A 67488-nucleotide genomic window follows, 5' to 3' on the forward strand; every position below is an offset into this window, starting at 1 on the left:
TCTATTTGTGTTTCTTTTGAAATAATAAAACAATACTAATGTTACGTTACTAATAATGTAACAAGTATATTTTAAAATAGTGTTGGATAGTTGCAAATTAATTGTCTTGCAGTTTGATTATGGAACATTGCTACAGTGTCCGTCTAGTTCGGTCCATGTTCACTGTTATGATAACAGTGTTATCCTATCACAGCCTTTCAATAGTTTTATGAGTAAGACTATATTTTGGTAACACTTGGGATGTACTCAACAAGCAGGCCTTTGTGAGTAAGGGATAATCAACAAAAAATAATGAACAACATGGAAGGTTAGTTCCAAGATGTACTAGCAAGGTGGAACTAACTTTCCACAGAGTTGCATTATTTTCCAGAGAACACAGAGCCCTGAGTTGATTATCCCTTTTATACCATGGCTCAAATTGTTTAAAAAAATAATTTGTACATTTTTATTCAACTAGGCAATACAGTTAAGAACAAATTCTTATTTAGAATGACAGCCTACCAGGGAACAGTGGGTTAACTGCCTTGTTCAGGGGCAGAATGACAGATTTTTACCTTGTCAGCTCAGGCTTCAATCCAGCAACCTTACGGTTACAGGCCCAACGCTCTAATCACTAGGCTACCTGCCGCCCTGGCATTTGCCACTAGAAATGTGTTAATTTGCAGGTGGAAATGTGTTCAACATTCACTGAAGTAGCTAGCAAGTTTACTAGAGAGCTGCAGGAGTTGCCTTGGTAACCAAACAGACTTGCTGGTTTAGCTAACCATCTGCTTGCGTTTATGAAAATCGATTTCAACAATGCCAATAGTGTTTTCAATTCGACTTTCTTTCAAAAGCAGCTCAAACATAGAACATGAAAGAATTAACTATAGCCATTGAATTCTAGAATGCTGATATACTGTGCGTTATAGGAAACTTTACAACGGAAGGGTCTGATCCTGGATGCTAATTGGTTAAAACCGCGTTCCAGCAGGTGTCTATTCCACAAATAACCACGGCTAAAGCTATGATATTGAAATGCCTATTTACTCTGTTCCATCTCACTGCGCAATCCACTGTCTCATCAGCCCAACCAGACAATTTATAAACGTCATCCCCACTGTAAAAAGCATCTAGACATTATCTCCCATTTATTTTAGACTAGCAATTGGTTTTCAATAACAGAGATTTGTATAAAACTTGAAGTCTGACTTTCTGACATTTGCAACATTGTTTCATATTGAAATTCGATCTCCAGCTGTCCCATAGTAATGAACATGTAGGGGTCGGGAGTCGGGACAAGAAAGACAGGCAACTTTTCTCAGCCAGTCGAAATCATGAATCAGCTTCATTTTTATGGACATATACAAAGACATTTCAATCGAGAACAGATACAACTAAATGCAGCTAGTTTGCAGTCTTTCCAGCTTCATTTTGAAGTGATTGTGTTAACTGTGTTGTTGACTAGCTCCTCTGAAAAACAGTGTCCTGAGGAGAGAGCACATTTTCTATGCCAGGTGAAATCGCGCATCATTAGCTCATTCTTATGCATGTATCCAAATAAATGTCACTAGAAAACAGCTTAAACAAATGCAAATGCAGCTACTTTGTTGTTATTCTGGCTGCATTGTTTGACGTGACTGTAAATTAGCTGTAGTTGGCTAGCTAGCAAGCAAGGGATAATAAAGTATAGCAATAGAACATTTAGAAGAATGACTGGGTCGTGTCCAACTGTCCATAGATACAGAACAAAAAGACTGAACGACTGGGTGGCGTCTCTGGCAACCAAACCAATAGAACGAACGACCCGCCGGCTTGGGTAGCAACCCTAGATTTGTGTCAGGACTATATCTCGTGGAAGGATGAAATAGTATGAATAAATTAATCAAAATAAAGTTAATTAAAATATGTCAATCTTTATTTGAATATGTTGTTTACTCATTGTATAAAAGTGATAATGCCCTCAAAGCCAGTGTTTAGAGGATATATTGGCACGGTTTACTAACACCCGTGCCAATATGTCCTCCACACACTGACTTCGAGGGCATTATCACTTAAATAATGCACGCTATAGAATTCCTTTCAAGCCAATCAGAAACAAGTATTCAACAATGTAATGGTATAAGAGACTTTAGAAACAGAGTGGTTCGAGCACTGAATGCTTATTGGCTGACAGCTGTGGTATATCAGACCATATACCACGGGTATGACAAAACATTTATTTTTACTGTTCTAATTATGTTGGTAACCAGTTTATAATATCAATAAGGCACATCTGGGGTTTGTCATAAAATCGAGCACACAGCCATGCAATCTCCATAGACAAACATTGCCAGTAGAATGGCCTTACTGAAGAGCTCAGTGACTTTCAACGTGGCGCCAGCATAAGATGCCACCTTTCCAACAAGTCAGTTCGTCAAATGTCTGCCCTGCTAGAGTTTCCCCGGTCAACTGTAAGTGCTGTTAATGTGAAGTGGAAACGTCTAGGAGTAGCAACGGCTCAGCTGTGAATTGGTAGGCCAAACAAGCTCACAGAATGGGACGGCCGAGTGCTGAAGCGGGTAGCGCGTAAAAATCGTCCGTCCTCGGTTGCAACACTCACTACCGAGTTCCAAACTGCTTCTGGAAGCAACTTCAGCACAATAACTGTTCGTCGGGAGCTTCTGGAAATGGGTTTCCATGGCCGAGCAGCCGCACACAAGCCTAAGATCACCATGCGCTATGCCAAGCATCGGCTTGAGTTTTGTAAAGCATTCCACCATTTTACACTGGAGCAGTGGAAACACGTTCTCATCTTCACCATCTGGCAGTCCGACAGATGAATCTGAATCTAGACGATTCTGTCTTGCAACTTTTGGGGAAGGCCCTGCACAGGGTACTGACCGCTACCCCATTGAACACTTTTGGGATCAATTGGAACGCCGACTGTGAGCCAGGCCTAATTGGCCAACATCCGTGCACGACGTTACTAATACTTGTGGCTAAATGGATGCAAGTCCCCGCAGCAATGTTCCAACATCTAGTGGAAATCCTTCCAAGAAAAGAGGAGGCTGCTATAGCAGCAAAGGTGGGACAAACTCCATATTAATGCCAATGATTTTGGAATTAGATATTTGAAGAGCAGGTGTTCACATACTTTTGGCTATGTAGTATATCTTAACAAACATGGAGATCAAATCACTTTCTGATCCACTTGCCTGTTTTATACATTTACCTGTTTCATGATCATGGCAGATTATAACAACAACCAGTGGTTACAATAAATGGTCAACCCACTTGCAAATGTGAACCATCTCAAGTGTGGTTATAACAGTTCTAATGTGTGCAAAGTCATTATGCAGATATTATATTAACACACATTATCATAGCATTATGTTGGCAGTATACCTGCAGCCTTGGATAATATGACTGGACTCCTTGGTTTCTAATAGCATAGCTCTACTTTGGCAATTCACATCATTCTGAGTCGTGACTTTCAACTGAAATGACAAAGCACAAACATTACAGCAGAGTTTGGTCAAATGGTGGCACTGTTGCATCAGAAAGATGTTCATAGCAGTTCCCTATAGAGTCCACTATGGCGACTCCAGCCCTAGTAGACAATACCAATTAAGCATCACTCTGTAAATCCTTATGCATATGATCTTATTTTCATTTAAAAGACTGTTCATATGTAGGATCTTAATTTGAGCCAGTCTCCTACAGCAGGAAAATAATCCTGCAGAAATTGGAAATGTTAATTATTACGTGGATTGTAATTAACAGAGATTTTTTTGTGGTTGATACATTTTTTGTATGGTAAAATTACATTTACACAACTTACAGGAGCAATTAGGGTTAAGTGCCTTGCTCAGGGGTACATCTACAGATTTTTCACGTAGTTGGCTCGTGGATTCGAACCAGCAAATTTTTGATCACTCTTAGCCGCAAGGCTACCTTCCACTTTCAAAGAGGAAATTACAAACTTTAGAAGCCTTTTTAAACTCACATACACTACAAGTTTTAAATGTCCTGCAAAATTATTCTGGGATCAAATGAGGATCCTACATCTATATGTGTTTTGTAGCAAGCAAGTTAAGCAACTGTGTATACCAGAGGAGGCTGGTGGGAGGAGTGAAAGGACAGGCTCATTGTAAATATTTTAAGTCCATCAATGGAACGGGATCTAACACAAACATATGAAAACCACGTTTGACTCCGTACCATTTATTCCCTTCCAGCAGGGAGCCCAGGCAACAGCGAGTTGCAGTGGTCCAGAGGGGAAAGAACAAGTGGCTGGAGGACCTGCGTCGCTTCCTGTGTGAGGTAGGGTCGTACTCTATGAATGTTGTAGAGCAAGAACCTGCCGGAGTGAGTCAGTGCTTTGCTGTTTACAGAGAACGACAGGGTGTTGTCCAGGGTCACGCCAAGGTTCTTTGCACTCTAGGAGGGCGACACTGTGGAGTTGTCAGCCATGATGAAGAGGTATTTGTGCAGACAGGCCTTCCCAGGGAGCAAGAGCAGCTCCATCTTATCGAGGTCGAGCTTGAGGTGGTGAGACAACATCCAAGCTGAGATATTTGCCAGGCACGGGGAGAGATGAGTGTCGCCACCTGGGTGTCAGAGGAGGAGTGGAGTGACTCTAGTCATTTTGCAGCCAGTAGTCAGGGATGAGTTGATGAGATAATTAAGTGGCTTCAGCAGCGGATACAGAGGAAGTGAAGGTAGAGAAAAGGGAGTGAAAGGATGATAGGTCGTCCGGAAGTTTAGTTTTACTCCATTTATCGCTCAGCTTCCCGCAGCATACAGCACTGTTCTGTTAGCTTGAAATGAATAACTCAGCCACGGAGCAGGAGGGGAGGGCCGAGCCTAGAGGGGGGAAAGGGGACAGTACGAGTCATAGGATGCGGAAAGGGAGAAGAGTAGGGTTGAAGAGGCAGAATCAGGAGACAGAAGGGAGAAGGATTTAGCAGAAGGGAGATATGATAGGATAGAAGAGGAGAGAGTAGTGGGAGAGAGAGTGCAAAGATTGTGAATGCGCATGACCATCTGGGTAGGGGCTGAATGGTTAGGATTGGAGGAAAGGGAGACAGAGACCTGGAGGGGGGTTACAGTGAGATTAGTGGGTGAGCAGCCTCTAGTAAAGATGAGGTCAAACATATTGCCTGCCTTGTGAGTTGGAGAGGATTGAGAAAGGGTAAGGTGAAAAGAGATGAGGGGAAAGAGAGAGTTGAAAAGAAATTAATCGAAGGCAGATGTCGGGAGGTTGAAGTTGCCAAGTACAAAGAGCAGTGAGCCATCGTAAGAAAATGAGCTTATCCAGATGTCAAGCTCATTGAGGAACTCTCCAAGGGCACCTGGTGGGCGATAGATGACAATAATGTTACACTTGCGTGGACAAGTGACAGTGACAGCATGGAATATAAAATAAGGAGATGGACAGGTGAGAGAGGGAGAAAAGAGAAAATCTACAAATGAGTAGACCAGTACCACCACCACGATGACAAGAAGCTTTTGGACTATGAGAGAAAACATAGTCAGATGATGAAAGAGCAGCTGGAGTAGCAGTGTTCTCTGGGGTGATCCATGTCTCCGTCAGGGACATAAAGTCTACTGACTGAAGAGCAGCTGGAGTAGAAGTGTTCTCTGGGGTGATCCATGTCTCCGTCAGGGACATAAAGTCTACTGACTGAAGAGCAGCTGGAGTAGCAGTGTTCTCTGGGGTGATCCATGTCTCTGTCAGGGACATAAAGTCTACTGACTGAAGAGCAGCTGGAGTAGAAGTGTTCTCTGGGGGGATCCATGTCTCCGTCAGGGACATGAAGTCTACTGACTGAAGAGCAGCTGGAGTAGCAGTGTTCTCTGGGGTGATCCATGTCTCCGTCAGGGNATGAGGGGAAAGAGAGAGTTGAAAAGAAATTAATCGAAGGCAGATGTCGGGAGGTTGAAGTTGCCAAGTACAAAGAGCAGTGAGCCATCGTAAGAAAATGAGCTTATCCAGATGTCAAGCTCATTGAGGAACTCTCCAAGGGCACCTGGTGGGCGATAGATGACAATAATGTTACACTTGCGTGGACAAGTGACAGTGACAGCATGGAATATAAAATAAGGAGATGGACAGGTGAGAGAGGGAGAAAAGAGAAAATCTACAAATGAGTAGACCAGTACCACCACCACGATGACAAGAAGCTTTTGGACTATGAGAGAAAACATAGTCAGATGATGAAAGAGCAGCTGGAGTAGCAGTGTTCTCTGGGGTGATCCATGTCTCCGTCAGGGACATAAAGTCTACTGACTGAAGAGCAGCTGGAGTAGAAGTGTTCTCTGGGGTGATCCATGTCTCCGTCAGGGACATAAAGTCTACTGACTGAAGAGCAGCTGGAGTAGCAGTGTTCTCTGGGGTGATCCATGTCTCTGTCAGGGACATAAAGTCTACTGACTGAAGAGCAGCTGGAGTAGAAGTGTTCTCTGGGGGGATCCATGTCTCCGTCAGGGACATGAAGTCTACTGACTGAAGAGCAGCTGGAGTAGCAGTGTTCTCTGGGGTGATCCATGTCTCCGTCAGGGACATAAAGTCTACTGACTGAAGAGCAGCTGGAGTAGAAGTGTTCTCTGGGGGGATCCATGTCTCCGTTAAAGCCAAAAAGTCAAGGGACTGAAGAGCAGCATAGGCTGAGATTAACTCTGCGTTCTTGACCGCAGATCGGCAGTTCCAAACGCTGCCAGAGACCAGGAATTCCACATGGGTTGAGCATGCAGGGTACACTAAATTAGAAGGGTTGCTGCCAAGAGGTGGGGAGCATCTATAAAGCCTTCAGTGAGAAGAGCGAACAGGTATAGACAACACACATAGAGTTGCCAAAGCTACAAAAAGAGCAAAAATGAGATAATCTGAAAATAACTAGGTAAGAAACTCAAGTGAGAGAGTGGTGTGGAGCCTTATTCTCTTTCCTTCCTCGAACAACTCCTCGAACAACTCCTCAAACAACTCCTAAAACAACTCCTCAAACAACTCGGCAGAACTGTTTTAGTTTTGCGACAAAACTCCCACTGACACGACCGCCGCTTACACAGCTGCCGCTGAGTAACCAGGGGAGACTGAAGTACTAACAATAACTGCTGATTGCCTAGGAGAGGTGAAACCAATCTCCCTCCAATACAGCCACTTACTGCCAAAAACAAGTAACAAATTGCCCTGTCCCTTAATCCTGGTTGATGTGTCAACAAGTATCTGCAAATTATAAGCAGTCAGCAAGGGGGGGGGGGGGGGGGGGGGGGGCAGTGCACCTGTGACAACAATTTTGGACCGCCTTGTGGCCCCCCTAAATGTGGAGTATAAAATCATTTTTACATAGCAAAAATGAGTTATCTTCTTCTATTACATCCGTTGTTAGACAGTGTCAACGATGATCATTATGAACATGGTATTTTGCCTGCTAATGCCTGCAATGCAGTAAAGAAAACGATGACAACAATAACGTCTAATGTAACTGGCTCCTCTAACAGTACACCCCCCCCCCCCCCCCCCCCCCCCCCCCCAGTTGAAATGGTCTGGAACCGCCACTGGTCAGCAGTTCACACCAAGTAGGCCACTAATTGTGTCGTAGGAGGTTATTTTGTAAATCTGACCACTAGGTGGCACACCATCATTGTATTGCAGTAAAACTATACTGAATGGGACATAAAGTTCATGTAATAAACATATCAAACCAACACCATGTGTTATAAATCCTTTATTGAGAGACATCGTGTACAAAAATAATATAATATATAGCCCTATTATGAGGTGGGTCAAACTGTTGTTATGTGATGCTTGTCATTTAATCTGAACCTGTGAGCGACCCATGAAAAGAGATTTCAGCAATTAACTTAGTGTCATCAAACATTAAGTAAAAAAAACAGATCATTCACTTCATTAAGGACTCCTCAAGAATAAAAACATTTTTTGGGGCACCGTAACCTTGCTCGTCATGGTATCCATGCACGAGGCTGAATTTCCCTGATTGGTGGACTGGGGTGTGAGGTTAGCATGGTTGTTTGTTAATATTGGTCAGCAGTTTGTGATGCGGGGCCTTATATGGGGCAGTGAAAGCCCCAGGGGCCATTGTTCCACGCCCATCCTCATCAACCTGGCCCATCAAGATATAAGGCATTCCTGAGAAAGAGATTGATCAAAAATGCATTTATTAGGCAATCTGGCAATACTGTCTATGATGACACAACAGTCTATGCTGATAAGTCAGCAGTGTGTGTGCATCTGTGCATGCATGTGTGTGTACATGTATGTGTTGAGTAATGCTGTACATGCCAGTCAGATTGTCTGGGAAGAAAAATAGGTTACCTTTGCGGATGACAGGGCACTTCTTGCAGGCTGACACCAGTTTGACAGACATGTTCTCTCCAGCCTGGGTGATGGTCAGCTGGCCAGCTTTGTAGGCCTTGATGAGAGACACACTGATATAGACACTGCCCTGAGGACCAGGGGTCAGCGCTGTCACCTTACCCGTGATCACTGAAAGAGAGAGAGAGAGAAAGAGAGAGAGAGAGAGAGAGAGAGAGAGAGAGAGAGAGAGAGAGAGAGAGAGAGAGAGAGAGAGAGAGAGAGAGAGAGAGAGAGAGAGAGAGAGAGAGAGAGAGAGAGAGAGAGAGAGAGAGAGAGAGAGAGTGTGTTTAGTTGCCTGAGCAATGCTGTGAACTTGTTATGACCTTAAATCGCTTGATTAATTTGGCTATCCACTGTCTAGTGGAACTCACCAAATTCACTGGCACAGAAACTGCTCTTGATATTTCCATCCCTCTTACATGCCTTTGCACACAGTGGGTTCAAGTGAACTAGAAAATACAAACATTGTTTACACATACAGCCACACAAACACATAGACATATGTATACATAAACTCAGGTCTTGCTACACCAGTTCTTCAGCTTCTCTTACCTGGCTTCTTGTTGTCTGGTCTAGTAACGCTGGTCCTGTCTGGGCCTGGCTTGTTTGGTGGGCGGGTCCTGACTGGTTTGATTGGTTTGGGCTTGGCAGTGGGCTCCTGGGGCTGTGGGGTTGGGGGGGGCTGGTGTCTGGCTGTAGTGGGTGGTTGGGTGGTAGTGGTGGTGATGACTGTTCTCTCAGGCAGGATGGGTTTAACAACAGGCTTCCTGGGGACTGAGTCTTTACGGGGTCCTGATCCTGTGTTGTCTACTGTGGGGGTTCTGGATCCGCGGGGGACGCTGGTGTAACTGGCCATGAAGCCATCAGAGGTCACGCTGAGGTCAGACACAAATTGTACTAGGAGCACGTTCCCATTGGTCACAATGGTTCTGTGGGCAGAGAATAATACAGAGGGAGGATTGGAAGAGAGTAGAGTGACAAGAACAAACAGATATACAATATATGATCATAGATGTAGACCACTAACAAGCATAATCACAAACACAGGCAAACACACATACAGTCATGTACCACTCACTGGGGGCTGACGTCTCCACAGTATTTTCCAATGCGTCGAGAGTCATCTTTTTCTCCACCGTTGAAGAAGGCCACATAATCAAAGCGGCAGTAACTGTCTGACTCCACATCAAACTTATCAAACTTCACCTCAATCACCTAGCCCACACACAGAAATAAACAGAATGACAAATACAACAACGTTACACACTAGGAAAGTAATTTGAATCTCCAATATATTTATGCATATTGGTGCTCATTTGGTTCTGTGGTTGGTGCAACATAATGACAGCATCATTTGCAGAAGTCCATTAAGAATAAAGAGCATGGAGAGCTGAACATGATGACTAATAACCTGATCCCGCTCTACTGTGATGAGCCAGGAGCAACTGATGCCTGCTGGGTAATTCTTCTCTGGCCAGTTAGGTGTTTTAACTTCACCCTGGGCTTTTGTCATCTTTCCTCCACAGAATTGGTGCTCTGAAATGATTTATACACAGATCAATAAATAATCAGGTGACTAAAAGATTTGACAGTGGGTATACGCCTACGTTACAGTATGTGAGCTAATGGACATAGGAAATCGCAAAGATGTTGTTCCTTAGAAAAAACAGAGAGTGAGAGCCCAAGTTATACTGTAAAGCTCACCATCCACATGTGGTTTTCCTCCATTGAAGTAAGCCAAGAAGCCCCTCCCTCCAGTCGCAGAGTCGCTCACCATCTCCAGCATTATGTTGTTGGTGGTGGAGATGAGAGTACCAGGCCTGAACGTTCCACAGAACCTCCCCAGCTTCTGCACCATGTTGGAGTGGCCATTGTACACATCCAGGTAGTCATAGCGACACATGGGGTCAGCCTCCAGGTCAAAGATGCGGAAAGAGAGCATGACCACATTGCCCTCTGGGACCTGAAGTTTAGAGAGAGGGCAGAACAGGCTTTAGGTCAATATGTAGGTTAAATTTCGAGTAATGGTGAAGTGGTATGTAGTGCAGGGCCAGTGACTCACTGTAATGCGCCAGGTACATTTGCTGTTGGGTTTGTAGTAGTTTGGAAATGCTTCACTGCCCACAAAGCCTGAGTCTGCAACCATGTCTCCCCCACAGTGGAACACAGGCCTGAGAGAGAGTAGGGTGGGAAAACAGTGATGTATTATCATGTACTGTACTTTATAAACGTTGGCTTAGGCTTACCACATCACATGTGCACAAGCACACGCACGCACGCACGCACACACACACACACACACACACTTCATCAACAGATCATCTCTAAATCCCTCAGGCACCCAACGATAATGCCTCCTCTTGGCACACTGGTGTCAGTTTCAGGAGAATGGGAAGAGAGCGGGGATGTAGACAGAATGGAGACTGGGCCAAGTTAGCGGAGGTTAAGGTGTTCTTGACTAGAGCTTCATCAATGAGATCTCCCCCTAAAAAATAAAAATTCTCCCCTGTGCTTGTCCAAGTTTCTAACCCAACCACCCAGTCTCCCCCTCACCCAATGCACACGTCTGCTCAAATAATTAATCCAAGCTCCTTTTCCAACGGAAAAATACCAAACCTGGACTAATACCAGAATACTTTCATTGATAAATATATAATTGTGTGCCAGTGGCCTCACAGACAGTCATGGGGACAGACACATTGGAGACTGTCTCTACAGGGGACAGAGGTGCACAAAAATAACTCACACCTAGTGTGGAGCATCAAAACAGCTAGTAGAGACATAGTCAAGAAGAAACCAAATAAAACCCACAAACTTAGTCATTACCATTATCACAACCGGAGGACAAAATAACTTTTCTAGGACTCCAGCCAACACTCAAGGCTTGACCTCAAACACATTGAGGAAGCGCCCAGTCTGTCACATTATAGGAGCTCAAACTTACAGAATCCCAGCAGACAGAGGCAAGCTGATGAAAGCTAAGATGTCCAGCCAGAGTCAAGCCGTCCTGATCCAACCCCACACAGACACATACAGACCTCAAAGCAATGGCATCCGGGGCAGCTCAACCACATCAACACCATGGACCATTCACAACAACAACACTGCCATACCCCTAAGCTAACATACAAATGCAGGAAGCTCCGATAGGAAGTTCAGAGCACACTGCGTGAAATCTGTAAAGCCACACTGTAAAGCCTCTTGCAAACATACATTGCACACACACCAACAAGCCCAATACACTCATATTCCCTACCTGGTGTAGTTAGTCTCTGGTTGGCTCTGGCTCTGGCCCTGTGCCCATCCTAAACATAGAGCCAGGAGCACAGAGAGACCCCAGGTACAATGCTCACACTTCATGATGCCGAGAGCAGACACGGTAAGAGGGTAAAACAGAAGAGAGAGATGGGAGCAAGAGAGGGGAGAGCTGGAGGACAGGGGGAGGGAGCCACTGGAGAGGCATAAAGAGGGAGTGAGAGAGAGAGAGAGAGAGAAGGAGAGAGATGCTGAGAGGTTAGGAGCTAGAAGGAGACATGACGGGGGAGACGTCGTGAGGGGGAGGGGAGTGTTTCATTAGAACCAGATGCTGTCTCAATGTTAACATTGGCCTCCATGCAACAGCGGGGGTAAAAGGAAAAGAGAGAACAAGAGACTAACTTCCCACAATGGCTGCACACAAGTTTGTGCAATAGACTAATTCAAGGCCATAAATAACTGAAACAGCTTATTACCGTTGCACACAGAGCATGCTAAATTATAGCATTTATCTTGGTTGTTGCCAGGTTAATTACGGCATCGGTCTCAGTAGATCACAGTCTGCTGGATCATTATGATGCCTGGTTCCTGGCTGCACAGGTGGAGGTAGAGCCTGGGGTACCAGGTGGCCAGGACCATTACAAAGAAGGTCACTTCTCTTTAAATTCCAGTGCAACCTTTTGACCACTAGCTTGACTGATGTATTTAGAATAATGGTTCTTTATCAAATTTATGACACTTTTGATGTTCATGAATATCTTAGGCTATTAGAACGACTTTAGCTGAGCAACTTTCCAAAGTTAGATGAACATAAAGGTACACCCAGTATCTGAAGCCCCGTATTTATTTTTGACCATATTCCCCCAGCCCCCTAGAGCTCCTTTAGCTCCACAGACCGACAGACAGACACACAGCCTCCCAGTCAGAGTGTCTTCATCAACCCCCACAATGCAACGAGATAGGGAACAACACCCCAGAGAGGCCTGGGGGAGTGTTCACATGATGTGGATCTGTAAAGCCGACCCTTTTGCCCGCATCGCTGGGCTGGGGCCTTTAGAGGGGGTGCCGTTTCATGCAGACCATAAAAACAGCCTCTTTCAGGCGGACAGAGCAGTAAAACCATGACCAAAGAACATAGGAGGTGGAATATGTTTATACATTCACATCCCCTAGTCATAATTACAGATGGTCTCTCACTTTAACATGGATTCATGAATTACTGACTGATTGATATAAGCAAGAGCCTATGGGACCCCTTGAACTGCTTGAAATGTTGTTATGGTTGTGTTATGATCATGTTATGATACACCCCGCCATCAAGAATGCTATGGCACGGCTGCTCATTAGCTTGCCTTGAACTCCCCAGTCAGTGTCTGCTGCCTGCTGTGTGTTAAGCTACATCTCTGATAAGAGGCTGAGACAGCAGGAATGTGCTGATGTGCAGAGTGAGTCTGCTGGGGGGCGGATGGCGTCTGTGTGTGAGGACTGCTGCTGCTAGAGCGGGGGAGCATGAGTGACCGTAACACCTGGCTGGAGTCCAAGGGGTGTAGGCCTCTGATTCTGCCACGACTCCAGAACAGTCCATCACGAGACACACATTCCTCCTGCAGGAGAGACAGCAAGGCAAAATGGGTAGTATGGGTCTGTGGTAGAGGAGGGAGGGAGGGGTGGATAGTTGGAAGATTCCAGGAGAAATTAACTAAGCCGATGGAGAAAATGGGGAGGGAAAATTAGATAGTTTACATGCCACTGAAAACCGAAGATACTCAGCAGTGCAAGTATTTATGATGGAGATTGAGTCATATTTATTTCTTCCTGCTTGAGACGGATATCCCCCCTGCACACTCACATACACTACCGGTCAGAAGTTTTAGACATCTACTCATTCAAGGGTTTTTCTTTATTTTTAGATTTTCTAAATTGTACAATAATAGTTTTGACATGAAAACTATGAAATAACACACATGGAATCATGTAGTAAACAAAAAAGTGTTAAACTAATCAAAAAATATTTTATATTTGAGGTTCTTCAAATAGCCACCCTTTGCCTTGATGACAGCTTTGCACACTCTTGGCCTTATCTAAACCAGCTTCACCTGGAATGCTTTTCCAACAGTCTGGAAGGAGTTCCCACATATGCTGAGCACTTGTTGGCTGCTTTTCCTTCACTGCGGTCCAACTCATTCCAAACCATCTCAATTGGGTTGAGGTCTGGTGATTGTGGAGGCCAGGTCATCTGATGCAGCACTCCATCACTCTACTTCCAGGCTCTTACATAGCCTGGAGGTGTATTGGGTCATTGTCCTGTTGAAAAACAAATGATAGTTCCACTAATCCCAAACCAGATGGGATGGCGTATCGCTGCAGAGTGCTGTGGTAGCCATAATGGTTAAGTGTGCCTTGAATTCTAAATAAATCATAGACAGTGTCACTAGCAAAGCACACCCACACCATAACACCTCCTCCTCCATGCTTCACGGTGGGAAATATACATGCGGAGATCATCCATTCACCCACACCGCATCTCACGAAGACACGGCGGTTGGAACCAAAAAATCTACATTTTGGACTCATCAGACCAAAGGACAAATTTCCACCCGTCTAATGTCCATTGCTCGTGTTTCTTGGCCCAAGCAAGTCTCTTCTTATTATTGGTCCTTTAGTAGTGGTTTCTTTGCCGCAATTCGACCATGAAGGCTTGATTCACATAGTCTCCTCTGAATAGTTGACATTTATTTGGGCTGCAATTTTTGAGGCTGGTAACTCTAATGAACTTATCCTCTGCAGCAGAGGTAGCTCTGGGTCTTCCATTCCTGTGGCGGTCCTCATGAGAGCCAGTTTCATCATAGCGCTTGATGGTTTTTGCGACTGCACTTGAAGAAATGTTCAAAGATCTTGACATTTTCCATGTTGATTAAAGTAATGATGGACTGTCGTTTCTCTTTGCTTACTTGACCTGTTCTTGCCATAATATGGGTTTGGTCTTTTACCCAATATGGCTATCTTCTGTACACCCCCCTACCTTGTCACAACACAACTGATTGGCTCAAATGTATTAAGAAGGAAAGAAATTCCACAAATTTACTTTTAAGAAGGCACACCTGTTAATTGAAATTCATTCCAGGTGACTACCTCATGAAGCTGGTTGAGAGAATCCCAAGGCAAAGGGTGGCTACTTTATAAATATAAAATATATTCTGATCTGTTTAACACTTTTTTGGTTACTACATGATTCCATATGTTTGGTTAATACATGATTCCATATGTGTTATTTCATATATAGTACAAATAGTACAAATAAAGAAAAACCCTTGAAAGAGTAGGTGTTCTAAAACATTTGACCGGTAGTGGACATGCATGCACACTGTCTGGAGTTGCAAAATATCTCTGCAACTAATTGGAGAAGAAATTGTATTCAATAAGAGATGTCTCAAACCGAACAACAGTGAGGGAGGTGTGAAATGGAGTGACAATAGCCTTCCATGAAGAATAATAGTGTGAACACATGTGAGGAGGGTGACAAACGGCAACTGCTGTTCCCGGACGAATCATAAAACATCTCTTCTCTCATTGTGGTTTCACTCCAAAGCTCCTGCTTAAAAAAGATCAGTGTCCACCACATGCACACGCACAGACCGAATATAAACTGCCTCACAAATGTGTGCTCTTGCAATAAAGACTTAAAAAAAATAAAAAAAAACATGAAAGGAACCTACTGAGTAATGGGTGAGTCAGGTTATTCAGACAAATGTCCAAGGCACAGAGAAACAGTAAAAAGACACTGAAGTAGAGACAGTGTGGCCATAATTATGAGAATGAGGATGAACAGTATGAATATAAACAGTCAAGTAAACCCTGTGACCTGCCAACAGGCCACGTCTTTTGGGAAGTATTGTGTTCGGATTTGGATCATATATCTTCTACCTTGGCAACAATGAGGGAGGTATGAACTTGAGACTCTCAGAAGTTTTTTCCCCAAAATGGTTATATAATAAAGTATATCCGGCGTTTGTTTCCATCCAACTCAGGTCTCATGGGGAAATCCATACTCTATATCAGATAATAGCAAACCAAGCAACTATGAAAATAAAAGGCTTAATGTGGTTTTAAAGAGAGAGGTTAGCATGAGTGCATTCTAGAATGCAGGTCGTGCTTTCTAAGAGAACTCTGCTCCCAGGCTAACAACAAAATAGTAATTTGAGTCTCTGTTCAGCAGCCCATCTGTTGAAAGTACAGTTGACTTGCACAATGCCCTAGCCATTTGGCCATGACTCTGTCCGTGGGTGGAAATGAGAGTGAGAGTGAGAGTCCCTCTGCCTCCTCTCCCATCTCACATGGTCAGTGTCCAGCAGTGCTCAGTCACTTCCTGCACACGGAAAAGACAGTGGAATGTTCAGACACACTTTGAACAGCGTTTTGTAAATCCAGAAAGGGAGAATGCAGACTTAGATTTAAGAGTCAAGGTTTTGTGGCTGTTTGTTACTACCAGCTGAGACCCACACTGGGTTTATCTGACCTAAGACCCAAGCAGATATTTAATCTGCTCTAAGTCACGCTGCCTGTTGCGCTTAACCTGTGGATTTTGAGAGGGGAAGATTCTAGGAATTGTTTTGACCCATGCCAATACTACTGAGGACTTAGATTGTGGCCTGCTGAGAGGGTCCCCTCTTACTAGATGTGGAGGACCAGGGAGGTCCTCTATCATAAATAAGATATGTAATGTTATTTTTCAAGGCCATAGTTCAGCCTTAAGGCATTCTTCATCACAAGTTAGACTAGGTCAGATTGTTAACTAATTCCCTACTTTGAATATTACTTAGACGTGGAGCACTTCGGGATAGAGATATATACTATATATACAAAAGTATGTTGACACCCCTTCAAATTAGTGGATTCGGCTTTTTCAGCCACACCCGTTGCTGACAGGTGTATAAAATTCGAGCACACCGCCATGCAATCTCCATAGACAAACATTGACAGTAGAATGGCCTTACTGAAGAGCTCAGTGACTTTCAACGTGGCACCGTCATAGGATGCCACCTTTCCAACAAGTCGTTAAATTTCTTCCCTGCACGAGTTGCCCCGGTCAACTGTAAGTGCTGTTATTGAGAAGTGAAACGTCTAGGAGCAGCAACGGCTCAGCCGCGAATTAGTAAGCCACACAAGCTCACAGAACGGGACCACCAAGTGCTGGAGCGCATAGCGCGTAAAACTCATCTGTCCTCGGTTGCAACACTCACTACCGAGTTCCAAACTGCTTCTGGAAGCAACGTCAGCACAAGAACTGTTCGTCGGGAGCTTCATGAAATGGGTTTCCATGGCCGAGCAGCCGCAGACAAGCCTAAGATCACCATGCGCAATGCCAAGCGTCGGCTGGACGTGTTATCTGAAGTGATGAATTACGCTTCACCATCTGCCAGTCTGACGAATTAATCTTTGTTTGGCGGATGGCAGGAAACAGTAATGAAAGTTGAAAATATTTTTTTTCCTGGGGTTGAAAATATGTATTTTCCAGACATTGAAATCAGGTTTACTTTTGGTTCTGAATGAAAGTTGAAAATTATGTTATTTACAGACGTCTATGTTTGGCTGGTCCAGACTGTACCAAAAACCAATGTCCGTGGGTGTGGAAATCAAGGCCGGTCCAGACTGCACCAAAAAAAGAATTCCAAAAGGCGTTGGCGTCGGTCCCTGCTTACTGAGGTGTAGCCTACAGTGTTCCCTGAAATTGAATGCCCATCTATGTAAAACACAAAAACACACAAAAAAAAGACATCTGGACAGGACAAAAAAAGACATCTGGACAGGGCAAAAAAGACATCTGGACAGGACAAAAAAAGACATCTGGACAGGACAAAAAAAGACATCTGGACAGGACAAAAAAAGACATCTGGACAGGACAAACAAAGACATCTGGACAGGACAAAAAAAGACATCCTAAAGACGCCGGTTTGTGCTTACTGGGGAGTATACCACCTCAGCCAGCAATAAAATCTCCCTTATGAAAAATATTGTCCTTTTCAAACTACACTAAAAGTGCAGTAACTGCAGTCGACTGTGGTATTTTGGATGCAGTATTTGCAGCATATTGTAGTTTTTTAATAAGGGTATGAATGCCCATCCATATGGTAGGCTCACCATTTGTAAAACAGGCCGTTGCATTGGCTTTATTAGTCCTGATTCCTGTGACTAAACAATTTCTCTTTTTAAGCTCCGAATATCAGCTACCCAACTTTTTAGGAGTTATCTTGTGCCTATTTGCTATGTGCTCCCACAGCTGGAAATGCAGAAGTATTTTCTTTTTCGCTATGATCTTACGGATACAAACTTGAAACCACTGATCATGACAATGGGGTGAAACTCCTGGACAAGAGTTGTGATGGTTCGTTCCGTATTGTCCATTTCACTTTGACCGTTCCTGTTTTTAGGATATGCTGTTTGTTAACGTTTTATTTGATAAGTCAACATTTAGGTGTAAAAAGTGTCCGTCTCAATACATTGGCATTCATTTTATCTCCAGCCTGTAGGCTACAGAAAATGCCACATACTCTTTCTACCATATGTAGAAAGTACATATGTATCTCTTTCTACCATATGTAGAAAGTACATCCAGGGTGAAAGACATGCTGGGAATGGACAAACAAAATATTTATTTTCCTTTGACAAAGTGGGCAATGCATATCAGCGCTCACTTAAAAAGCCCATATGCCACTGGTTTAGAGAATTTGTCATTGTTTTTGGGCAGAATTATGTGCGGTTTTATTTGATGTTGTTGGTGCCGTCTTGGCCAGTTTAGCTCAGAAAATGCCGCCCTCACCAATCTTCCACCATAGGCGGCCACCTGATCTGGCCTAATGAGCGGGCTGGCAGTGCTGGCAATTTAAAATTACTTCAATATGTTCGAATACCTAGCTAATCTACCGTAGCAAATTTCAGAAATGTAATGTTGTATGATCAGTCAGGATGGAACATAGCCTTCAACCAACTGTCCCCACTACCTCTGGTGGCAGAGAAGGTAAAGGAATAATACTTGACTAGAGCTACACTGATGTCCTTTGCATACCTGAAAGAATATAAACACACCACAAATTCTTGAAGACGGACAAAAGAAACCAGAACCAAATTACAATTCACTTTTTAATATTAATTACATATCAAAATCCTCCCAAAGAGTTGTAATAAGTGACTAATCCTTTTATTTACAGTAATGAAAAAGGGAATAAGGGGCAGACTAACTGTTGATAGAACATATTGGCCTTGACCAACTGCATGATCAAGGCCTGCTCCTCTCTCTCATCAACAAGACTGGCTCCATCTGTTGTTAACATGGGAATGCCAATCTCTGCTCCTGATAAATCTGAGATACCTTATGTCCAGAAATACCCATAACGACTCAAACAGGGTATTTCTTTTAACATGGTCTTGATGTATTTTGTGTATTTCTCTGGAGATTAAAAAAAATAGTTAGGATGTTTTCCCAATGGCTAAAACTTTACATATTTATACAACGATTGTGGTGTACAATTACATTATAAAAGAAATGAACCATTCAGAACATTACAGCCCACAGAAAACTGTAGTGTCAGCTCTTGGTTGATGGTACAATATCAGAAATGACTTAGAAAATAGTTGAATGAAGTATTCTACCAAATATATTTTTCTAAATGAATTTGCGATTTAATGGTTTTCACAATAGATTTGACATCATTTTCCAATATGGACATTGGACAAAAATTATATTGCGTTGATACACACAATAACTTGTAAAACTATCAAAGTGTCACTATAGGGGAGAAAAATCCCAAAGCAGTGAATTACAAATGGAACATGTCTTCAGTCCTCCTTAGACAGGGAACCAGGCACCAAACATTCCAATAAATATTTACTAAGGGGTTCTCTTTCAATTTTACACTTAAATATTTACACCTTAGATTCCATATATATTGAGCTACATTCTCTATGTATTTAAACAGGATCAGGTATTCTTTGACTCCTTATCCATGTTCACTTCTTTGTTCAAACACAACACATTAACAGTGACCTTGGCTCCCGGTTGTCCCAATGCATTGTGTTTTAGAGTCATTGGCCATATAGAACTCCTCGGTTGCCGTTTACAGCCAGAGTCCCCTTTCTCTGTTCCGGATGATGACGACACCTCCAACTCTTTCACTCTGGTGTCCTTACCGTCTCCTTCCTGCTCACCCTCGCCCCCCTTAGTCTCTGTCTGGGGTGCTTGTGGTGGTGGGATGGAGGTGTCATGTGTGTCTGTTGCCATGGTAACCGGGGTCTCTTCCTGTAGCTGGAGGACCCCTGTTAGATCCATGTCCTGCAGCTCCACATTAAGGGGCCGGGGGGCGGAGGTAGTGGGAGGAGAACCGCACCCTGTACAAGTCTAAACACATGCAGAGGGACAAGAGTTGAATAAACCCATTCTTCACAAGTATTTTTTTAAATTAATCTCCACTGTCATCTATACTGATTCCTGTGAATCGTTCCAGTCTGAGAGAGGCGGAGTTGTAGCTACGGTCTCCAGTATGTGTCTGTGTGCTGACTTACAGGGCTGTTGATGGCCTGTGGCAGGCGTCCGGTGCCCATCCAGGGGTGGACCTGGATCAGCTCTCTCTTCTGCTCCTCAGTGAAGCGCGGCTGCTGTTTCTGCATCGCCCTCAGTATCATACCATCCTCCCTTAGAACAGTCTCCTTGTCCCTTTAAAATCACACACACACCGACACTCTTTCACATGTCCATAGATATGCCATAGTCTGTAAAAGGTGGTATTAGTAGCAGAACGGTGAGCAGGCAGTTCTTTTTTTCATAGTCTGTATGAATAAATAATATATAAATATACTACATCATCATACATAAATACAACTACAATAAATAGCATTTCATTTTAATCATGACTACAATTGCCATGACAACAGTGTAGTGCAGTGACCATATGAATTCTTACCTGGTGGGCATTTGGTAGGTCATCATAACCTTGTCATCTGTGTTGGCCATAAGGAGCCAGATAGGGTCCTGAAGGACATATTTCATGAGCTGGGCCTCTTCAGCCCCCCCTGGTGCCTGCTTATGGGAATGGTCGTTCTCCGACGAGTCAACGCTGCCAAAGTATTTGCTGGTGTTGCTGCTTCCTGTGGTTGAAAAAGGAACATGTTCAGTTCGTATCATGACATATCAGTCACTATATACAAACATCCTTTACCAATCACAGCGCTAACAAGAATAATCTGGGAGGTGTTAAACTCACTTGTGCCACTCCCTGAGGTGCTGCATCCATTAGAGCCAGAGCCTGAGGACCCGGAGGCAGAGGCGGCCGAGCCGGTGCCTGAGCAGGCGTCCTCCTGCAACAGTAGGTCTAGCAGGTCACTGGAGGTGGACATTGCGTCCTGGTCATCAGCATCATCCTGGAGGAAGAGAACACAGAAGAGACAGGGGTTAATGACTAGAACTCCTCAAATTAACCTTTTGGTAATTATATTTTCTAAATGGATTGCAGTTTAAAACTCACGTTATCGTCCTCTCTGGCGTCACTCTTCATGCTTCGCTTAACAGAACCTTGACCTCCGAACTGAGATACCGAGCCAGGTGGGGGCAATGTCTGCTGCGCCCCTGTCGACATGCCCTCCTGGCGGTTGCCTGGCAACTCCTCCAGCTGTAGCAGGTTGAGGGGGGAGGAGCATCGGGACTGGAAGAGGGGCGAGTCTGTCCCCTCCAGGGGGGCTTGGCACGTGGACTGAGGGGTGCTGGAACGGGAGTTGTCGCGTTGGACAAAGGTGGGATCCATCTCGGGTAAGGCAAAGCCGGGAAGCCCGGGAATCGGAATTGGATTTGGGAAAGGTAATGCTGGGCTGGGATCGTAACAGTGTTGGGGGATCATCGACAAAGTAGGTTTGACCTGTGACGGGTTGAGTTGAGCTAGGACGGGACTAACACAAGGCATGCCATTCATCTGCGTCATAGCGGGGTTGAACTGAGCCAATCCAGGATTGAGTTGTGGTAGTAGGATAGTCTGTTTGAACTGCGGTAGTGCTTGGTTAAGTTGTGCCATACCAGGGATACAGGGGCAAAGGTGCGGTATGGATGTGTTATACTGAGGCATGGCGGTATTGAGCTGTGGTAAACCTCCGTTGAGTTGAGGGAACATGTAGTTGGGCAGAACAACCATCATTGGGGGAGCCATCGGCATGGGCATCTGGTTGGCATGCATGGGGTACTGGAAGCCTGGCTGGGGGCTGGGGTAGCCCATCTGCATGGCATTGGGGTTCACTCCGGTGTGGGCCAGGACTTGTTGTTGCACGCTGGGGTAGAGTGGGAAGAAGGGCAGGACTCCGGGAGGGTACTGGGCCACGGCAGGAGGGAGACTGGCCTCAGAGGCCACAGAGGTGGGCCAGGAAGAGGACGAGGTCAGGGGTCCCTGCATCATCAGGGGTTGACCCATGGGGAATGTGAGGCCTTGGGGCCCCTGCCCTTCCCTCCTGAAACTACCGTTCATCACACGCTGGGAGCCCTCCTGCTGGTGCTTCAGCCTCTTTCCCCCGCGGCCCCTCCTCCGTCCATGACCACCTGCTGGGTAGTCCTTCGAGCTGCGCACTCCTGAGACAGAAAGACAGAGACAGAGACAGAGACAGAGACAGAGACAGAGACAGAGAGAGAGAGAGAGAGAGAACACAGGGGTGAGCTGCATGGAAAAACTATGGACTCTCATTCATATTATCTTTCACAGTCATAATAGAAACCACATCTCCACTTGAAGTGTCCGTCTTACCTTTGGGTGTGGTGGTGTGTCCTCTCAGAGAAGGAGGGCCGGGGTCCAGCACACGTAGCTGTCCCAGGTCTCTGAAGCGGCTCAGGAATACCTGTTCCTCCTGCTGGGTGTGGGCAGACAGCACCTCCTTGGTCAGACCCAGGCGGCCTGAGCATCCAGCTGACCTGCGGCCGTCCCTCTCGGGCAGGGCAGGGCTGGGTGGTGCCGGGCTGGGCAAGGGCAGCGGCCAGGGGGTCACTGCCATTGTGATGGCGTTGTTAGTGGCTGGAGAGGTGACGGTGAGAGTGGGGGTGGCTGGTGTCTCCTCCATCATTACTATATCTGCAGGAAATAAGGTTGACAATACATCAGAGATGAGCGAGAAGAGACGGAGGCAAAGAAGAGAGGTAAACAAACAGTCGGACAATAAAGGGATGTGACCTACCTGACTCTGGGGGCTTCTTGTCGCCTACGTGGACAATGGTGCTGCTGAAGCTGCATTGGGACGTGACAGAGACCACACTCTCAGCCTTGCAGTGCAGCGCCAGAGGGCTCATCTGTGGCCCCCCTTTAGACCCTTCATTACCCTGGGGGCCTCCGAGATCTGTAAGGAAACACAAAGTTAAGACGTCAAAAATACATGCAGAGCATAAAAAAGGGTATCGAGAAAAAAAACATAATTTAAGGTGTTTCAATATGATCTGTATTGTGTACCTTTAGCTGTTCCAGGCAACTCCCTCTGCTTGTCATCGTCTGACGTTGATGACGTGGTGCAGGAGGAGGAGCCACACTTCCTCTTCACTGTGTTGGGGACGTTGCAGCTCTCCAGGTAGCGTACGATGCTGTCCAGACAGTTGATCTGCTGGTAGGAGTAGTTGGCTGACGGGTCTTTCCTTGACTGCACTGAGGCCAGGGTTTTAGTTGGCCCCAGAGCTCCAATAGGTCCCAAGTCCTTGTTTAAATTCTCTGGCACCACCAGGGCTCCTGAGAGGAAGAAGAACCTTATTATCTATGCTATACATTTCTAATTGGGACATTTTATAGAACAAAATCATGAAACAAACTCATTATTTTTTTTATAATTCCAGGTGTTTACCAGTGCTGGCGTGTTTGCGGAGTGCTGGGCGGTTGCGGGACTTGGTGAAGACCTGTTGACCATTGGTCTTCACCATGTGGACGTCCTTACACATCTGCTGGAATGTCATCTGCTGCTGTGGAACAGAGATAGGGGAGAATTAGGCCTAGTTACAAACATTACAAACTAAAATGACCCTGTTCAAATCTCGTTACCTGATCAAATAGACAACAAAAACATGCGTGAGATTATGATTGTGTTAGTACTCACTGGTCTCTGGATGGTCTTCAGGATGAGCTCCTTGGTGGAGGGGCTGTTGCTGCCTGACGAGGAGCCCGGGCTGGGCCTCTGTGGGTGGGATCCGTGGGAGCTGCAGTAACCCTGGGAGCCACCACTGTGGACAGGCTGCACCAGCACGCGGTGGATCTGCTCACTGAGCCTGGGGATCTCTGGAGACATGGCCCGCACCTCCACCTCCACAGTAGGCGTGAACACATCCTCGTTCAGGGGACTCCTATAGATGAGGGGAGAAGGACAGGGGAATAGGGTTTAGAACAAGACACGGCTTGATAGCTACACAAATAGGTTACAGAGCAGTTCAAATGTGGCTATTGCAAGGTTGTGAAGGTCATTGACGTAGCAGAGAGGTCAACTACTCACGTTCTGACTTTGTGTCGACCAACGATGAAGGCCACTTTGCGGCTCCAGGGGTTAACGAAGGAGGACCAGCTGGTATCTATGGTGAGATACTCCCCGTTCCGGGCACACATACGAAGGGGCGAGTGTTCAAAGGGCTGGCCCGCTGACTGGAGAACTGAGCGGAGATCCAAATATGATAAAATTTTGATTGAGTATAAAAGCATAATCATTCAGTCATTTGCTGGTTTATGAATCCTTACAGAATGTATAAGGCATGACTGTTGGACAGGAGTACTCACTCTTCTTGTGTATGGCCACCATGACAGGCCTGTCATCAGGGTGGAGGTACATGAGAACAGGGGTCCCAACCAGGTCCTGGGGCAGGTAGCCTAGCAACGGCACAGCCAGCCTAGCAACGGCACAGCCCTTTCATCGACTTCCTGAAAGAGACAGCTGGGGGTGTGGCTGGTGGTGAAAATCCTCTTGTCCGCTGGGATACGGGGAGCTTCGTATCCTGAGTGTACCTTCTCAGCGATGAGCAGGCAGCAGGGCTGTGGCTGGGACATATCAGAGTCCCGCAGTGTCAGCTGGTAGGGGGTCATACGGAAGGGGTAGTACCGCACCTCCCCCTCGCTGTCCCTCCCACCACTGATACGGCAGAACATGGATTTCTCCTGGGTGCAGTCCACAGGGGAGGTCACTGAGGGAGATAGAGAGGAGACATTAGCACCACAACAATATTTACATCACATACACAAATGTGATGATTTATTTTAATTTTTTTATTTCACCTTTATTTAACCAGGTAGGCAAATTGAGAACACGTTCTCATTTACAATTGCGACCTGGCCAAGATAAAGCAAAGCAGTTCGGCACATACAACAACACATAGTTACACATGGAGTAAAACAAACATACAGTCAATAATACAGTGAAAAATAAGTCTATTTACGATATGAGCAAGTGAGGTGAGATAAGGGAGGTGAAGGCAAACAAAATATATATATAAATAAATAAAAATATAAAAAGGCCATGGTGGTGAAGTAAATACAATATAGCAAGTAAAAAAACACTGGAATGGTTGGTTTGCAGTGGAAGAAGGTGCAAAGTAGAGATAGAAATAATGGGGTGCAAAGGAGCAAAATAAATAAATACAGTAGGTAAAGAGGTAGTTGTTTGGGCTAAATTATAGATGGGCTATGTACAGGTGCAGTAATCTATGAGCTGCTCTGACAGCTGGTGCTTAAAGCTAGTGAGGGAGATAAGTGTTTCCAGTTTCAGAGATTTTTGTAGTTCGTTCCATGATCCATTTCCATGTGAATTCAGAGCTGAATTAGTGGAAACTTACTGGAGCCAGTACAGGAGGCCCAGGGGGGCAGGCGGCAGGGAGCCGTGCTGCTGTAGAAAGTGCTGACGTCCTGGGGGGCCAGCAGCTCAGAGAAGAGCGCCCCCTGTAGGCGCTCAGGTTTAGTGCGCAGCATTGGAGAGGCCTGGGGGGAGATGTACACCACCTTCCCAGAGAGGAAGGACACTCCAACAGAGAATGTGTCCTGTACAGGAGAAGAAACAGAGGTCAGAACAATGTCCGGTTGGGTTTAAGACCTGGAAGTCTGGTTCTAGTAGACAAACATTGTTCTCTAGTTCCTACCGTGTTCTGGAGGGTGTATTCAGAGGTGATGTTGTCCAGTTCCTCTGTGGTGAAGGCTGAGAGGTCCAGACTGCAACCGTGGCTCTCCTCCACACTCCACTGGTGGTAATACTCCTGATTCGCTAAAAAAAACACACACAGACATTAGTATAAATAGCTATTATAGATAGAGTATTCATGCTATTTCATGCTAAAGCCTTGCAGTATACACGTAGCAAAAGGCATGGCTCAAAAAGTAGTATCTTACCTCTAACTTGTTTGACACAGTTGAGAGCATACTGCAGGGAGGCCAGAGTGCTGGAGCGGCCTTTTGTCCGGTGGTCTGCAGGCATGCGGATCTTCAGCTCCTTCAGGGCCTTGAGTAGCTCTCTCTGGGTCTGCAGCCGGGCCGGCTGGCCACTGCTGCAGCCGCTGGTGGACGGGTGGTCCTGCTCTGAGCTGCCACTCAGCAGGCTGTAGACCATAGAGCTGTTGGGAGGGGAAGTGCTGTGGGAGTTGGAGCTGACCGAGCCAAAATAACATGATGTTACTATCACTGCTGAGCATTCATTACAATAGTATAAGCGGTGTCTACCGGCTACCATCTGTACATGGTTGTGGTGTTTGGCGTATGTATTCTGTTAAACTTTTTACCTTTTGCTCTCGGTTGTCTCCATGGCAGAGTCCTTCCCATTATGGGAGCTGCTGCAGGTTGATGCCTCATGCCCCATGTGACCTTCCACTTCTCTCTCGGCTGAGTCGTTCCCGCTCAAGTGGGCATCGGTGTCATCAGAGTTTGAGGACTTGGGGGAGGACTTGCCCCCAGACCGAGTCCTCTTTCCATTTCCATTGGAGCTGCCAGTCTGACTCAGTCCAGACTCAGGGGACTGGGAGCCTGCCTCTTGTCCTTCCACCACATCTTCTGCTAAACTTACTCCACTAGTGTCATTTCCAGAAGTGGTGTATGCATTCTCATCACTCATAATAAGCAGTATGAGTGATTGACTATTGCTGTATGACAAAAAGTATCTGTCAAAACAGAGCTGTGATACCCTGCCACTAGGTGAGGCTACTAAACTTAGATTGCGTCATGGCTTGGAAAAGCAAAAATGAGAGAGAAGATATGTACAAAGTATGGACTGTATCTCATTGATCTTGAGGTTTTTTGTCAAGTCAAAGCTTATGAACCTGACAGGCCAATTGAAGAGAAGGGGGCTAAGCCTTTCTTTGACCGTCTGCTCTTCCTCGTGTCTGCTCTTCCTCGTGCGTCCACACTCAGTGCACTAGATGGTTTGGCAGGATACCTGCTAGAAGAAATCATTCACAATCATGAGTGGTGAGTCACATGAGATCATGAGTCATACATCTGTGTAAATACTGAGTAGTACATAGACAACATTACTAAAAACCCCATCACTGTAAAGGCAATAGTTAACTCAAATCACATATGTACATAACTAAATGGCTTGATTTCAAGTTGCCTAAAGTCATGTGTATCCAACTATGGACAGGCTCAAAGAACTTGATCTCCATATATATGACATGAACCAAAAAAATACAATCTCTGTCAAGAACCGTTAACTGACAATAACAGGTAACAAAATACTAGAGAAAGTGACTTTGTAGTCCATTTCCCTATCTGGCATGTCTTGAGGGTTACTGTAACTAACAGGATGACACCGCTGTGGGATATTATTGTTGACGACAGTGAAGGCAACGTGCCTCTACTAGACTAGGTCTCGAATGAGCTCATGGATTTATTCTGCCTGACACAAGCCTGGTAAAAGATGGGTCTTGTACGAAACACGAACTGACCAATTAATATTAAACTGTATCTAGCTAACTAGATTCACACACACACAAAAAAAGCATGGCTTTACGCTCTTGCCATGCCACAACAATGCTTCACTTGCTAATGTCAGTGCTGATAACTTGATCATTAAAAAACATAAACATGTGACGTTAGCTAGATAACTGCTAGCTAGATTCTGGGGCTCCCGAGTGACGCAGCAGTCTAAGGCACTGCATCTCACTACAGACCCTGGTTCCAGACCCAGGCGTCACTACAGACCCTGGTTCGATTCCAGTCTGTATCACAACCGGCCGTGACTGGGAGCCCCAATTGGCCCAGCGTCTTTAGGGTTTGGCCGGGGTATGGCGTCATTGTATATAATAATATATTCTTAACTAACTTGCCTAGTAAAATAAATAGATAACTGTTAGCTACTACAACCGAATAGCTAGCTAACGTTAACGAAACCATAGTTAGTTCTTGATCAGAGTTGACATTCTCACCTTATTCCATGAAGAGAAAATACTTTCCGAGGCAAACACTATTGAAACGTCTTCCACGGTGTATTCAGTAGGTTTACAATTATTTTAAAAAAATAGCAGAAACCCGAAATGACATCTTTAGCGACCTGGTCCAGTGTCGACCGGCTGCAAGACAAGAAATACACACACTGAACAAAACCGCACATTGTATTTGCAGGACTGGGAGGGAACACGCAAAAGCACACGTGATAACGCCCCTTGTCTGCTCCCATGTGTTGCATTGATTGGTCCTCAACTGACTCCGACCCTGCTCTAGCAAAATATACCACGCCCAGCGAATGCATTCATTGGTTGAGTAGGGCGGTGTCCTGACTGCACGGGGCTCTCCTATGCTTCTCTATCACGTTGCCCCAGCGGTGCTCTCGGTTCAGAAAGCCAGTAACAACATTTATTGGCAACGTGCCACTGCCAATGTTCTGAATTCATGTCATTTCTTTATTGTTTCCTTGTGTGCTTTCCTTAACCACGAAACAGGCATGTTTACGACTTTCTTTGTATCATTTTGAGGCATGGATAATATATCTATATTTTTAAATGTAACCTTTATTTAACTAGGAAATTGGGACTAATAGGACACACTTTAACTCAATTCCAGACATATCCAGATAGGCCTACGTACTATAACCCTAAATTACACTAAATAAGTGCACAAATGCTACTGCGGCAGTATGACTAGCCTGTACACAAACATCAACCCCTTCCTCTCCATAATTCTACCCTACAGACATAATTCTACCCTAAAACCATAATTAAATCAAAAGGCCTACATTGTCAGTCAGTTCCATTCCCTAGAATTGTTTTTCGATTGTAATTGTTCCTAGATCCTTATGATACCTTCATTCTTTATATTGTTTAAATTTCCCTTTGGGACATTAAAGTGTCCTCTCATCTAACCTCTCTTGAGCGGTAACACCATCAACATGTGTTGTGTAGTTCGACTATGGGGGCTGACCATATGGAGTAACACATGGGGTGACATGCATTCAGAAATTCATGAAGTAAACTCTCTAGACATTGTGAGGGGATATATACCTCAACACTCATGGCAAACCAATGAAATGTTGATTAAACCCTATGTTTCCTATGGCAAAAGTGTATACATCTGTGTTATAATACTTCTATGAATGTGTTGCCCAGTCCAATTACATCCAACTTTGTCTGAGTGTACTGACCACACTGCTTTCTTTTGCCTTGGTCTTTTGGTTCATGCCCTGATTCTTTTTGGACTGGATTCACATTTCTGGTGATCTGAACACTCAATAAATGTCATGTTGACTAACGTGGATGGGCACTCTTCCCTAGTAACCCTATCTAGCCTAAATATAATTGTATGTTCCACATCTTCTCTCCAGGATGATGAGGCCCTAAATAGGTGAGCGATTGTGTGTGATTCATACATTCCACGAAGGCTATGAGATACCTGGGTATCTGCAAAATAGAAGTTGGTGAGGACAACTTACATTGTAGATATTTCACATTTTTGGTGTGTGCTTCATCTATTTCCAGCTTAAGTTCAAGTGAGATATACCATCCTGTCTTGGTGACATGTGTAGTCAAACAAAATATTTTGGTTTGCAACACAGTTCAATTATATTTGGACCCATTTTAGCATAGATTTTATTTAATGTCATCATTGTTTTTAAACACGCACACACACACTGGGAACAATAAACACAGGTCATCAGAATGATTGTTTTTCCAATATATATATATTTCCATGATGTTCATCAATATAACAAGACATTGATCGATTTACACTACAATTGTTTTTTTATGTACTTCTGGTTTTCAATTGGTATCCTGTGGTACATTTTAATCCACCTTGTTTTTAATATCCAATCCCATTCAAAACAAAAACAAAATAAATAAATCAATAAATAAAATAAAACAGACTGAACCGAACACATTACCCATGATCCCCCAGTCTATTCCCTCCTGAAAGGCCAGGCAAACAGAGGTAATGTGGACTGTAACCTCCCCAACACCAGTCTCAAAAGAACAAAATAATATTCCCTCCCCAAAATGAAGTTCAAACAAAATATAAACATTGTAACAACAGAGGACTCTGTCTTGAATTGTACACCATTCTAAGCCTTCTGGACATTTGATAAGACTGGATTAAAAATACCATTTGTTTTTCCAGTAACATCCCTTTTTCTTGACTTGGTTGATACAATTAACATAGAGAACATGTCTTTATTTAATCTTTCCTCCTCTTCCAATGTACACACAACCTAAGCCAATGACATCATACCAAAGTTATTACTAACTTTATGCAAAATACAAAGGAAACATTTGGTCCAAAAATAAAAATAAATGTCATGTGTATTGGTGAGAGCATTGTGATTTTATAGCCGACCTGTGAAGGATCAGTACCTCAAAAGGTTCCCTCCTATGTTGAAGTCACTGAACACCTCTTAGTGTTAGCAATAACACAATATTCTCCACTACATCATATCCTAGCCCCCCAAAATACACCCAGAATACAACATAAAAAAGTGGCAGGACATTAAAAGTTGCGCACACCCATCCTTGCGAACAAAAAAAGCAACAGAAAATGAGCACTCACATAACATCAATTTGTCTATTTTTTTAATCTAAATTTGCTGAGCACTTTAAGGACAACCCTTGGATTTGTGAACAGCACAGGAGTCCTACCCTGACCAATGGTGTCATGAGATGATAATAACTCGAAGGTGGCACTCTTTTTTTTGTCACCTTCAAAATAAATTCTAATTATTTGCTATTCCAATTTTTATACAACTTTGATGTAGCTTCTTGACCTCACCCAGATAGATTTTGATGAACTGTTCTAATCTCTGACCTGAAGAAATAGGACCCCCCCTTCCCCCAAATACACCCCCACACTACAACACCAGACAATACAGACTTTTTTTATGCATGTTTTGTTTGTTTTGTTTAACAGCTATAGATAAAGTTAATATTTTATTTCATCTTTAAATTGTTGTCAGCACGACAGCGACACACACAAAGAGAGGAGTTGTGCTATTATTAGGTATAGGAGCATGTGTCTAAAGACTCGATACAGATTAAAGTAGTCTTATGGAAGGGGGCTGAAGCACGTCTTTTTGTAGGTTTTGTTTCTCTTGCATATCTTCAAATAGCACATTATGTCACCATCTATTTGCCAACATGAGCTATTGAATAAGATCTGAAAGAGTTAAACGGTCATGTGACTTTAGGTATTTTGGGTTAAGGGTAAGCTTTCAAAAACAGGGGAGTAGGATTGCTGTTAAAGAGACTCGGGTAAAATATGTTGTGTCCCTCTACTTGTTTTTGATAACAGTGGGCAGCATAAGCAAGAACATCTGGTCTTTGGTAATTTTCCTCTGAATTAGTTTTGCTCTAGTTAGGTAGAATAAAGAGGAAGGGTAGGGCTGGGAGATATGCTTTGCTGGGAGATAATGTGCTAAGGCCATTTCATTTTACATGTGTCTAATAGAGATAGTGAAAGAGAGGGAGATAACAATTGAAAGAGAAAGAGAAAGGAAATATATGTGTGTGTTATTTGTAACATATTATGAGTGGTTGGGGGGGGCTCTGCCAGTGTACATCTAGCATAGGAATATTCCTTGAGCACAAATATGGAAAATCTTACCAGTCTGAAAGACAGTCAGTGGGCTGATCTGTTTACCTCCTCACTCTGCTCATCTAATTTAGTTGTCATGGAAACAGCTTGCCCTCACCGCTGATGCCTAAGCGGCCAAATCTGTCAGGATAAACTAGGGATATTCCCAGAACGGGCAGAGCTTCAACAACACACACCCAGTGTAGGATCCTGAATCAATGAGGAGAAATAGGTGGGAATGGTGGGACAGAGGTCAAGAGGTCATGTTAAGGTGGCCTAACCTATGGGAACAACTGTATTATCCACAGGTCCAGTAGTCTTTCTGCTATTACTCATAAAGTAGACTAACAGAGCTGGCAGATAGATAGCACTAGAAACCAGCGGAAGCTGCTGAGGGGAGGACGGCTCATAATAATAATGTCTGGAACGGTGCGAATGGTATGGCATCAAACCATGTGTTTGATGTACTTGATACCGTTCCAATCATTCCACTCCAGGCATTACCACGAGCCCGTCCTCCCTAATTAAGGTGCCACCAACCTCCTATGCTAGAAACAGATAGCACTAGAAACAGGAAGGCCTATACAGGGGCATGGGACAAGAGGTGACCATGCAAGAGCAATCCACTAAGAACAAATCAGTAAGGGCACCAATGAGAAAATGGCAGAAAATAAAAGCTTCTCCCTAGTTGCTTGGCAGTGTTTAACTTATAGAGCTGAACCTCAAAAAGACACGTATAGACACAACACACAGAGGTAGAGAGGAGCTCACTGCTCATAGCAGTTAGTGAAGCCCTGATTAAGTTCAGTCTCCTCTTTACCTATCTGCTTCAAACAAAACACACAAATATACTATATAAAATATACACTATTACTATGTTTAAAAAAGAAAAAGGCAGTAACTAGGGAGAAAATGTAAGAAAGATAGAGAGAGAACCAGTGCACTAGCAAACGCTCACTCTAGCTTGTGTGTATACTATGACTGCTTTTCATGACGTTTCTTGGAAAGTTCACTTAAGGTTTACAGCAACTCTTAATCCGTCAACGAAGCTGGCCCCCACGGGCCAAGTTAGTCCCTTTCTCTAGATCATAATTTTCTACTACTGTATGTCCATGCCAGTTGCTTCATACATCTTTATACTGGTACCTTCACTTTCAAATAAGGCTGAGTTGTCTGTGTATGTGCTCATCAATAGGTGAGGTTTTGCTGCATGAGGTTCTCTCTCGGCCGGTCATGCTGTTGACCAGCCAGACAGCGCCATCAAAAACAAGGTTCTTTGTGCATTTCACACGGCCTCCCCCTTTTCAGTCAGCCTCTCCCCCTACACAAAATAAAGAGTGTATGGGAATATTTTGACCGTAAAAATCATCAATGTGATAAGTTTTGATCAGAGACTAAGGCTTTACTGTGTCCGCATTTTTGATCCCTTAGTGTAAGTATCCTTTTTAGGTATTTGTTAGTAATGACATCTCTGTAGGATTGGTGTATTGTCACAGCAACTTTATGCAATGTTATGTTGCTGAAATGAAAAAATGAAACAGGTTAAAATCCTGATCCACCAAACAAAAAATAGCAAGCCCTCATTTTTTTATATCAATATTGTTATTTTTCCAACTCTGGCTTGTTAGATTGATATCGGCGATAATAATTATGGTCACTTCATATATTTTTTTTTAAAGATACTTACACATACATGTGCTACACTGACAGCATTTTTACTAGACAGCAATGGAGGAATGTTCTCGAAATAAGACACTAAATAAGTAAAATAAAAAACATCTACAGACATTGGTCCAATTCCATTGGCAGTTAATAGAGAGAAAGTACATGATTGGGAAAAGAGAAACAGGCAGAGAGACAGAAAGAAAGAGAAGGATGAAAGGATTCTCAAGAGACAGTATGGCTAAAGGGTGTAGGAGAGAGAAAGAGAAAAAGAGAGAGAGAAGCAAAAGATGGAGAACAGGATGGGAATATTGATTAAGTACCTCGGTTAAAGGAGACTAACTCCACTGTGCAAAGATGCACCTATACTCTGTGGGAGACAGAGCAAGACAGAGAAAGCCAGAGACAGGCAGAGACAGTGAGAGAGAACGTGCAAGATATACACACTCTGATTAATAGGCAGTAGTTCAAATCTGAAGCATAAGTAAAATTAATACAAAAATTAAAAAATACAAAACGCACACCCACACACAACCTACAAAAACATTATATCAGAATAAAATTCTACAAAGAACTATATATATATTTCATATCTGGTATATAACAATTATCGCCAGGGTCATCATTTTCTTTTCTGTCGTTGTCATCGGTAACAATCACAACAAGTATTGGGTTCTGAGTATGAATGACGGATTAGAAAAGCAGGAAGTATTTACAAAGAAGGCAGTGCCACAGACTCACAGGACGAATATTGACAGGGGTCCAGAGGTGAGGCGGTGGAAGCGGGGGCTGAGAGGGTTCAGGGGGTTCTGGGCAGGGTCATATTGAGACTATTTGGGGAGCAATTTAATTAATTCATCATCAGTGGATAATTTTTGTTGTTGATTTGAAGGGTTTTCTGTTGCAAGGAAGCGGGCAGTCTCGAGTGCAGACTGGGGTAGGAGCCACTCATCTTAGGTGCTGAAGTAGACTAGAGAGAGAGAAAAACAGAGAGAGAGAAAGAGAGAGAGAGAGAAAGGGATGGTGAGAAAAAAGACTAATACCGAAGCACAGAGTATATCTTAATTCAAACTGCCGCGGCAGGGAGAGTGTGGGTGTGACCCTTACCGATGATGACGATGAGGACAATCGCACATATCAGCCCCAGGATAATCATCATCTAGAGGAAGCAGAGTTTTGTATTTTTTTATGTATTATGGAACCCCATTGGCTGCTGCCAAGTGTCCAGCATTGCTACTCCTCCTGGTGTCCAGCAAAATTAAGTTGGACATGGAGAGGTAGTAAAACAGGGGGGATGGGACATGCAGTAAATCATGAGCTATAATTTATGTGCTAACATTCGTCTTGAAAGCCTCAAAGGAAATTACTATTATCATGAATAAATGTGGACCAAAGTACATCTTTATCTATCTCAATGTAGCCCTTACCTTGGCGTTCTTCCACCAGTACTTGTTCTTGAGTTTTGCAGCACTGGTCTCGAACTGTGAGGCTCCAGCCTGCAAGGCATCGGCCCGATCATCCAGCTCTGACAGTTTCTGATCACGCTCCAGAACCTTATCCACGTTTACACGCATGATATCCACCACCTGGGGAGGGCAGACACACAGGCCGAAAACAGGGACAGGGTAAATCCCTCAATCAACTCAGACTGAGTGGCTGTGTGTTATCTCCACAGTATATTTACACAATGTATTGATTGTTGACCTAAGTGTGTTGGACATGCATTCATCCAGTCCATGTTGGCTTGTGACTATTCACAACGTGTGAAGAAGGTTCTGATATTTCTGTGGGTCAGTATGTGTGTAATGCAAGGTGAATGTGTCTGCATGTTCCTCACCTCATCCACCTGAGCCTGTGTCTGTTGCAGGCGGCGGTTGCTGGTGAGGTTTGGAGGGGGCGCCGCTCCATCTGCGGGGGCGCCGGCGGCAGCTGGGGCAGACCTGTCAATCAAACACAACTCGTCAGTTTATTCACCTTCAATGACGTATGAATGACCATGTAGTAATGCACGCATCTACTAAATAGGCCAACCTGTCCCTTTGGTACATAAAAGTAAAGACAAGTTACGATCAAATCATGGCTGATTGGAATTATCCACCGTCACAGTACTCACGGAGGTAGAATCTCAACGTTATAGGTTTGGATCAAGTCAACAGCTTCATGATAACTGAATGATTGGAAAAGGAGGCAGAATATCTCTCTTTAATGAGCCTCAACAACAGACTGAATGGTTTACAAATACTGAATTAAAAGGGCCAGAATAAAAGGATACACCAAGCATGAAATACAATTATGCGTATCCGCTTTGCTTCCGGCCCTTTCCAACTGTATCCATAACACACACTACTAAAGCACATTCAAAGCTGTTCTGAATGAATTCAAACCATCACATTCTATGACCCAATAAGGCATCACATCTGAAAGCTGAATAAAAAGCTGAATAAATTGATAAATGATGCTCTAAATAATGCCAAAAATAAAATGTTTTACAAGACAAGAAAAATACAAAAAAAGCTATCTGTCCTAACTGCATCCTCCTCAAGAAAACGTCAAGATGACCACAACCCATATATTCTGCATATACTATCTGACAGACAACATCCTATCCTACAACCCTCAGCTGGGCATTGTTAGGGCTGTGCTAAGGGGAAACTAATGGACGACAATCAAAAGTCCTGAAGCAATTACTACATGTCTGGTCCTATCAATCTATTCTGACCATCTATTTTGACCATCTACAACTGAGTACAGTAACTCATTCTTTCTCATCAAACTATCTGAATGTGGTATCTTTATTTTCATTACGATCTCAATGCATTTGTTCTTTTTTCTAAACCTTGACTATAGGCTAGATTAATCTACCATTAGGACTAGTTGTTGAAAATACACTGCTCAAAAAAATAAAGGGAACACTAAAATAACACATCCTACATCTGAATGAATGAACTATTCTTATTAAATACTTTTTTCTTTACATAGTTGAATGTGCTGACAACAAAATCACACAAAAATTATCAAAGGAAATCAAATTTATCAACCCATGGAGGTCTGGATTTGGAGTCACACTCAAAATTAAAGTGGAAAACCACACTACAGGCTGATCCAACTTTGATGTAATGTCCTTAAAACAAGTCAGAATGAGGCTCAGTAGTGTGTGTGGCCTCCACGTGCCTGTATGACCTCCCTACAACGCCTGGGCATGCTCCTGAGGAGGTGGCGGATGGTCTCCTGAGGGATCTCCTCCCAGACCTGGACTAAAGCATCCGCCAACTCCTGGACAGTCTGTGGTGCAACGTGGCGTTGGTGGATGGAGCGAGACATGATGTCCCAGATGTGCTCAATTGGATTCAGGTCTGGGGAACGGGCGGCCCAGTCCATAGCATCAATGCCTTCCTCTTGCAGGAACTGCTGACACACTCCAGCCACATGAGGTCTAGCATTGTCTTGCATTAGGAGGAACCCAGGGCCAACCGCACCAGCATATGGTCTCGCAAGGGGTCTGAGGATCTCATCTCGGTAACTAATGGCAGTCAGGCTACCTCTGGCGAGCCCATGGAGGGCTGTGCGGCCCCCCCAAAGAAATGCCACCCCACACCATGCCTGACCCACCGCCAAACCGGTCATGCTGGAGGATGTTGCAGGCAGCAGAACGTTCTCCACGGCGTCTCCAGACTGTCACGTCTGTCACATGTGCTCAGTGTGAACCTGCTTTCATCTGTGAAGAGCACAGTGGCGAATTTGCCACTCTTGGTGTTCTCTGGCAAATGCCAAACGTCCTGCACGGTGTTGGGCTGTAAGCACAACCCCCACCTGTGGACGTCGGGCCCTCATACCACCCTCATGGAGTCTGTTTCTGACCGTTTGAGCAGACACATGCACATTTGTGGCCTGCTGGAGGTCATTTTGCAGGGCTCTGGCAGTGCTTCTTCTGCTCCTTCTTGCACAAAGGTGGAGGTAGTGGTCCTGCTGCTGGGTTGTTGCCCTCCTACGGCCTCCTCCACGTCTCCTGATGTACTGGCCTGTCTCCTGGTAGCGCCTCCATGCTCTGGACACTACGCTGACAGACACAGCAAACCTTCTTGCCACAGCTCGCATTGATGTGCCATCCTGGATGAGTTGCACTACCTGAGCCACTTGTGTGGGTTGTAGACTCCGTCTCATGCTACCACTAGAGTGAAAGCACCGCAAGCATTCAAAAGTGACCAAAACATCAGCCAGGAAGCATAGGAACTGAGAAGTGGTCTGTGGTCACCACCTGCAGAACCACTCCTTTATTGGGGGTGTCTTGCTAATTGCCTATAATTTCCACCTGTTGTCTATTCCATTTACACAACAGCATGTGAAATTTATTGTCAATCAGTGTTGCTTCCTAAGTGGACAGTTTGATTTCACAGAAGTGTGATTGACTTGGAGTTACATTGTGTTGTTTAAGTGTTCCCTTTATTTTTTTGAGCAGTGTATGTAAAGGCACTGGAAAGCCTACCGGGTAGTCCTTTTTCTACTGGAAAGACTACCGGGTAGTCCTTTTTCTACTGGAAAGCCGACTGGGTAGTCCTTTTTCTACTGGAAAGCCTACCGGGCAGTCCTTTTTCCACTGGAAAGCCTACCGGGCAGTCCTTTTTCCACTGGAAAGCCTACCGGGTAGTCCTTTTTCCACTGGAAAGCCGACTGGGTAGTCCTTTTTCTACTGGAAAGCCTACCGGGTAGTCCTTTTTCTACTGGAAAGCCTACCGGGTAGTCCTTTTTCTACTGGAAAGCCTACCGGATAGTCCTTTTTCTACTGGAAAGTATGCCGGGTAGTCCTTCCTTTGCATGCCCTCATTGCTCTGATAGTCCTGCTGAATTTGTGTTAGTAACTCACTGTGTGGACCATGGAGCTGAGCTGTGTTAGTAACTCACTGTGTGGACCATGGAGCTGAGCTGTGTTAGTAACTCACTGTGTGGACCATGGAGCTGAGCTGTGTTAGCAACTCACTGTGTGGACCATGGAGCTGAGCTGTGTTAGTAACTCACTGTGTGGACCACGGAGCTGAGCTGTGTTAGCAACTCACTGTGTGGACCATGGAGCTGAGCTATGTTAGCAACTCACTGTGTGGACCACGGAGCTGAGCTGTGTTAGCAACTCACTATGTGGACCATGGAGCTGAGCTGTGTTAGCAACTCACTGTGTGGACCATGGAGCTGAGCTATGTTAGCAACTCACTGTGTGGACCATGGAGTTGAGCTGTGTTAGCAACTCACTGTGTGGACCATGGAGCTGAGCTATGTTAGCAACTCACTGTGTGGACCATGGAGCTGAGCTATGTTAGCAACTCACTGTGTGGACCATGGAGCTGAGCTGTGTTAGCAACTCACTGTGTGGACCATGGAGCTGAGCTGTGTTAGCAACTCACTGCGTGGACCATGGAGCTGAGCTATGTTAGCAACTCACTGTGTGGACCATGGAGCTGAGCTGTGTTAGCAACTCACTGTGTGGACCATGGAGCTGAGCTGTGTTAGCAACTCACTGCGTGGACCATGGAGTAACAGACGTATATCAATGAGGAGAAATCCTTTTGTGTCTTCGTGTGGTAATGGAGTGTATTGTGTCCCTCCAGTATTTCTAGCACCCATGTAGAGCAATAGTCATGTAACTGTAACTGCACCCCCATTTATAGTTCACGTACTATAAATGGATTCAGGCTTTAGTGATGTACTAGTGTTCATCATATCTTTAGCCTACATACTGTATGTGAGAGTGAGTTTCAAGCTTAACTTGGTATTTCATTTTAAGTGTCTGTAGCCTTTTCATTATAGTACTATCATAGGTTCACAACTTAAGGATAAGTGGGTTGTAAATAATGCACAGCATCGACCATGAACCGCTTTCAATCTCGTTTCTCAACTACATCTTGAGGTTGCCTTCTGCCTGTAGTGACCCACTTCCTCCAGCAGAGTGAGACAAAACTCTGTATAAAGGTCACAGGCCGTGACAAACAGAGCTAATCCCCATGTGGCTACAAATCCTTCTGTACACTCACGTTTTCATTTGCATTTGTCAGTCCAAAGCAAGCGCTGTCTGGAAACACAAATTTGATGGGTTGAGTCATCTTGCCACATGAATCATTATGCTACCCAAATCGTGTGTGTTCTACTGGGAGCCTCCATTATGTTGATGTTTAGGACGGTAGTGTTCTTTCTCATGTCGATTACAACAATTACATTTTTAGAGGCCAAATCCTACCCAGACTCTTTCACCTTCCCTGCGGAATAGGCCATCGTCATTGTGCAGCGAGCAAACGCGAGATGAACGATGGACGAGGACGTTATTGGCAACTCCCCTATTGTGTGTTGTACATCATTCCCCAGATTGTTTTCTCGGGGCCTCAGATAAAAGAAGAGGGCGGATTGTGTGTGTGTGCACAGTGACGGGGAACATATTCAAAGGGCACGACGAAATGGATTGTGTAGGCTTTCAAATAAGAGTAATGGAGTGTCGACAGCAGTCTGGGGGGAACCCAGGGCAAGGCCTACTTCACATTCGCAACGTCCTCCACCAACAGGGTGGAAAAAAAATGTCCCTTGTCAAGACATTGGTCAGTAAAATGGTCTTATTCCCTTTGAAAGCAGCTCGCATGCTCTTCTTACTTATTATACAGACACCACGATCGGCCTTTTGTTATTAATAGGCGACAACATTAATCACGTCTTTCTTCCCTGCTTTATTGGGCTGTATATGGCCGATTGCCATAAACATTCTGATGAAGCATTTACAAATCGTCTCTCACGCACGAGACAGCGCGCATACACACCATAGCCACAAAACAGTGGACTCTAGTCTGCAAGTCTGTTTCAGCACTGTTGGGGAAGACAGCGACAGGCAGCGCTGTCCAGTGCTGGCACCGGCTTTGCGTGGTTCCCAAAATTTCCCTAATGCAGTTAGCTTTTTATTTTATTAAAGAAGGTTTCATATTTGTTGTGAGAGTGGTCCTCAATTTCGTCTGAAATCAATGACACCGCCAGTTTATCGCGGGCATTACAGTGAGAAATAGGATACAAATGTATATGGCTACATCCGTTTATCAACAGCATGTTGACGATGTAACGCTAACATTTGTTGCCTGGCCTCAATGAGATGCTGTCTGTTTCAGCAGCTTGTTTGTATGCACGAATCGACAGAGAAAAGAATGCCACGGCCATCTTCCCTGGCAGTGAAACACCTGCCTCCTGTAGCCTAGCAGTCGCTAAACAAAAACAACCTCAGACGACGGAACATGGTATAGCTTTTCAAGAAAAGGAGCGGAAACAGCCACATCCCCGGTGTACCCTTGAATCATCAAATTAAATAGGCTACATTTAATTGCCCGTCCTTGCTTGACCATCGACAGATATGAGCGTCAGTTACCCCCACCCCCACAGTCGGTTAGCAATATCACGTAGCCCACAATATGGCTAATAATAGTCTACCCTACTACATCCATTACATCCAAGATAATATGGATTTGTTGCTTCTCTAATAAGATGTTCAACATGTTGAAGGGAAGAAAATGTGTTATTAGGTCCAAGTTGCTTAGCCTATGATACGTGTATATTTAGCCGTAGGCCTATTCACTCATCTGTGGCAGAAACCAATGCATACTTTCAAATAAGCAAATTAAATATTTGTAGGTTTCTACTTTCAATTCCAATTTCAATTTTCAAATGGATATTCAGGCGAATACACGGACGTCAACCCATTCAAATCAAACCAGTCAAATCCGGAGAAAAGGCGTGCGTGTCCAATTTCAATGATAAGAACATATATATTTTAAATTTGAATAAATATAACCAACTCATCATAACTAGCCAACATGACTGAATATTTCGTTAAGAAATGTGGCTGACAACAGGGGCCAACCACCAAAGAGTCGCCTAACCGTTATTCGACGCCTATGGAATAGACTATAGGCGAATGTTGGATGCTATTTAGCCTATGTGTATTGTCAGTAAATGTTCATAAATAAACATCCAACAGTATATCAACACAATTATCCTGTAATTATAGGGTTCTTTAACCCTGACGCACGATTAAAATGCAATAGGCCTATATGCCTTGGAGACAATGGTTCATTTAATTTCCTTTCGAAAATCATTTCTGAACAACAAATAGGCTTGCATTCTGCTACCCACCGACCACGGATAAATAAATACACATATGCCTAGACATAACAACAGGCACACAAAGAAAATAAACGTCACACAGAGGCAACAGTGTGATACTCACATTTCTTATGGTGGTTTATTAATGCAGGCTACGCAAGTCCGACTGGAATGTATTTGCCTAATAAGTGGCTGTTGAGTGGGTTGCCTTCAGCGCTCTTTTTCCCTCTCGCTCCCTCAGTCGATTCACTCTTCTGGCGTTTTCAATAGGAGGGAGTGATAAAAATTTACCACCAAGTTGATTTTATGCCCCCGTTGTAAATGTTCACTTTTTCTCAGTTCGTGCGCTTATTTTATGCCGCACCTCGCCAATGTATTTGTATAATAACTCAGCTACCGCTGGTCTCCTCTGTGTCACTACTGTAATGAACAAGTAATAAACAGACGCTTGGGTAAGGAGAACAAAGATGGCTTGATGACGTCATTCGCCATCCAGGGAGCCGCAGGTTGAAAGGGTTTTGTCTTTTCGGTTTAGGATAATTTACGCAGCAGGCTAGGCGAATTAACGTAACCGGTTAGGAAAATTAGGTTACATTTAGGAAAAGGGTTAGGGTTAGCTAAAATAAAATAAAAAATCTACGTTTGACTTAAATTTGACAAAAACTGTGTCCCATCTAGATATGACCTATTGAAAATGGTGGGAAACCCTAACCTTACACTACCTACAACCCTAACACTACGTACAACCCTTACCTAACCTTAACCCTTAGGTTAACCATTTTACATTTCAACTTTAATGGCGGGGTAAGGACGTCCCAATGATCCCGCATCGCACGTCTGTGACATGGCAGTGTGTCCATGTACTGTCAAGTGTTAGCAGGGGTTGATCAGTTTTGAAATCCATATAAATTATAACGGGATTAAACTATGTAATTGAAAACCTATGCGATTAGTTGAAAGGGCGCAGTAGCCTACTATCATTTTGTTGGTGGAAGACTCGTTTGAGGTGGATGAAACGTCAACAAAATGGCGTTCCTTGAAAGGGGGTGGGGTGAAACTCCAGCCTCACGTTGAAACTCGCAGGTTATTCCCGATCATTTCGATTTTCCATCTACCCATAGAATATGAACATTCCAAATGGCAACATTTGAAGCCTACCAACACAACATGGTAACACTACTGATTGGTTGTGCAAGAAAAAATCATGGTAAAGAAAACGCAGAGTGAATTCGGAAAGAGTGGGACATCATATAAACTGGCACATCTTAATCCTGATGCGTTTATTTCTTGTTCTGACAAGAGAATCAAAAATATTGTTCTAATGCCGCGTTCACGTAGTAGTCGGAAATAGACAACTCCGGATATTCAGCTAGAAATGGTTGTAGTTATACACGTGCCATGTTCAACCAGTTGACAAATTGGACATCTCCGAGTTTCCTAGTTCCAACTGAACTCGGCGTAAACCCAACAGGGAGCACATTGTAAAATCATGGGGGGGACAGGGCGTTTGAATGGTAGGCCTAATGTCGCAATCACATTCTAGTCGGAACTAGAAACTTTGACATTTCCGACATGCTAACTGGTTGTAGTTATACACGTACCGTGCTGCATTCAACCAGTCGGACATTTTAGAGTTTCCTAGTTCCGACTAACAAATGAACGCGGCTAATACAACCAACTTTAGACCATTCCAGCCATTACAATGAGCACGCCCTCCTATAGCTCATCCCGCCAGCTTCCTCTGGTGTGTACGTTGTACAATCAATTAGTGAGGGAGAGACTTAAATATTAGGTTCATTCCACTGAATGAATCGCTGCAAAATTGGTTCCTGTTTCAGTCATCTCTTTGGTCACGTTGGCGTGGGTCAAACAAAAGCACCCCAATGATTGGTTGACAATAGAGACTCCCACAATGCAGGCGATAGCTGTTGGTGAAGAGTAACTGCAGTCAAAACCTCATGACCTTTGACCACATGATTTTTGTAAAGTTCATGCAGTAGACATGTAGGCGCAAATCGGACAATTTTTATCTCCATACTTGACAAAAGTGATCTGCTCGAACGCACCCACACTCTTTTCACATAATTTCCATACAAAGTGATTTTAGTAGCAGGTTAGGAGAGTATTTTCCGTAACCGTAACTCTTTTGCTAACCTTAACCTCAGTCTCCTAACCTGCTAAGTTAATTCTTCTAACATGCTGCTTAGATTCTCCTAACCTGCTACAAAAAGTCCCTTCGGTATTGAAGTGCATATAAAAGGGGATTTCTTAAAATCAGTGACATGGCTTTTTTCTGTTTTGATGTTAAGGCTGGAAATCTGTCAAAAATAATTAAGATTGCCAAATTCTGATGTGAATGTGTATACTATACTGGTGCATCAAAACACATTAAAAAAAGTTGGCAATATTATGTTTCAATTCAGTAAAAAAAAAAAATTGTCCCGCTTTACCAACCATAGCTAGCTAAATTAGGACAGCATTGAGTAGCTAAAGTGGGACAATCTTATAGGCTTTCCAAATGGAGGAATGAGATCCAGTTTACATTAGAGACCCCATGCAGTTAGGCAAATCAAATCCAATTTTATTGGTCACATGCACGTGTTTAGCAGATGTTATTGCGTGCGTAGCGAAATGCTTGTGTTTCTAGCTCCAACAGTGCAGTAATATCTAACAAGTAATATCTAACAATTTCACAACTATACACACAATACATACAAATCTAAGTAAAGGAATGTAATTAAGAATATATTAATATATGGATGAGCAGTGTCAGAGCGGCGTAGACTAAGATACAGTAGAATAGAATACAGTATATACAGTTGAAGTCTGAAGTTTACATACACTTAGGTTGGAGTCATTAAAACTTGTTTTCAACCACTCCACAAATCTCTTGTTAACAAACTATAGTTTTGGCAAGTCGGTTAAGACATCTACTTTGTGCATGACACAAGTAATTTTTCCAACAATTGTTTACAGACAGATTATTTCACTTATAACTCACTGTATCACAATTCCAATGGGTCAAAAGTTTACATACACTAAGTTGACTGTGCCTTTAAACAGCTTGGAAAATTCCAGAAAATGATGTCATGGCTTTAGAAGCTTCTGATAGGCTAATTGACACAATTTGAGTCAATTGGAGGTGTACCTGTGGATGTATTTCAAGGCCAACCTTCAAACTCAGTGCCTCTTTGCTTGACATCATGGAAAAATCAAAAGAAATCAGCCAAGACCTCAGTTCATCCTTGGGAGCAATTTCCAAACGCCTGAAGGTACCATGTTCATGTGTACAAATAATAGTACGCAAGTATAAACACCATGGGACCATGCAGGAAGGAAACCTGTTCTGTCTCCTAGAGATGAACGTACATTGGTGCGAAAAGTGCAAATCAATCCCAGAACAACAGCAAAGACCTTGTGAAGATGCTGAAGGAAACCGGTACAAAAGTATCTATATCCACAGTAAAACGAGTCCTATATCGACATAACCTGAAAGGCCGCTTAGCAAGGAAGAAGCCACTGCTCCAAATCCGCCATAAAAAAGCCAGACCACGATTTGCAACTGCACATGGGGACAAAGATTGTACTTTTTGGAGAAATGTCCTCTGGTCTGATGAAACAAAAATAGAACTGTTTGGCCATCATGACCATCGTTGTGTTTGGTGGAAAAAGGGGGATGCTTGCAAGCCGAAGAACACCATCCCAACCTTGAAGCACGGGGGTGGCGGCATCATGTTGTGGGGGTGCTTTGATGCAGGAGGGACTGGTGCACTTCACAAAATAGATGGCATCATGAGGCAGGAAAATTATGTGGATATATTGAAGCATCATCTCAAGACATCAGTCTGACATGATGCTCTCAATTGTGCATCTGCAAAAGTTTGTTAGGGTTTTAGGTGCCAAGTCAAATTTCATCAGCCTCCTGAGGTTGAAGAGGTGCTGTTGCGCCTTCTTCACCACACTGTCTGTATGGGTGGACCATTTCAGATTGTCAGTGATGTGTATGCCGAGGAACTTGAAGCGTTCTACCTTCTCCACTGCTGTCCCGTCGATGTGGATAGGGGGGTGCTCCCTCTGCTGTGTCCTGAAGTCTTTGTGGGTCTTTGAGGATTAGCGAAGTTGAGGTGTTGTTTCCTACCTTTACCACCTGGGTGCAGCCCGTCAGGAAGTCCAGGACCCACTTGCACAGGGCGGGGTTCAGACCCAGGGCCTCAAGCTTAATGATGAGCTTGGAGGGTACTATGGTGTTGAATGCTGAGCTACAGTCAACAAACAGCATTTTTACATAGGTAATCCTCTTGTCCAGATGGGATAGGGCAGTGCGTTTTTTGTCTGTGATTAGGAACCCTCTTGAGGATTCCAGAAATGTATCATGCGTTGGGCTAATATGTTGGATAGATGTCGAAAGAAGTTACAGAAGACGGAAATGCAAAAAGTGTCCCACTTATTTTGAATTCACACATGCAAACGTGTACATCCAGACAATGGAAACCAACAGACTGATTCTGTCACAGATCAAGAAAAATATTTGGCAGTGGTGGGATTCAAACCCATTCCCCCGAAGAGACTGTAGCCTAAATCCAGCGCCTTAGATCGCAAGGCCACGCTACCTCTTAGAACAGGTGTTTAGCTTCAAAGGAAAATTGCAAATATATAACACACATCTACACAGGCGTAATCTCTATCCATATTTGTTTAATTGTGTTGTCGTACCTCTAGATGACTCGCCCACTCCAGTTTGCTCCAATTCCACATCGTTTACACATTACATTGGGCACTTTCGAGCGGATCACTTTTGTCAAGTCGGTGACCATCATTCAACGCCTTTCAAAGTGTATTGCATTAAAGGGGATAACACTTTTCTGACTTTCGCCTACCTATTGGAAGTTTCTGCAGTTGCTCTTCACCAACTTCGTCTTGAAGCCATCATCCACATAGTACTGCACAGTAAACACGACATAATACCCATAAACCTAGCGGTAAAACCCAGTAATGGTTTCAATCATTTTGCCACTTCATTTTTGCGTCTGGGATATTACAACTACTTAATTTAAGGTCTGTGTTTGGTGTAGGCTTACCCTGGCCTGACGTTTTGATAACCATGTGATTCTCTCTCGGACAAGGTGAGATTTATCAATATATTCTCCTCAATTTACTCTCAAAAATTCAAAATGCTAATTAGCAAGAGAGAAGACTTCACTCAGCAAGACAAAAAATTATATTCTAATTCTATATCTATGGCTGACACTGTCAGCTACTGTACCCTTCACCAGTGCGATCAGTGATCTTCTGTGTCCAATCCATGAACTTCTTATGTCCCTCTACACTTTAAGTAGCTAGTTAGCAGAGCAGTAGATCCCAAAAATATTTTGTTTTACTTAAACTAGATAATTGTTTGTACATTGTCTGTATCCAATCCATGAACTTCTTATGTCCCTCTTCTTTGTCTTAGCTAACCACTGACTACAATTTAGCTAGCTAGAGCAGAAGATCAAAAATAATTAGCCTAGATATAATTGTTTGCACAGTATGATGACTTTGGTGTCCATTTCAGACCTTATGGCATTTTTCAAGGGTGAGCATAAGAGCATTTAAAGTGGAGAAGACCACTAACGTTATACGTCTGGCCAAGTGGAGAAGTGAGGAGCAACTTACCAGTTTGGTCAGGGCCAGCATAAGATAAAGATTATGCTGTGTCGTTGAGTTTAGCTATTGAGTTAAGGTTTGAGCATTTTAGTAATACAATGTGTTCTATACATCTGTCAACATTCTACAAGGAAAGAGACACTTAATCAAATATATCATTATTAATCAGATTACCCCGAATACCAGACTTCGATGAGTGATAACTCAGTTCTGGAATGTTGTCATTGATGAGAATGAATCAAAAAATCTATTTACATTCAGAATGGACTTTGTTTAGACATCAAGCCTGTATTGTAGTTTCATGACCAGAGACAAATCTTCAAAGACACCGTATTTATTTATTCGAAGTAGTACATGCATCACGGTCTTGATTTATGAGATCCATTCCCCTATATGATTGAAATGTCAAATGATAAAATCCCAGGTTATCAATTAAAATTGCACTTGTCCTCATGTGAAAATGACAGTTTATTAAATATTCTACAGATGTAATGTCATCAATAAAATCAAACTTTATTCATATAGCACATTTCTTTCTACTAATGCATTTCAAGGTGTTCAAAGTCATTAATTGAAAAGCATATGACACATAACATCTTCCTCTTGGCAGGTCTCTACCTGCAGTCATAATGGCGGCGGAGGGGATGGCTGCCGTTTTATGGGCTCCTAACCAACTGTGCTATTTTTCCCCCCCGCATTGTTTGTAACTTATTTTGTAACTTATGTTGTTGCTACTGTCTCTTATGAACGAAAAGAGCTTCTGGATATCAGAACAGCGAATACTCACCTTTAAATGAACAAAGATAATTGTTTAATGAGTCCGACTCAAAGGATATACTGTTTCTCCGAGACCAGGCCCAAATCCCCGTCATTCGCGTGAAGGAAAGACGGAGGTACAGGGGGCGGAGATCGGGGTACCTTGTGAGAATTTGTCGGTGAGTGGGTAACCCGTCTCTAGCATCTGTTCTATTGGCCAATGTGCAATCACTGGAGAATAAACTGGATGAGCTTCATTCGAGACTATCCTACCAACAGGACATTCAAAACTGTAATATTTTATGTTTCACCGAGTCGTGGCTAAACGACGACGCTGATAATATACAGTTGGCTGGGTTTTCTGTGCATCGGCAGGACAGAACTGCAACATCCAGTAAGACGAGGTGTGGTGCTGTGTGTATATATGTAAATAACAGCTGGTGCGCGATGTCTAATATTAAGGAAGTCTTAAGGTACTGTTCGCCTGAGGTAGAGTACCTCGTAATAAGCTGTAGACCACACTATATACCAAGAGAGTTCATCTATATTTTTCTATATTTTTCGTAGCCGTCTATTTACCACCAGAAACTGATGCTGGCACTAAGACAGCACTCAACGAGCTGTATAAGGCCATAAGCAAACAAGAATATGCTCATCCAGAAGCGGGCTCCTAGTGGCCGGGGACTTTAATGCAGGCAAACCTAAATCCGTTTTACCTCATTTCTACCAGCATGTCACATGTGCAACCAGAAGAAAAAAAACTCTAGACCACCTTTACTCTACACACAGAGACACATACAAAGCTCTCCCTCGCCATCCATTTGGAAAATCTGACCATAATTCTATCCTCCTGATTCCTGCTTACAAGCAAAAACTAAACCAGGAAGTACCAGTGACTCGCTCAATACGGAAGTGGTCAGATGACACGGATGCTACACTACAGGACTGTTTTGCTAGCACAGACTGGAATATGTTCCAGGATTCATCCAATGGCATTGAGGAGTATACCACCTCAGTCACCGGCTTCATCCATAAGTGCATCGACGACATCCGCACTGAGCTAAAGGCTAGAGCTGCTACGTTCAAGGAGAGGGACAATAACCCGGACGCTTATAAGAAATACTGCTATGCCCTTAGACAAACAATCAAACAGGCAAAGTGTCAATACAGGACTAAGATTGAATCCTACTACACCGGCTCTGACATGGCAGGGCTTGCAAACTATTACTGACTATAATGGGAAACCCAGCTGCGAGCTGCCGAGTGACGCGAGCCTACCAGACGGGCTAAATGCTCACTTTGAGGCAAGCAACACTAAAGCATGCATGAGAGCACCAGCTGTTCTAGACGACTGTGTGAACACATTCTCCATAGCCGATGTGAGCAAGACCTTTAAACAGGTCAATATCCACAAGGCCACAGGTCCAGACGGATTACCAGGACGTGTACTCAGAGAATGCATGGACCAACTGGCAAGTGTCTTCACTAACATTTTCAACCTCTCTCGGACCGAGTCTGTAATACCTACATGTTTCAAGCAGACCACCATAGTCCCTGTGCCCAAGAAAGCGAAGGTAACCTGCCAAAATGACTACCGCCCCGTAGCACTCACGTCGGTAGCCATGAAGTGCTTTCAAAGGCTGGTCATGGCTCACATCAACACCATCATCCCGGAAACCCTAGATCCACTCCAATTCGCATACCTTCCCAACAGATCCACAGATGATGCCATCTCAATCGCACTCCACACTGCCCTTTCCCACCTGGACAAAAGGAACACCTATGTGAGAATGCTGCTCATTGGCTACAGCTCAGCGTTCAACACCTCAGTGCCCACAAAGCTCATCACTGAGCTAAGGACCCTGGGACTAGACATCTCCCTCTGCAACTGGATCCTGGATTTCCTGATGGGCTGCCCCCAGGTGGTAAGGGTAGGCAACAACACATCTGCCACGCTGATCCTCAACACGTGGGCCTCTCAGGGGAGCGTGCTTAGTCCCATCCTGTATTCCCTGTTCACCCACGACTGCGTGGCCTAGCTCGACTCCAACACCATCATTAAGTTTGCTGACGACACAATGGTGGTAGGCCTGATCACCGACAACAATGAGACACCTAATAGGGATGAGGTCAGAGACCTGGCAGTGCGGTGCCAGGACAACAACCTCTCCCTCAATGTGAGCAAGACAAAATAAATGATCGTGGACTTCAGGAAAAGGAGGGCCGAATACTCCCCAATTCACACCGACAGGGCTGTAGTGGAGCGAGTCGAGAGTTCAAGTTTCTTGATGTCCACATAACCAACAAAGTGTCATGGTCCAAACACACCAAGAAAGTTGTGAAAAGGGCACGACAACACCTTTTCCCCCTCGGGAGACGAAAAAGATTTGGCATGAATCCCCAGATCCTCAAAAAGTTCTACAGCGGCACCATCGAGAGCATCCTGACCGGTTGCATCACCGCCTGGTATGACAACTGCTCGGCATCCGAACGTAAGTGCGCCAGGTGACCTGGCCTCCACAATCACCTGACCTCAACCAAATTGAGATGGCTTGGGATGAGTTGGACCGCAGAGTGAAGGAAAAGCAGCCAACAAGTGCTAAGCATATGTGGGAACTCCTTCAAGACTGTTGGAAAAGAATTCCAGGTGAAGCTGGTTGAGAGAATGCCAAGAGTGTGCAAAGCTGTCATCAAGGCAAAGGGTGCCTACGTTGAAGAATCTCAAATATAAAATATGTTTTGATTTGTTTAACACTTTGTTGGTTACTACATGATTCCATGTGTTATTTCATAGTTTTGATGACTTCACTATTATTCTACAATGTAGAAAATAGTAAAAATAAAGAAATACCCTGGAATGAGTAGGTGTGTTCAAACTTGTACACACAAAAACACAATATATTTATATATATAGTGTGTGTGTGGACTATATGTACACACTAAATGTACACTATATATATAAAAGTATGTGGACACCCCTTCAAATAAGTGGATTCAGCTATTTCAGCAACCCCCTTTGCTGATAGATGTATAAAATCTAGCACACAGCGATGGAATCTCCATTGACTAACATTGGCAGTAGAACGGCCTTACTGAAGAGCTCAGTGACTTTCAACGTGGCACCGTCATAGGATGCCACCTTTCCAACAAGTCACTTCGTCAAATATCTGCCCTGTTAGAGCTGCCCCGGTCAACTGTAAGTGCTGTTTTTGTGAAGTGGAAACGTCTAGCAGCAACAACGGCTCAGCCGCGAAGTGGTAGGCCACACAAGCTCACAAAATGGGACCGCTGAGTGCTGAAACGCGTAGCTTGTAAAAATCGTCTGTCCTCAGTTGTAACACTCACTTCAGAGTTCCAAACTGCATCTGGAAGCAACGTCAGCACAAGAACTGTTCGTCGGGAGCTTCATGAAATTGGTCACCATGGCCAAGCAGCCGCACAACATAGTAAAAATAAAGACAACCTCTGGAATGAGTAGGTGTGTCCAAACTTTTGACTGGTAATGTATATACTAGGTGGTGTCAGAGGAAGGCCCAAAAAAATGTTCTAAGACTCCAGTTACCCAAGTCATAGACTGTTCTCTCAACTACCGCACGGCAAGCAGTACCGGAGCGCCAAGTCTAGGTCCAAGAGTCTCTTTAACAGCTTCTACCCCCAAGCCATAATACTGCTGAATAACTAATCAAATGTCCACCAAGACTATTTACATTGACACCCCCCTTTGTTTTTACACTGCTGCTACTCACTGTTTATTATCTATGCACTTTACCCCTACCTACATGTACAAATTACCTTGACTGTATATAGCCTCGTTATTGTTATTTTATTGTGTTACTTTTTAATTACATTTTTTACTTTAGTTGATTTAGTAATTATTTTCTTAACTATATATTGATCTGCATTGTTGGTTAAGGGCTTGTAAGTAAGCATATCACGGAAATGTCTACACCTGTTGTATTCGGCGCATGTGAGAAATAACATTTGATTTGATTCTCTTTACCACATGCAAATGCCACCGTAGAGCCCTTAAGTGTCGCCATGCAGCCTTTTTTGGCGGTTCACAATATCGGCCGTACGGATGTGTAATGCGGGTGGAGGAAGCCAGCCGGGCCCAACCAGGTGACGTCAGTGGAGGACCCGGCTGAGGAACCGTCTCCGGGGCAGGTTCAGTGGAATGGCATCTCTCCTTGAAACTGAGCCAGAACAACCGCTACCCTCCCTGTCATCCCTTTCTGTACTAGACATTGTTAAAAAAACAAGGGCACCTGGGGCATGCAGGCATCCTGGCTGGCATGGCGCTGTTGATGGAGCAGCAGGAGGCTATACGACAGGAAACAGTTGGCCAGCGCACCAACTGGCACATTATGAGGAGAGGGAGGTTGACGGACAGCAATTATGGAGCAGTGGTTAGGGCCAAGCGCGTTTCTCCGTTGCTGCTAAAAAGGGTTCTCAGATCACAGTCGCTTGATAGGATGTCATCTGTAAAGTGGGGCACAGATAATGGAGAGGAGGGCACCAGATCATCCGGTGAGGCATCAAGGCAAATGGCTACAGGGATGGCTGTGCAGAAGTCTGGGCTTTGGGTCTGGGAACCTGGGTCCCTCACCAGACTGTGGACACCACAGTGGAGGTCAAGTGTCCCTGTGGTGCAAGGGACCTTACCATTGAAGAGGCAGTGAAGTCAAAGAATTTCTATATCAAGGAGGGAAGGTCTTACCACCTCCGTGAATACCGACCTTACTGGCACTAGGTCCAAGATCAGCTCCACATCACTGGACCACCAAAGCCTCCACCATCCCCATCAGCGTGACAACCTCTGACAGACTCATATTGCTCCTCCTGTCAGTACCTGTTTTCAGGGAAGCCAATGGTCCAACAATATTCCACATAGATCATACACACACACTAGGCTCCCAGAATAGGTTATATTACATACAAGTTTGCTCAAAGCAGCCAACTTTGTCATGGGCACAGTGGGAATTTATATCTGTGAATCTTACCTTGTGTCTTACTTGCTGAAGGCCCCAGTCATCTCTGCCTGTACCTGACACTGTTGAAATTTAAGTGAACTCTAGATAAAGATCATTCACAAACGATATGCTCCTAGAATAGATTTCATTATATTAAAGTTTTGCTCAAAGCAGCCAACTAAGGTAATGTAGTCAAAATGACCCCAGTCGGTAGTATGAGGGTTAACTCATCAGAGATCAATTCTGTTGAAAATAGTTTTGCAATGACTTAACTCTGGCTAGATAAAAAAATGAAACAGTGATGGAGCGTCATATCCTTCAAACTGGCATGGTGTTCCATTACATTGGATAGAAAGTGATAATAGGCTAGGACCAGATGGGAGATGGTAAATTCATATTGAAATCAACTGGGTCAGCATAGGTTAGCCTACGTACTACAGTCCTGCTGTTGAAATGGTTTTCTGAGTGTTTCTTTCTGTCACGGTCTCAATAATAAGCAAGTGCAATGTTCTTTGGAGCAACACAGTCTTGTAAATTGTTTGGTGTGGTGATGTCGTTTTACTTCCTGCCGCGTGGAGCAGCAACCACTCGCTGTTAAAGCGGAAAACCTTTGCTGTCACGAGTGCGGTGTAAGTAATGGAGTAGCAGTCACGGTATTTTATTTCCGACCGTTCTTTTTTGTATTTATTCAGCGAAATAACACAGAACATTTGGACAAAGTTCACCACAAAACGTTTGCTTGTAGGTTGTTGTCATTAAGATGATAGGACAAACGTGCCACTTTAAAAGTAAATAAACCAACCAGAGTATGCACCAATGGGAAGGCTGTTGGTCTGAGGTTATGCTAATATTTCCCGCAAAGCATTCTCAAATAAGTAAAAGACACTGACTTTCCATGACATATACTTAAATGTAACGATAGGGATACAAAATACACATTTGTGTAGGGCTGACATTGAATTACGGTTTGAAATGTATCCGCATCGGCTAAAATGTAATATTGTAACCATGACCTAAAATTAGTTGCCACGTGTTCTTGACCATTGCTGCCATTTGATTAAAGTATCGTCAGTGAGGTATATCCTTACCTGTTACTTCAGTAATGAAGTATCAGAAAATGATGAATGGAAGTTGATGAGAAATGATTATTCTCACCTGATCTTCGGAGAACGACAACACTCCGATGATCCCGTTCTGATTAGCTGACGATGTAATAGCTATTGTGAAAGTAAACCTATGATTTTGAGCGCATGCCCACCTTCTTCGAATATATGTTGAGCAAGTCTTCCGCCCACGCACACCTTCAAAATACTGCTTTTAATGTGATACTGTATAAAGCAAATAAAATGTTATTGGTCACAAACACATGGTTAGCAGATGTTAATGCGAGTGTAGCCAAAAGCTTGTGCTTCTAATTCCGACAGTGCAGTGATATCTAACAAGTAATCTAACAAATTCACAACAACTACCAGGAGATCTGACCTCTAATGGGAATTGGGAAATATAGTTGACAGCTCAAATTTGATGCTCAGAATTATTTCTGTGTATGGTATATTTTCAATAATATAGTATTGGAACAGTGATCGTACATGAGACGAGGTGGCCGAGTGGTTAAGGCGATGGACTGCTAATCCATTGTGCTCTGCACGCGTGGGTTCGAATCCCATCCTCGTCGTTAGAAGAGATTTTGTCATTGATGGAAGATTTGTAATAGGAGTTTATTTCGCCGATTAACGCGTTTACAACCGTTGTATTGGTTATGTTACGTACAGGTAGAATTCTACTCGAGTATCTAAGAAAATGTATTTGATATATTTGAAAATAATATTTGGATGCGGAGCAGTATAGTGAAATTTAATGTAGGCCTAATCACAAACATACAACCAGGCTTACAAATCCGGTATACATGAATTAAATGTTCTATATTTTACTAATTTACAGGCTAAATTATTTAGTCACCATTAAAATAGCATGCTATTAATACCTACAATCGGAATCAGCTTCGCATCTAATTTTCAACGTACAAAAAAACACTCCGCTCTCAAAGTTGCATGCGGTGCCGTGGCTTAGATGGTTAAAGCGCCTGTCTAGTAAACAGGAGATCCTGAGTTCGAATCTCAGCGGTGCCTTTTACCTTTATCCACTTGATTGAGTTATAAAGGGTGTATGAAGTATCAGCCACAAATTAATTTCACAGAAATTCAAATGTCGGGTAGAGTACTAGGCGCTTTGCAGTTCAACAATCTAATGTCGGCTAGAGTACTAGGCGCTTTGCAGTTCAACAATCTAATGTCGGGTAGAGTACTAGGCGCTTTGCAGTTCAACAATCTATATTTGCAGTTCAACAATCTATATTTCTTCATTTTTTTGCTGTCAAATACTCTAGCTATATTACTGCCACTGTTAAATATGTTATTTCATCATGTTAATTTACCAAAACATATTGCTTCTTACAAACACTACGCCACGGCGATAGACGATTGGGAGCTCGTTTGAGTGGTGTACGCATCTGCAAAACCACAAATGATTGGTTGACAATATAACGCCCCACAATGCAGGCGATTGCTGCAGGATGAAGATCAATCAAGTACAGGCTAAAAGCTGCAATATGTAATGTGCAATATCTATGTGCGCTATTTCTAAGCTTGCCGTTCTTAAGTTTGTTTTGGCGTCTTGCGTTCGATTTTGTACATCAGCTTTAAAGAGCCGAAAATGCAATATTTTGGGTTGTGGAAAATATACTTCACAGCGGTTTAAATAGTACAATGACTCCTTACATCACACTTGCTTGTTTTGTCGCACAAACTGAAATTAGGATTTACTGCATAGTGCATCTTTAACTGAATGACAACGGAGACAGAATACAATATGGAATTCTATTGAATAGTTTGGGGTAGGCCTCATCTCCGAGGAATGCTCCTCAGAGCCAGATGCTTATGACAGGTTGCCCAATGCTGGTTACGAGTGGTTAGGTGTGCATTTTCGCTAACCCTAACCCTTTTTTCCTAACCTGCTACGTTATTTCTCCTAACAATTTCAACGATTGCAGTTTTAGATTGGGTGTATGTAGCGAATATAGACCGGCCGACTAATTGGAGTCGTCAGGCGACATATTTACATGATACTACAGCGATTGATTAAGTGAACCTATGACCATAGGATCACCGCGAGAAATGCTACAAAAACTCATATGGCAGCGCCGGAATTCGAAAACACTCCTCCAGAAACGGAAGCCTAAATCCAGCGCCATAGACTGCTCAGAGGTGAAAAGTAAAAATAATAATAAATAAAAACTTTGCACAGGTAGTGACTTAATAATAACATATAATACATACCAATTTCCCAGTCATAATACTCTAGCATAGTGCATTTTCTGTTTCTCACCACTGGAGAGCGCCCTTTGACCACAATCAATGTGACTATATACAGTGAATTCAGAAAGTATTCAGACCCCTTAATTTTTTCCACGTCACATTTTGTTACATTTTAGAATAAGGCTTTAACGTGTTTATTTTTTAAATCCTCACACTACACACATACAATACCCCATAATGACAAAGCAAAAACAGTTTTTTAGAAATGTTAGCAAATGTATTCAAAATAAAAAACAAATACCTTATTTACATACGTATTCAGACCCTTTGCTATGAGACTCGAAATTGAGCTCAGATGCATCCTGTTTCCATTGATCATCCTTTAGATGTTTCTACAACTTGATATGAGTCCACCTGTGGTAAATTCCAATTGATTGAACATGATTTGGAAAGGCACACACCTGTCTATATAAGGTCCCACAGTTGACAGTACATGTCAGAGCAGAGGTTGAAGGAATTGTCCGTAGAGTGCCGAGACAGGATTGTGCCGAGGCACAGATCTGGGGAAGGGTACCGAAACATTTTTGTAGCATTGAAGGTCTCCAAGAACACAGTGAACGAAGAGAATATGTAGGCATACTCTCTTCGTTCGCAGAACTTTATCCTGCTAAATGTTCCAAATGTCCGAACTGAATTTGGTAAAAGGGCTTTTATGTACTCTACGCCGTCGGCTTGGAACGCCTTACAAAATATTTGTAAACTGGAAGAACTTGTCCCGATTTGTGTTTTTAAATCACTGATGGAGTGAGGCTGATTCCCACACATGTCAAGGTTATTCATTTGCTGTTTTATGATTTTGTTATACTCTTGTGAATGCTATGGTTTTAACCAGATTACTTGTAGTTTTTCATGTTGTCTGTCTGTAATTGTGTAATGACTTGGCGCTGCCTATCTTGGCCAGGACGCTCTTGAAAAAAAGATTTCAAATCTCAATGAGCCCTTCCTGGTTTAATAAAGGTGGAAAAAATAAAATAAATCTTAAACGGAAGAAGTTTGGAACCACCAAGACTCTTCCTAGAGCTGGCCGCCCAGTCAAACTGAGCAATCGGGGAGAAGGGCCTTGGTCAGGGAAGTGACCAAGCACCTGATGGTCACTCTGACAGAGGTCCAGATTTCATCTGTCGAGATGGGAGAACCTTCCAGAAGGACAACCATATCTGCAGCACTCCACCAAACCAGACAGAAGGCTCAGTAAAAGGAACATGACAGCCTGCTTGGAGTTATCCTAAAGGAATCTCAGACAATGAGAAACAAGATTCTCTGTTCTGATAAAACCAAAATTGAACTCTTTGGCCTGAATGCCAAGCTTCAAGTCTGGAGGAAAGCAGGCCTCGCTCATCACCTGGCCAACACCATCCCTACGGAGAAGCACAGTGGTGGCAGCAAAATGCTGTGGGGATGTTTTTCAGCAGCAGGGACTGGGAGACTAGTCAGGATCGAGGGAAAGATGAACGGAGCAAAGTACAGAGAGATCCTTGATGAAAACCTGTGTCAGAGTGCTCAGACTGGGGCGAAGCTTCACCTTCCAACAGGACAACGACCCTAAGCACACAGCCAAGACAATGCAGGAGTGCCTTCGGGACAAGTCTCATGTCCTTGAGTGGCCAAACCAGAGCCCGGACTTGAACCCGATCTAACATCTCTGGAGAGACCTGAAAATATCTGTGCAGCCACGCTACCATCCAACCTGACAGAGCTTGAGAGGATCTGCAGAGAATGTGAAAAATTCCTCAAATACAGGTGTAGCGTCATACCTAAGAAGACTCAAGGCTGTAATCGCTGCAAGAGGTGCTTCAACAAAGTACTGAGTAAAGGGTTTGAATACTTATGTAAATGTCAAATTTCAGTTTGATATTTTTTATACATTTGCTGTGAATAAAAACCCGTTTTTTCTTTGTCATTATGGGGTATTGTGTGTATAGTTATGGGGGGAAAAAACAACAAACCATTTTTAAAAAATGTGGAAAAAGTGAAGGGGTCTGAATACTTTCCGAATGCACTGTGTACAAAACATCAGGAACACCTGCTCTTTCCATGACAGACTGACCAGGTGAAAGCTATGATCCTTTATTGATGTCACTTGTTAAATCCACTTCAATCAGTGTAGATGAAGGGGAGGAGACAGATTAAAGAAGGATTTATAAGCCTTGAGACATTTGAGACATGGATTGTGTATGTGTTCAGTTCAGAGGGTGAATGGACAAGACAAAAGATTTGAGTGCTTTTGAACAGGATATGGTAGTAGGAGCCAGGAACACCGGTTTGAGTGTTTCAAGAACTGCAACTCTGTTGGGTTTATCACGCTCAACAGTTTCCCGTGTGTATCAAAAATGGTATCAAAAGGACATCCAGCCAACATGACACAACTGTGTCTGTGGAACGCTTTCAACACCTCGTCCACACCCAGACAAATGTCCTAATGTTAAGGAAAATAACAGGCACACATACACACATTGAATACAAGATTTTATCAGGCTTGTCTCAAACTGAAACCATATTCTCTGATGGAAGTGAAAAAGTGTCATACTTGGGGGGAAATTGTGTAAAAAAAAAACATTTTATGGTTTTGTTCACAGTCCTACCTGTATTTGTTTACTGACCTTCTGTTATAAACTAACACTACCATTTTATTTGTAAGTCCATTTTCTGTTGTTTTAATCGTCTACTGGGGGTCAGGGGCTTGGTCAGAATAGCGGTAAGGGTCAAAGAGGTCACGCCGGAAATCACGTGGGTCAAAAGGTGTTTTGGTCTCCCCAGGAGCAACTTCTTCCTTCACCTTCTTTTCCACAGCAATGGGGAGAGTATGGAGTGGTGGTAGTGGCTCAGTCGCCTTGACAGGGCGAGGTGGGTGATCGATCAGGCAGTCAGGGTCCCAGTAAGGGTCACAGTCATACTCCATCCCTTTAATGACGATGGGAGGAGGACGAGGAGGTTGGAGAGACTTCTTAGGAGATCGTGGAGGTGGAGGTGGTGTTTCAACAGCTGGCTCCAGAGGTGCTGCAGGAGCTGGCTCCATAGGTACAGCAGCAATGACCACCTTACCAGTTTGGGGTTTGCAGGCAGGGTTGTAGCGTGGGTCACAGAGGACCGGGATGGCCCCTGCAGGCAGGTAGACGATGTGAGCTTTACAGAGGGGGTCTTTGTGGTTACACAGATACAGGATGTCAATCTTAGTAAAAGAAAGTGGTGCTGGGGTAGTAGGAGGGGGCTGAGTGGTAGCAGGCAGTGTGGTGGTAGTAGGAGCTGCGGTGGTGGGTGGTGGGGTTATCACACCCAGGGCATTCTGGTAGCTTGAGGCGTCTGGCCCATAGACCTGCTCCAGGTGACGCATCTGCTGATAGAGCATCCTGATCCTGTCAATCTCGTACAGCTGGGAGGAATATAAAGATCCACACAGGGTTTGAGAATGAGAGAGGGAGGGAAAGATCAAATAAGTGATCAGGTGGGTTGAGGAATGGGCAGATGACAAGGACCTGTATTAAATTATGTTTAACATTCATTATTACAGTGATGAAAAATCTGCTTTAAGTGTCTCATGATATGCTCCCTTTACTCACTCCTTCAATATGGCCGATGCTGTTGTAGAATTTGTAGTAGGACTGGAAATCAGGCGTGCCGCGGTGCCACTTGGGATCGACGTTCCGTTTGGGCCGTGACTGAGACAGGAAGCCATGAGCTTGGGCAGAGTCGATGCTGACCTCCCTCACAGCTGCATTTAATGACAGGAATCATGGTGGAAGAGAGGGGGATGGAGAAAACACATTCAGGAAAAATAATTTAAAAAAAAAAATCTTGCATGTGCCAACATTCGCAAGTCAAACATAAATCAAAGAGTAGGCTACACAGTAAAACAAGCACGTGCCATTGTTGTATTTTCTTTTACCTCTAGCCTTCAGAGGTGTAGCATCCAGCAAACCTGCAGAGCGGGATAAGGGATAGAGAATACAACAGGGTCAGAGGTGTTGAGAGGGGTCTTGCTGCAGAAATATCCGCAGACTCAGAAGTTTAGGAAAACTTTATAACTTTCTATTTCATAAAATCTGTTTGCGTTATCACATTTGCAATAGAAAGCTATGCCCCCGTTCTATACGCTATATTTAGTTGCCATCTCGGCATACATGTTGGTTTAGAGTGGAAACATACCTGGGAGTAGACAACATAGTGTCCCCGTCAGGAGAACCTGAGAAATCATCTTTGCCACCTGGAAAACACACAGACACTTGACTGGTGTAAAATACAGTATGAATTCTATTTTCTTCTGCCTTGATCATAGAGCACACAGACACTTGACTGGTGTAAAATACAGTATGAATTCTATTTTCTTCTGCCTTGATCATAGAGCACACAGACACTTGACTGGTGTAAAATACAGTATGAATTCTATTTTCTTCTGCCTTGATCATAGAACACACAGACACTTGCTGTTCACTTAGTAGCTGTATTGGCACATTGGATGATAAACGGACTAGTTTCTTTCACATTTGAAACTACCTACATCAAAATATCCTTTCATTTTTATCAGACTACACAGAAAGCTTTCAATTTACCACATGAATCAATTAAATCACCAGTCCACCTTATAAAAGATTAATTACATTACACATGACCCTAAACTGACAAGTTACGCCTTGACTGAGCAGCAGTGACATTTTATATAGAATATAAAGATCTTCCCACTTCACTCCGGCAAAGGCTCTGGTGCTCCAGCTTATGTCCACAGCATCAATTAACTAATTTAAAGAAATCCTGTTTTAGACCCACAATCAATCATTGATGCATGCAATCAAACTTCCCCTTATACAATAATGATAAATATATTAATTGAATGAACCTAGTCAGGCTTCTTGACCAGCCTAATGATCAAAGCACATATTATATGAAGCAGATAATTTTCAAATAATTTTCTTACTCGCCTGTACTCGTATCTCTTCACAGTCCAGTGTCAGTTTGAGACAACTTTACAGTTCATAAATACTGAACTCAATGCCACTCATAATTTGGGTGCTTTCCATTGGCTATTGACCCCAAGTAACTCCACCCCTTGCACCTCTACCATCCGTTTCTTCTTGAGACGTGGACATGGTTAAAGCGCTCATTAAGCACTAAAATAAGTGTGTACCCGAGGGAATTAACGATCAAATGGAAACTTCAAATGAAATAGGCTTACAACTCGTAAAATCGTGACAGCCAGGCACCCGCTGAGGGCAGAAAGTGTGCATGGGGCGGTAGGGTCCCTTGATGTTTTGGCCTCACTACAGCTGCATTTGGTCCTGCTAGAAATACTCTTCAGACGAGATACATTGTAGGCTCTCTCTTCATGTCATATGTATACCAATATAGTATTGCATGATGATCATCATCATCAACTGACACACGTATGCCAAATGAGTTCTAAAATGTCCCAGTACAGAATACTTGAAACTTTTCAACCCCTTTTCAAGTTAACCTCTGTTCAGACATATGTTGGACTCCAAGGGGGTAATATTAGCAAAACAGACATTTTCTTGACAAAACCTGCTTGAACAGCAAAATTAACCCCATCTCTCAAAACAGCTGGGGTTTTCCGTTTAAACTTCTGTTACTTGGCAAGACAATAATTAGGTTGGGGGTGTAGGGTTGACTTCTGTTTCAAGTAAATAATGCTTAAAAAGGATATCAAAAGAAGTCTTTACTGCCTTGTCACAGGTTACTAACAAATGACAACACTTTTGTGTTGGAGGCAGGCCTACATCACTAAAAGTACACCGAGCATAACCACAGAACAACCTTATAGGTCATCATTAGCAGTTTGCACATTCAAATTCTAGGGCTCTAGGACACTGCCAACTCAAATAGTATGTATGAGATAGATTAGTATAGAATGCTACACACAAGCTTCTGCTAAATTGCTGTCAGAGCTCATATTGCGTTACTTAACTGTCACACTAAGAGAGACAAATACATTGTACCTCTGCGATCTTTAAGGCAAATACCAGTACCTTGTCATCATGTTCTCTGCCGGGCATTGAGAAAGCACAGATAATCACTACCCTCCATGAACCTGACAGGCTATGTGGCAAGGGGCCACATCCTTCAATTCTTCACTTTGAGAACAGTCACTATCTAAAAACACCTAAGGGGGAACATTAGGCCTATTTGTACACCTACAGAAATTATTTGTAAAAAAATGTTTTAACATCAATGGAAAAGGGGAACTGAGGAGTGGCAATCTGGCTGTAGGGGCCTTCATCTGGGCTGTAGTCGTGGCATAGGCAGAATCAGAGGCTCCCTGAATGGGCTCGAGCCACACTTTTAAGGAGGCAGAGGGGCGTTTAAACAGGTGTGAGGGGGACAGGGCAGGAATCTGAGAAATGCGCTAAAACAGTGGGGAGACCCTGAGAGACACACACTCACCATAATAATCAAAGAATATCCTGTAGTGATACAGCAGAAGATTATAAACCACTTTCATGGCCAGCCTGTCCTGACCAGTCTATCCTCACCCCCTTCAAAGACATAGATTCCAAGGAAAATTAGCAGTTGTGTTTTGGGGCACACGGTATGACAACATACTACATGACTACCATTATATGGCAGACAGTGGAAATGTCATATTATATCCTTTAGGAGCACTACGTCATAATACTGCTAAAGGTATTCTTTCCCAGCCATGCATGACACCTCCAATGCTCCACATTAGGGATAAAACACAATGTTCAAACGTATTTGGGGTTTTAGGCTGGGTATCTATAAATAAGTTTGTGACAACTGCTGATGTAAAAAGGGCTTTATAAAAGACATTTGATTGATACAGTATAAAAATCTATATGGCATGATGTTCAAAATATGTTATTCGTCACTGGCCTTTGCCACAAGTTGGGATGTTGTAGCTAAGAGAGACTGCTATCCTCCACAAGGCCGAGGGGATAGATTGTCATTGCGAAAATTTGATTTGTTGTCAACTAAATAACAAGTATTTTTGATTTACTACTCAACACAAAGCTGTATTATTAGTATTGCATGATTACAAAATACCTTCAAGCTACAGTAGAGTTCACTTCATTCTTTGCTATTCTACAACAAAACAGAGTCTCAATGCAAGATAGATAGGGTCCAAACAAACACTTTATTTCTGACTTGTGCATCTAAAACATTCACATCATGTCACATTTCAAATACCTCTCATGTACTGTTTGCCATGTGATCTTACTATCCTCCACAGAAATATGGTTGACATCCTTGCCCTGCCTGTTTTCTGTATGTCACCTCCCATGTTACCCCCATGTGATCGACTCCAGTGGTAGCGCTCTGCCAGTGCTGTCAGACCGAGACAAGTGCAATGCCTCTTAAGATTGCCGGCAATTGCCCAAGACTCCGCCTCTCAACACAAGCTAGTCTTAGTGTCCCCACTTAGAATGTAAAACCACAAGGAAGCATAGCATGTTCCACGACCAGTTGCACTAAATTCCAATAAATTAGAGAAAATGGTGAAACAAAATTACTCCTGGGCTGTTCAGGGAAAGAGACAAGCTGTGTGACTCAGACAGCTATCCTAGTACCTAAAGGGCCCTATTTGGGTCAAAGATGAGACAGCAAAGGTGCAAGTCGATATTAGGTTTATTTGTGTTGACAAGGGGTAGTGAGTCAGGAAGGGTGATCAGTTCCAGTTATAGTCAGTTTTGCATGGGTTTGCACAGCGACTCTGAGGTACACAGGCTGATCCCCCAGCAAAGCTGACCAGAACCAGCAAAAACGTAGTTGGATGTTTTCAAGGGATCTAAACCTTTGTGAATTCACATCAGAGACACAGCATCTGGGCTGTGCTTTCATTATAGCACAAACCCACACTAGAGATCCCTGGCAATGTTATTTGCAGCAACTGCGAACAAGGAATTCCTACCCTCTGGTGGAACTGGATGAGTGGTGCACCCTGTGAGTCAGGAAGTGCTGGTTTTGCAGTAGGTCTGATGAGTTTATCTACCTGCACAAACAGCACTTTTGACACCAATGGGCAAAAATGGCAAGTTCAGTGGATCCCACCAATTATGGGGTGGGAGGCAGCCTAGTGGTTAGAGCATTGGGCCAGTAACCGTAAAAAATCTGTCATTCTGCCCCTGAACAAAACAGTTAACCCACTAAAACAAGAATTTATTCTTAACTGACTTGCCTAGTAAAAAAAAAATACAGAAACTATGTAATTGGGAAAATACAATGAAGTGGACTTCTTTCACCAAAATGTTGGATGACCATGTCAGATTTGAGCATATAGGACGTCTGCCTTGTGACAGAAGTGCTCACATTGCGGTAGGTAGGACATAACCATTACCTGCACTGTAAGCACTTTATTACATAGCAGACAAGCTCCCCACAAAGCACATTCTCAGTAAACATTGTAAGGCATCAGGGGTCTCAAAACATTAATTTAATGGTATGTCATTAGGGGGTGAAGTGTTAAAAAGATGCAAGCAAAATGTTTATGCATAGACGCCTCCATGTTCCCACAGTCCACAACACTCACCCGTACGAATGGTCAGTTTGACCCAATCCTAGGGAATTGAAACTAGGCATTGAGTTGGCAGATACAGTTTGTCCCACTGTCTGAATAGACTTCTCCAGGCAAGTTGCAGGTACTGGGAAAATATTATTGCATGTTATTATCTGAATAACAAACCATGAGTCCACAATATCAAAACTCCATAAATAATGTAACATTGTAAAACATTCGCGTAGCAATGACCATAGCCTCAACTAAACTAATGGAGTAATTGGTGTGTGGGGGTTGTAGAGGTTGATTGTAAACAAACGTTTGACCCACGTGACCTTCCCTCCCCCACATAAAATCCACATGAGGACATCACTGCAATAGTAATTGTACGCGCTATGCAAAGTTATTAGAGCGCCAATCTATTGCAGAATAGCTAGCTGGCTTCGAGTAAATAGGTGTCAGTGCGTAGTCAATTATTCTCCAAAATACCGAATGTGAAAGTGCACTTCCAAAATTAGCTAATGCACGAGTCATGACACATTTAGCTATTATGACAAATCAAACAATATAGTTAGGTCAATCTAACTAGATAGACAATCTGGTGATGTAGTTCAGAGCTAAACAAACTTTGGGCTCTGAGATTTTCGCCCTTACAAATGCTGCTAATGAAAGGTAACATTTGTGCCACTTTCTTCAGGGGTCTTTACCCTCGTTCCGAAATCTCTTTGTTGCGTAACTAGCTAGCTAGCTAGCTAACGTTAGCAAGCTGGCTAGTGGCTACACACAATCCGGCGTTTCCACGCATGAATCATGATACCGCAAAGTTACTGACAAGTTCCGTAGCGGTAATTGCCGAAAGATTTAACTCATTTACGCAAACAATTTCTGGTTTGATGGTCAAAGCAACATAGATGCCAAAATAATCCGAAATATACGCGCGCATGTCAAAGGCCATCGACAAAGTAAATCCACGCGTTTTATGTCTCACGCAACAACAAAACAGGACAACCAATTCATTATATTAGTCTTCAAAAAGACTAAAACGCAGACTTCCTTACCGGTTGTGCGGCTCACTTCTTACAAATCCAAATTCTTTACAGAACTATTCACACAATTCCACCACTCCACTAACAGCCTTTGATTTTGTAAACAAAGAAGCACATGGCTTCACAGCCATATCTCTTAAACGAAAATAATTTTTCCTCCGCTCATCAAATAGTACCGGCACTCCATTTCGCATTTACTGGCTTTTCAGACATGAAAAAAGTAGTTGCTCTAGAGAAACTTCCAACCTATACCAACGACAGGATACATTGTATTTTTTTTTAAACGAATGTCTTCAAAATGCTGCTTCGATGTTGCAAAACAGGGCGAGGCAAGCCGCGAGTCCTCAGCGGTCATCCCTGTCCGTGCAAACCGGATGGATGGAACCTGTGACGCATAGGGTCAATATGTTTAGAAACTCTGTGGTACGAGACTTTGATTTTACTTTACCTAGCTACAGTATTTGATAATCTTGGGTAAACATTTAACCCTCACACAATTAGCCTTTTTAATATCAGCCCTGAGCCTCAAATACATGTTTGTTTCAACATTTCAGAACTCGGACCCAAGCTGCATTATGCCAGTCTACCAGAGGGAGGCAGAAGCAAGCACGAGAACTGGGAGACTTACGCCTCGATCACACAGACAGAGTTTGCATTCTGGTACACCAGAAGTACATTAATTTCCATACACCTTGATCACACCGACAGTATTATTGTGTTTTGGTACACCAGAAGTACATTCCTTTCCAATGGAACGCTGCGTTTGTCTTGCCGCGTTGCAGAGGCAGTTGCAGTGCATTCTGTGTGGGGCAGTGGCGGTCGGTGCCATTAAAGATGAGGGAGAACGTGTGGATGAAGCCCCATTTCTATTACAGCATATTGGATGACTGTCATTCATATTCCATTCACCCAGTTTAACATAGATAGGTTTAGGCTACTACATGATACTCAAATTTTCCCTATCCCCATCATGAGGTTGCTTCAACCTAGCCTATGAATTCAACGTAGGTGCACACAGGTCAAGAGAAAGACTTGAGGTGAAAGACAGTGACACATGGGACAGACGGTGACACATTCAATATTGCCTTGCACACTCTTGCTTGCATCTAGCTGACCTAGGGTGTCATCATTAGTCCAACAGCTGCAAACAAGAGTTTCTATTGGACAGATTCAGGTGTGTTTATCTCCGTTTCGTTCTGTTTGCTTCCGTTTAAGAAACGTTTTTCATCAGAATCGTCAGAATGAATACACCCCTGATCACACGCAAGCAGTTCACTTTCATAGCCACATACAAACAACTCGCTGTATTCCTTCTCACATCAATGAGCTCTCCTCCTCTCACCTCTTCCCTTCGCTTGTGGACTTCAATGCACAACACATCAGCTGTCTGTGACCAGGCAAAAAAGACTTTTCAAGCCAAACCTTCATATCATGGCAGCTAGCTCACCGTATTAGCTAAAGTAACGTCATAGTCAACATAGCTAATAGAACTAATGCATTAGTAAACCCGCTACAATCATGCAGTTTCAGTGTTGAATAGTCATAGTCAGCTAGCTAACATAGCATCCCTCTGTTTGAGCCAGGTTTTCGAGTAGGCTAAACTAGCTAGCTGTATTTGGTAGCTAGCTAAATAAGTGAAAGAGAAAAACATGAAATATAGCTAGCTCTCTTTCTCGTCCTCCTCCATTTTTGAATAAATGAATTTGTTAAAAACTGTTTAATTATTGTCTTTCTCTCTTTGAGTCAATTACTCACCACATTTGATGTACTGCAGTGCTAGCTAGCCGTCACTTATGCTTTCAGTACTAGATTCATTCTCTGATCCTTTGATTGGGTGGACA

The 67488-nt window shown here is 43.5% G+C and overlaps 4 protein-coding genes and 3 non-coding genes across 8 annotated transcripts; 3 read left to right on the forward strand and 4 right to left on the reverse strand.

Annotated features, from left to right (window-relative positions):
- Positions 1-7676: 7676 nt before the first annotated feature.
- Positions 7677-11828, reverse strand: LOC129868865 (procollagen C-endopeptidase enhancer 2-like). Its single transcript, XM_055943187.1, has 9 exons — positions 11598-11828; positions 10404-10512; positions 10046-10304; positions 9753-9877; positions 9420-9556; positions 8894-9270; positions 8713-8790; positions 8300-8470; positions 7677-8113 (listed from the first exon to the last, which is right to left on the reverse strand). Exons 1-9 carry the CDS (start codon positions 11699-11701, stop codon positions 7983-7985), a joined length of 1491 nt encoding a protein of 496 aa, XP_055799162.1. The 5' UTR covers positions 11702-11828; the 3' UTR covers positions 7677-7982.
- A 6891-nt stretch (positions 11829-18719) lies between these two features.
- LOC129868864 (period circadian protein homolog 1-like) lies at positions 18720-28213 on the reverse strand. The gene is given in 18 exon segments (XM_055943186.1): positions 18720-19988; positions 20153-20303; positions 20551-20734; positions 20851-21007; positions 21112-22196; positions 22369-22689; positions 22793-22951; positions 23062-23331; positions 23444-23558; positions 23693-23936; positions 24083-24236; positions 24361-24466; positions 24469-24761; positions 25410-25611; positions 25710-25831; positions 25957-26210; positions 26343-26992; positions 27984-28213. Coding segments are annotated over 17 exon segments (4563 nt in total). The 5' UTR covers positions 26672-26992; positions 27984-28213; the 3' UTR covers positions 18720-19571.
- Positions 28214-29621: 1408 nt separating this feature from the next.
- LOC129868867 (vesicle-associated membrane protein 2) lies at positions 29622-41855 on the reverse strand. The gene is made up of 5 exons (XM_055943189.1): positions 41516-41855; positions 35111-35213; positions 34701-34859; positions 34381-34432; positions 29622-34243 (listed from the first exon to the last, which is right to left on the reverse strand). Coding segments are annotated over exons 1-5 (333 nt in total). The 5' UTR covers positions 41518-41855; the 3' UTR covers positions 29622-34226.
- Positions 41856-53828: 11973 nt separating this feature from the next.
- On the forward strand, positions 53829-53962 carry LOC129869137 (U8 small nucleolar RNA). The gene has a single exon (XR_008761859.1). It is a non-coding gene; the product is annotated as a U8 small nucleolar RNA (small nucleolar RNA).
- A 394-nt stretch (positions 53963-54356) lies between these two features.
- On the forward strand, positions 54357-54438 carry trnas-gcu (transfer RNA serine (anticodon GCU)). Its single transcript has one exon. It is a non-coding gene; the product is annotated as a tRNA-Ser (tRNA).
- Positions 54439-54818: 380 nt separating this feature from the next.
- Positions 54819-54892, forward strand: trnat-agu (transfer RNA threonine (anticodon AGU)). The gene has a single exon. It is a non-coding gene; the product is annotated as a tRNA-Thr (tRNA).
- A 3698-nt stretch (positions 54893-58590) lies between these two features.
- Positions 58591-66032, reverse strand: LOC129868869 (uncharacterized). 2 transcript variants are annotated; one of them, XM_055943190.1, is made up of 6 exons: positions 65660-66032; positions 64635-64746; positions 60281-60338; positions 60021-60053; positions 59695-59846; positions 58591-59507 (listed from the first exon to the last, which is right to left on the reverse strand). In XM_055943190.1, exons 3-6 carry the CDS (start codon positions 60327-60329, stop codon positions 58800-58802), a joined length of 942 nt encoding a protein of 313 aa, XP_055799165.1. In that variant the 5' UTR covers positions 60330-60338; positions 64635-64746; positions 65660-66032; the 3' UTR covers positions 58591-58799. The 2 variants fall into 2 exon arrangements, with proteins under 2 accessions (XP_055799165.1, XP_055799166.1); XM_055943191.1 differs by lacking the exons at positions 64635-64746; positions 65660-66032 and having other exon boundaries at positions 60281-63789.
- Between the last annotated feature and the right edge of the window lie 1456 nt (positions 66033-67488).

This window comes from Salvelinus fontinalis, chromosome 13 (genome assembly GCF_029448725.1).
Source record: "Salvelinus fontinalis isolate EN_2023a chromosome 13, ASM2944872v1, whole genome shotgun sequence".
NCBI lineage: Eukaryota > Metazoa > Chordata > Actinopteri > Salmoniformes > Salmonidae > Salvelinus > Salvelinus fontinalis.

What these genes read in the sequence shown, in the direction of transcription:
- LOC129868865 (XM_055943187.1), bottom strand. Translation starts at nt 11,701, where the DNA reads ATGAAGTGTGAGCATTGTACCTGGGGTCTCTCTGTGCTCCTGGCTCTA. An exon ending in CCAGAGACTAACTACACCAG is followed by an intron (nt 10,513 to 11,597) that starts GTAGGGAATATG and finishes ACTCTCTCTCAG; the next exon opens with GCCTGTGTTCCACTGTGGGG. An exon ending in TGTGGAGACGTCAGCCCCCA is followed by an intron (nt 9,271 to 9,419) that starts GTGAGTGGTACA and finishes CTCTGCCCACAG; the next exon opens with AACCATTGTGACCAATGGGA.
- LOC129868869 (XM_055943190.1), bottom strand. Translation starts at nt 60,329, where the DNA reads ATGATTTCTCAGGTTCTCCTGACGGGGACACTATGTTGTCTACTCCCA. An exon ending in TACACCTCTGAAGGCTAGAG is followed by an intron (nt 59,847 to 60,020) that starts GTAAAAGAAAAT and finishes CATTAAATGCAG; the next exon opens with CTGTGAGGGAGGTCAGCATC. An exon ending in GCATCGGCCATATTGAAGGA is followed by an intron (nt 59,508 to 59,694) that starts GTGAGTAAAGGG and finishes TATTCCTCCCAG; the next exon opens with CTGTACGAGATTGACAGGAT.
- LOC129868867 (XM_055943189.1), bottom strand. An exon ending in CACAGGCTCAGGTGGATGAG is followed by an intron (nt 34,860 to 35,110) that starts GTGAGGAACATG and finishes TGCCCTCCCCAG; the next exon opens with GTGGTGGATATCATGCGTGT. An exon ending in ACTGGTGGAAGAACGCCAAG is followed by an intron (nt 34,433 to 34,700) that starts GTAAGGGCTACA and finishes TGCTTCCTCTAG; the next exon opens with ATGATGATTATCCTGGGGCT.